Below are 69,172 nucleotides of genomic sequence, written 5' to 3' on the forward strand. Positions count from 1 at the left end.
CATTGGTTCAGACTGCTCAAAAAAAAAAGCTACAAAATTTTGATGTCAGCTAGCAGGATGGGAAATAGTAATGAATCTGATATTCTTATATGCAAAAGGATAGAGAATATACAGATACACATACTTATACCTTCATTTATATGTGTGCAACAAAACTAAACATATAGCCTGCAACTAAGATGTTGTACTGATGGGCAGCAACACCTGACTTTCTCATACTACTGACAGCAGAACAGTATGATGATACCTTATGTACCTTTTCAGAGCTAATGTGTGTGGAAACAAAGGTCTTTCACTTTCCTTCCTCTCCTTTTCCAATCTGCCGTTTCCAGTCTGTCCCCATTAGGGAGGTATTACAAGGGCTACAAACTGTCTCCATTATTGCTTTAGGTTTTGGGACCTCTGACCTGGGCACAGTCCCTTCCACCGCCCAGTCCCTTACTGGGATTTGCAGGCTCCCAGTAGCCCCACATGTGCTGTGGTTCTGCTCCACCCTGCTCCAGGTTTTTCTCAGGAAGGTGTGGGAGTGTGTTGGCCAAAGAGGAGGCAAAGGGGCACACAGCGCGCCACAACTGCCTTCTCGACAGTGCTGCTCCAGCAGCAACCGAGGGTAAGGACGAGGGAGGAAGGGGTGCTGGACAGAAGCAAAAGCACACAGGGTTTTGCAATGCTGTGTGGAGTAGTACTGATAATGTCAACATGAATAATGCTGGCATCTCTTCAGTTTAATCTGCAATGGGAAGAGTGAAACTACATCCTGAGCATCGACAGAATAATGTGGTTGTATATATCCACACATAAGGAAATCCAGAAATTCAAATCACCCTTTTCCCTCATTCCAATACATTTCCAAGTATAAAATTTATGTTCTGTACATTTCTGCACCACTCCTGAGAAGGAATAGGTGACAAGTGCAAAATGAAAAAAGAAAACACACCCTCCACGTGTAATAGGCCTGACCATAACCGTAATTTCTTTTGCTTCATCCCATAAACAATATGGGATTCCAAACAAATCCCTTTAACATAATTCTGTTTGTCAATATGTACAAACGCCTTCTAAGGAAGGATGTATTTCACCATCTTTTTAGGCTGCTTCCCTTAGCCTATCAGTGTTTCTCACATCTCAGTTCAATCTCAGACAGGCAAGTCTCAACTTAGTCAATATTCTGTTTGTTCTTAGATTTTTTTTTAATTTGTAGGAAGAAATAAAAGCATAACTGATATTATTTGTGTAATTCAATCAAAAGCAAAATGAAACAGAACCCTTTTAATCTAGATACATAACAATTTTTTGTACAATCGTATTAAATTAAACAGTAAGTAACATCACTTAGTTTCCAGGATGCATATCTATAGGAATTTTTCTGATTCTTTCTTCTAGGGCTGGATATATTCACAACAGTGATATGGGAGTGACATGGCAATAAGCACAATTTTCCTTACCCTGTGAGAAACATCTAGAGGTCAGGCCTTTCTAAGCAAAAAAATTACATTGACTTCAGCCTGTTTGTTAGAATCTTCCATCTCCAAAGCAGGGCAATGCAATTTTCAGGACAAAGACTTATTAATTTCCTTCTTCTTTGTAAACTAAAATATGGCTGGAAATGAGCTCCTTGATTTCCACTAATATCACAGCTGTGGCCAGATCACTGAAAATAGTTCCAAACCACAGCATCATCCTGATCCAGCCCACCTGAATTATCTATAACTGCCTTAGAGGGACATGTCAGAAAGACATCTTGAGAAAAGCAAGTCAGTAAACCTGAAAGAGAAAAATGCATTAAAAAAAAAAAAAGAAGAAGAAGAAGAAGAAGAAGAAACACCAACCAATCAAATAAATCCAAAAACCCAAAACCAGCCCAAGACAGAGTCCTGTCTGGGGCGTCAGTTCTGAACAATGTGGTATAGGTGGTCACATTTAGGTTCATACACATAGGCTGGTTCCCCAGTCATGCTTGCACACCACAGACTCCTCCAGATTCTGGACCTTAATTCCTTCTTATGAAAACAAGGAGTCAAGATGCCTGCATAGCCCCAGTCTCAGAAGCATTTTTAGATTCTTCTGATTAGGACCAGGTTTTGTAGTTAGTCTTAATGAGTGGGGAGCATAATCCTTGGCTGTCTGCCAGAACAAGAAAATTGAGACATATTGTGAGAAGTTTTCACTTGAAATTATTAACGTGAACCTAGTTAAACAATTAAGGATCATTTTAGGCACAGAATTTTAAAATGAAAGGTGAAAAAGAATTAAAGACGTAAAGGTTACATGTGTGAAACCTAAAGATCCTAACAGAAATGAATGAAAAATGAAACAGTGGGAAAATGTGTACTGGTAATAGCTGCCAGACCTTGCAAACACATGGAATTTCACAACAAAATGACTACATCTTACCTAGAAGGTAGTCTCTTTCACTTGAACTACTGTTCGCATGTGATGCTCTTGTAAGAAGAGCTCTTTGGTTTTTGAATCAAAGAACTCTTACCTTGACTGTCTGATACCTTCAGGATACGAGACCTAAAGTACACCTATTCCAATGCAACTTTCATCCTTCTCCAATTTGGTAAATTTACCCCAGATTCAGGTATCTTATTAAACCATCACATCTGGAGATTTAAGTGAATAAAAACCACTTGCAGTATGTGAATAATTTTATTCATTGTGGCTCTTCGTGCCAGAGGCAGCGAGGTACAGTTATATAAAGAGTGTTCTCAAGTGCAAAATAATGTCCTCAGCCACCAGATCAGGCTGCATCTAAGCAGCAGTCTCCCAGAGTTATAGTACCATGACTAAACAGGTGAAAACAGACTAGATACTCATCCACACAGAACTTTGAAACTGAAAATGAAGAAAAAATGCAACTGAGAATAAAATGGCATAAACTGCTTTCTGATAAAATGCTTTTGAAGTTAATGGAGAATTTTCCCCAGCAGCCAAGTACTGAAAATATCATCCCAAATTTTTTTTTTTTTCTTGGATCTTATTCTTACTAGTTCTTTACAGAGAGTGACAAGAAAATATAGAGGTATTTCCAATAATGAATTTAACTTCCTTTTGTTAATACAGTTTCTGTAAGTAGTTAATATCCTTGAACATATTCATTTCATTAAATGTATTTATTACTTTAATTTACTCAACAGAAGCTGGCAAGAATTATTTCATTTAATCTCTAGGCTGCACACCCACACACACTTCGCAGCAAGAATTTTAGTTTTAATGTTTGAAACCTGAGATTTTTTTAATTGCAGAGGGTCATGAATATTGTTTCTCCCCTTTAACTGGCTCCCATGATCAAAGAAGTGTTGAGGGAAGCAGCTGGGACTGGGAATCTCTCAGGAAAAGAAAAGCAGTACTAGGGAACTGTAGTAAATTTACATCTCTGAGTGGCTTGGGGGTAATAAAGACCTTCCTAGGAAGCTGAACCCACTTCAAGTTTGCATGCATACATAGCTACATCCAGCATTTGATTTTTGAAAATTATTTTTTCATGTCACAGTCATGAAAAATTTTGACTGCTACTGATTAAAGACTCTAGCACAGGGACTGTTTCGCTATTCTGGTAATTTCTTGCACAAATACTGTAAAGTCTGTCATTCAGTGAAACATGAATTTTCTTTGTGCTCCTGAATATCATCTTTAGTCACTTAAAAAGTGAACCAATCAATTCTGTTCCACTTTGCATATACATTTTGAGATTTTTTTCACACCGTTCTTTAGAACTTTCTACAATGCGAGTGTTTATGTCCATTACTTAATTAGTCTCTGCCCATACCATGGCATTTTAACAGCCTGTTTTGCAAAGCTGTGATGTTGCATTATTGCCTGATATTTTGAGCAGTTGTAGAAAACTCACATGAAGCCTCAGATAATTTTTAAATACACTTGCTAAAATCCTTCATTTATTTGTAATGTAGAGGACTGATTTGCAGCTGACAGTAAGACAGGGCAGGTACCTGCAAATGCCTAATAAATATCCTTAAGGCTCCCAGGGAAAGATCCTTTATCAACAAACCTTAAGAAGGAACATTCAAAGGGCATTGACGGTGACCTGGGGTGGACCTCACCAGGCTGCACTCTGGTTAGTTCATGAGCAGAGCTGCTCCTGGGAGGCTGTGGAGTAACCTTGACAAAGATGTAAAAATATAAGCACCAATTTTTCTTCCTCCATGGCAATTCACAACAGCCTATCAGATCAAAGTGCCTAAAGAGAGTCCATAGGGCTGCTACTTATGTGAGGAACGTAGGCAATGAAGGGGTTACCACATAATATTTTTTTCCAATTGCTATAAATGTGGCTGGCTAAGGATTCAGGAAATATTTGGTATAGTTCTATGCCAGCACCTGATTGTGAAAGTCTGATTAGACTCAATTACTGAATGTATTGTCTGGTTTGCATAATAGAACAAAGAAATGACACACCCTTCTCCTAATCCTATACACGGTTCTGGGGCAGTGCCGCATTCCCACACTGAACAGATTTTCAGTTTTTTCTACTTTCATTTTCTACCCTTATTGGGTGTAAATATAGGTTGTACTTAAAAAGTGTGTCACCACATTTTAAGTATGACTCTTGCTTTAGTGCTGTCTTCTTCTAGCCAATCCTAGGGTTGTTTGCCCCTGAGCTAGCGTGTTTTTACGCATCAATGCACAATATTCCACTATGTGGTATTTGTTAACTTGTATTAACAGTGTAAAACATCATTCTCCCAGCCCAGGCAAGCCCACAGCAATAGTCCAAGAACACCTAACTAAACCTCAGCCTGGATTCATTTTACTGTGGCAATATTAAATATAGCTCAATATGGGATTTGAACTTTACCAAGTATGGGGAAGTCAGAAATAAACCGTGAAACAGTCAAAAGACTTTCCCTCTGGTTGCTTTCAGTCACTCATTCTCTCTTGTGTGAGCACAGTTGGAACATGTTTTCACAGATGGGTTTTCTATTTGGATTCAGATACCTGTGAATATACTTGCACCAGTTATTACAGACACATCTCTCATGCTCTGGGAAGCTGGGCTACAGATTAAAAATGGTGCATTTTGGGATGTAAACCTATCAGCTCTTTGATGAATATACCGAGCTTGTTAGTCCATCTTGTTGCAATTTCTGCTGTAAGGTGCAATGCTGCCTCGGTGGAGCTGGCATTTTCGTCCCTCTCATTTGTTTAACATTTCTTGCTTTCTGTCTCATAAAGACAGAGCTATGTCAGCTGTGATAACAGAGGTCAAACATTTTCAAAACAATGAAGAAACTTAAAAGTGTAATAACTTATTTTCAATATATGTGATTCATAATCAGAACATTAGGAAGTGGCAGGTACGAGAGTTAAACTGTAAGATTCTGCTTTATGTGTGTTGAACACAAATGACAAATGAAGGTGGGAAGCTCCAGCATCTTGGAATAAGTACCACAGAAACAGTCATTTATAGAAGACAGAAGCAAAAAGCATGAATGGGTGGAGACAGGAAGAAAATCCACTGATGTGAAGAGATGAATGATGTGCTTTGGGCACTGAAGTAATTTTATTAGTTCAACAGGACAGAATCAAACCGGTGTGAGAAACCTTGCAGGAAAGTTGTGATAACTGTAAAAATAGGAGTTCCTGTAATGAAGACTTATATAGTCCAAATTACATCAGGGAGGGAGGAAAACAAACGGAATTGGTGTCATCTGCCATCAGTCAGCTCTACAGTAGAATCAGTAATTTGTTTTTTCGAATTTTTTTTGTATGGACTGCAGATTAAAAAAAAAAAAAAAAAAACTCTGAGGGGATTACATTCTTGGAGGTAACATAGCTGTACTTTATGGCCATAATTGCTCAGTTACCATATAACACTCATGTTTAAGGTCCAAACCAATAACTTTCAGGATAAGAGCTTCTAACACCCTGTTGCAAATCTTGTAAGGTTACAGTAGTGTTCGTGAGACCAGATTAAACAAACCTGGGAGGAATCACAGAATGATTCATGTTGGAATGGACTTCTGAAAGTCATCCAGTTAAAGCAGGTTGCTCATGTTCTTGTCTAGCTGTGTTTTCAACCTTTCAGAAAACGGAAATTCCACAGACGCTTTGGGCAAGTTCTTCAGTGTTTGACTATCGTTATTAAAAATAAATAACTAAATTTCTTACACCTAGAAGAAATTTCCCACCTACCAACTTGTGCCCCTCATCTTATAACCATGGATCTCCAAGAGGAGTTTCACTCCTCCTTCTCTGCAGTCTCCCACTAGATAGCTCTGGACAGCAGTAAGAGCTCCCTCTCAGCATTTGCTTCTCAAAGCTTTCAGCTCAAAGCTGAATTTGTTCAAGCCCAGTCCTCTCAGCTTTTCTTCATAAATCTTGTGTTCCAGCCCCTTGAGCAACTCACTGGTGAGCCCAAAATGGGATGCAGTACTACAGAATTGATTTCACAAGCGTCCTACAGGGGGAAAGAGCAACATCCTTTGATTTGCTGGCTACAGTCATGCTAATACAGCCCAGGGTGCAGCTGGCCTTCTTCAGTGCAAAGACACACTGCTGAGTGATGGTCAATTTGTTTTTCACCACAGTTCCCAGGGACTTTCCTCCAAAGCTGTATTCCAGCTGGTCATCCCCAAACTGTATTGGTGCAAGGGGTTATTCCATCTCACGCACAGGATTCTGCTCCTGACTGTGTTTGAATTCATGCAGTACCTGCAAGCCCATTTCTCCAGCTTACCAAGAACCTTCTTAACAGCAGCCCTGCCCACTATTGTCTGCTGAGAGCACAGCAAATGTCCCATCTCTGTCCCATCATTCAGTTCATTAAGACCATATTACACAGAATTAGCCTTAGAACTGACCCCCAAAGGGCATGTCTAGTAAGCAGCTGCCAGATGGACTTTGTCCCATTGATTCCTCTGAGACCAGAATGACATGCCTAAATGAAAAAATGGGCAATTATGGCTCTTTAACTGCCTGTGACTTGTGAGAGCATATGATCGCACTGATGGTTTGTAACACTGACAGCAGCAGGCTGTCCCAGAGCAGGAGGTGCTGGGCAGTCCAAGTCCCCAGCTGTGGGAAGGAATGAATCAGCCAAGAATGACGAGAGCCATACTAGCCATTCATATGAAGCCATGCTATTAATTCAACAAACCTAGCCGCAGTTGAAGCAATGAAGCTTTCTGTGAGCCATTATCACCTCCCAGCTGAGACCCACTTCTGAAATATATCGTATAATGCAGCCCTGGTAGCAGAAAGGGTGGTCGCCTCAGACCAAAAGAGCATGCTAGGAGCACTGTCATTTCAGTGGGATTCTGGGTGAGCACTGGTGTGGCAACACTGACTGCAGTAAAAGGGATACATCAGTAACTGGGATGATACAATGCCATGAATACCCACATCCTAGAGGTATATACAGTGAAAGCAACCATGTTTTTTACGAAATGGCCTTGCAAGACCCTGGACAGAGGCCACGTAAGGAGGAGGTAGATGATGCCTAGGCTTAACCATTCCTTATTCATGCTAGAGTCTTGCACTTTACTTCAGAGGTGTGCTTGTGCACTGTAACACACTTACTCTGTCTTAACGAAACACTGGATGGGCTGTAGGACTAAATCATTCATTGTATGAAGGAGGGAGGATTCTTTTGTTACAACAGACCCACAAAACAGGAAATCTGGGTTCTGTTCCCAGTTTTACAGCAGACTTCCTATGTAATATTAATCAAGCTTATTTTGAGCCATATATTCTGTTAAAACCTACCTGAAAATGCTATCGTGACTTCACTGAGAGTTTCAGAAAGTGAATTAATAATAGAAAATAGGACTACTTCTTTCACTGCATATTCCACATTTATTTAAATACTATTTATTCTTGTTACTGAACACCTACAAGCCTAATGGTATTTGCAAGGGTTTTGAGATATTCGGCGGAAAATGCAAAGTGTTACCATTGTTTCTTAGTCAAGTAGTGTGTCACTTCTTTCGTAGTGTATTTAGATCCAGGCATTGACAAATCTCCAAACCAACTTCCTCCACACCGCAGCTCTTCCCCTGATGGTGCAGGGCTTACAGTGCTCCCATCAAGTAGGCGGATCCTCTCACCAATAGTACGCCTGAAGCCACCCACAGTTTCACTTTGAAAAAGGAAATGCATTTTCCTGAATATGTGCCAGATTCCACTCCACCCATAACCCTCTGCACTGCTTAGTTACACATAGTTTAATGGCATGAAAGCTGCAGAATTCATGATCTGTTACTACTCTATCACTGCATTTCCAGTGACAACAACTCGCTTTATTGCATTAAAAAAGAAAGTATGACTGAGAAAGGGTGCAGTAGTGAACTGTGTACATAAATGAGCTCATGAATTCTAGGAGATTCCAAAAACTTCTTTTGCACCTCAAAAGTAGAGAACCAATAGCAGAAACAAGATAGGCTGTGCTCTGAATATCAAGTATTTAAAATCATGTATGGAAGAACCACAGAAAACATATTGTAGATATATATGTATATTAAAAGAGAGATAGTTATCTATGACAACAGCTTTGTAAGCTCTGCAACACTAAACTAGTACATACAGCAAGTAAGATGAAGAGCACTCTACCCAAAGAAGTCCCTGTAAATGGCATACAACAATGAACTACTTACAAAAGATCCATTATAACACATAGTAAATATGAGAGACGTAGCTACATCAGTTATAATTCCCCTAAGTTAGTAGCCTTCAAAACAGACCTAGCAAGAATAAATCCGGAGGAGTCATCCAAAGAAATGGGAAGAATAGGTGGTAAAGGAAACTACCATTTCTGAACTGTGCTCTTGATAACCTAACTTCGAAGTCAGAAGCTTTCTGAAAGTATCAATTACTTGTACAAGAGTAACTGTCGCAAACAAGTATTATTGATGACATTTCATTTCGCATCAATCCAAAGTGCCTGTTAAACCCATTATTTCAGGATGATTGAGAAAAAATATTCCCCTAAACATTTCATTGGATGCATTATTGTATTTTAAAATAGTATCAAACTAAATTCCAAAACAAGTGGTGAAAAATTTCATTTGGAGAAGAGTGACATATAATACTTTTAGATTCTTAATTCCTTCCCCTCCGCCTCAGTGTTTTTCAGGTAGAACTACATTCCAGATTCAGAATTCCTGAAAATACAGCCAGAACGCTTGTACCATCTGTTTTCTGCCCCTCTGCTGAGGTATCATGCTTTATGGATATTCATGTCAGCAAAGATGTTGTTAAGATAAGTGCTGAAAAATATAAGAGCTAATCTTTCAGAGACACTAATCCTTAAAAATTTAGTAATAAGTGTAAAATTGATGTTAAAAGAGGGAGGTTGGATTTCAGCTCTCCATATAAATATAAAAACCCTAGTATGGCAATACCCATCAGGTGCACTATTGTGAAATTCCACTGACTCAGGGTTAGGGATGTCACATTATGAGCTGTATATTTCCTCATATAAGTAAGATTTCTAAAGAATAATTGCAGGGGAAGAAAATAACAGAGTGATAGAATGACATTTATAGTAAAATAACCTTGAACTAAGTTCACACCAAAAGGTTAGCTGTGTTTGTATCTTAGATAAATTTTAAGTTACAAAAATAAATTCCAGGTTTTTCTACTGATAGTTCATCATTTCAGGAAACTTGGAATTGACTGAAAACTGTTCTCTCCAGGGCTTATCACCAGATGCATAAGTATCTCTTGTCTTAAGGCTACATGATTTCAGCAGGAACTGTGTGTAACATGCTTCACAGAAGTAATTAACAAGTGATTAATTTTGTAATTCAAGACTTAAGTTCAGTAATCCTGAACACAATAGTGTCTAAAAGAAGGCACTTGAAAATGCATTCTTTGCTTAGAAGGCACCTGAATTTATTGCATTGTTCAGCATCAGTTTTTGTTGAAGAAAGACTAGGAGGTTTCATTTAAATTTTGCTTAGCACTTAGTTGTTCATTTTCATGCACAGAGTTTTGCTCATAATTTTAAGCCTCTGAAGGTGTCCTAAAGCATGGCACTGGAGTTTTCAAGTGGTTTAACTTTCTTTAAGCTCCTGGACAAGATCCTGTTTTCAATTATGTGGGCATGGATACAATGAACCTTCATTGATTCTCTCTTTCATTCCGAGGATACCAGGCTACTACTACCTATTTGGATTTCCTCAGATGTGTCCTCCTCTTCTGCCCGTATGGAATTTTGTTTGGCATCCGGTAATGCCATCATAGCACGTGTCTGAAAAATCATAGAATGTCTCTTAGATCCACCCTGCTACAGTGAAAATCCATCCGTGTTTATATCTTTGGCAGCAGACATTCTCAGCGATTCAGGTTACAGTTAACACAAATCACCTCAGGACTGAAAGTAGTAAAATTTTATCTACGTGGCAGTGGGCTGCATGGGCTTTGTACAGACCCTATGTTTTCTAAACTTCATTTACATAGGTTTGTATTATCTGTGCTTTTCTCTTGGGCACCAAAATCCTCCATTACCCAGAAAACTGAGTATTAACTACAATTGGTTCTCAAAGGAGATTTGGTTTTCAAGCTCACAGGCACACCAGTAGCAGAGCACTGCCTTTGTCTCCCAGAGTCTTCATATCCTCTGACCCTCACATCCCAGGGATCCTAACTGAGCATCAATTTACCTAAACTTTTTCATCCCAAAGTGACTTTTAAATTTTACCTTAATGCTGCAAATTCTTGCACATTTAGATCATTTCATGTCTTTTATTATTTTTAAGGAAGTTCAGAGCTGTGGTACCACATGTCCCTAGGAGCACAGGCAAGGCCTAAGTTATCCCAAGATCCAGCTACCACAGGTATGGAGGCAACTCTGAATCTAACTGAAAGCAGTAAGTTACTTTGCAGGGTACTGAATACCACAACAGTTACTAATACAAAGGTAAAGCATGCAGTTCACTATAACTGCAGGACTTCTGCTACATAAAAAGATTTGCTGTTCTTCTCATGTCACTGTAGGGGAATAGACAGGGATCGGCGACCGGAAGATCACGGGATGTGACGGAAAGATAGACTCCTCCCCATAGGAGTGGCAGGAACAGGAAGCGCAAGAGCTATATAAGTGTGTGACGCAGCTAAATAAACGGACATTTTGTATCCATCATATTGATGTCTGTGCATCACTGTCCCCAGGGTGGGTAGAGCCCTGTGTCCCGGAGATATGCGGCCCAAGATAAGTTCTCCCATAGAAGCGTACAGCTACATGTCACCAAAAACAGGAGACACGTATATGACAGCACCACTTCTGGTTGAGGGGACAGATAAGAAGAGGGAAAGGGAAGAAAAGGGGGAGATCTCTCCCAAAAAACATAGCTATGGAGGCAATGCTTGAAAGAGCCAGAACCAGAACACTCTTTTTTCTCAGAATGTATCATCTTTGCTTAGAAAAAAATAGTAGCAGCAAACAAAACCAAAATAACTCACAGCCAAGTACCTTCCTTCTAGTTGTGTAGTTTTCCTCTTACCCTCTGTATTCTCTGTGAATAAAAACTATTTAAAAATCCCAAGAAACACTAACTACAGTCTTTGATGGATGCAGTTATGAATTATAATGAATAATTATGAAGCACTTTAGATTTGAGGGTTTTATGCACCCGATCGCAGCAGAATACCAACACGGTAATTATTAAGGTCTTATTTCATTTGATGTTTGCATTAAAGACTTCAGAGCAAGACAGCAATCCATACACATTTAGGGTTAACTAAAGGCCTGCTTATAAAAATTTATGGGAAAAGTGATCCAAACTGTAAAAATGACATTTCTTCTAAAGAAGGAGTGAGAATCAATTCTGCTGAGCAAATACAAGAGTTACCAAAACCTTCTTTGCCCCTTTCCTGATTTGAACCCCATTAAGTCATACCCTCCTTAAAAGGCTGTCCCAACGGCTGCCTGTGCAATCCTTGCAGTTCTTAAAACAGCTGTCATTATTAAGTATGGTAAGTACATAACTTTCTCAAGTATTTTCTTTTCTTTGCATGGGACAGACCCACTCTTGGAAATACTTTCAATCTTCAACAAACTTTAAGTATTTCAGCAGAGCTGGTCTTTTCTGAAAAGTAAAAATTGGCAAATTAATTTCAGCAAAACTAAATTGCTAAACCCAGAGATACATCACTGTAAAATACCTCTACACCTTCTAAATATATTACCTTAATTTCAGTAATAGTTTCAGGTATCAGACATACTAGGGTTTAGCCATTGGATAGTGGCCTAATATATGAGAGACAGGCATCCACATCCCGGTGGTTAAAAATTATCAAAAATGAAAAATCTCTACAAAACAGTGACAGATCAAACAGTATCCTAGATACCATAAGAGAAAAAACACTTACATGTAGTCTTAAAGGTATTCAATAGATTTCAGATGTGTGTGACTGACATGACGGAGAAGACTTGAGAACACCCACAAAGTGTGACAAAACTATATTTTCACTTGTTGGTTCATTAGCTAAGATATAACACAAAACCTGATTATTTTTATGGATGCATCACATGAGATATGACTGGAAAACTAAAATTCAGGCATTCTTCTAGAATAAGGGCAAAACTGCTCTTATTCGCCTGCTCAGATAAATAAGGATCTACAATTCACTTGAGTTTCATCACCGGTCACCAGTAAATGCCCTAGCCACTAGCTAGTAAGTACTGCAATGTTACTTTCATTGTGGATGTAGCTCAGTCTACTATAGACGGTCTTTATTCTTGACTAAATTATAATCCACTTCATAATCTTCTTCCTTTTAGTGTTATGTATTGAAATTTCTTGGGTTTGTATACTTCATTAAGCTATAATAAGATTCTTTTCTTATAAAGAATATGGTCGGTTTAGCTTCTTTCTGTTTGTTTCTCCCAGATTTTTAGTATTTGCATACAGTCACATTCAAAACACACATCACATTTTCCCCTAAAATTTATAGGGACAATTTAAGACTAAACAGAAATTTATGATGCATCTTTGCCAGACCTTTTCCATATGATGCTAATAAATAGGCAGAATATCAGTCCCATAGTTTGTTCTGCCAGCATCCAGAGAAGTTAATAGTTAAGGGAAGAAGGCTAAAGGAGGCAGGCTTAATCTTCCCTTTGATATAAAAGAAGTTTTATTATGATTTTTCATTGTACTTAATTTAGCAAGTGAGGCATTGTCTTGTTCAGCCACTTAATGCCAGGACTGGTCCCAATAAGCCTTCCCAAAACTTTAGGTGCATCCCCTAAGTCTGGTTATTCTACTTCTGTGCACAGTGTATGAAGAACTTAAACATTTCATTATTAATTTAACAAATCACTCTTAGCTGTCCCTTCAGCTGACTTCCTGCCTGGTAATACTCCTCTTCCTTCTACAGGTGGTGTACTACCTCAAATTTTTTTTAAGATACATTTGTGAACTTTCAAAACTTTCCTCCCCAGAGAGCACTGGTTGTGTTATTGATGTGTCAGCAGGTACTGGCTTGCTTCCCATGATTACCTGGGCAGGAGCAGTAGCCACAGGCAGAGTAGCTCCCAAAATCAACAAACAGTCAAGCTGATGGCTAGGATCTGGTTTGGCTCATTTAAACTGAGAGTGAAGAACTGAGTTGAGATTTAAATCAGAATTAGTAATAAAATTGCAGATCAAAGTGGGATGGGAATGGACAAATATCTGGGCATCGCTATAATAGCTTTCATTGCAGTGTGTATTGAAAAGTATCAGGTCAGCTGATAACAAGAAAATATATTTTAATCTTATTATTGTTGCTGAATATTGAAGTGAAAATAAACTATGTAAGTCTGCCTCAACCTTCCCATTTTGTGTCATCTTAATATGTCAAAGACAGAAGAATTAAAGGCTTGTCCTTGAATAAATTACCTCTCCTACACATACAGAAATGCTGTATAGGTGTCTCTCATTTTCTCTTCCAACCGTCCTTCATCACAGTCACAAATCTATGGCTAATTGTCAAATGGCATTCTCCATGAGTAATTAAGTTTAACTATCAGGGAAGCTAACATTCCCAGAAATAAAATGTTTGATGGGGTGTTTCCCTCTGTCTCACATTCAAATAGCCTGTTATAAATTGATGATACCACAGCCGACTTTTCATTGAAATGCCAAAGCCTTTCCTATGTAATAGCATGTGAATTCTAAGTAGAAAGACATTATCCTTTATGAACTGTTTCACTGCAACACCATAAATCACTCTTCTAAATGATTTCTCCATGTTACATGAGCAAAATGCTGAACTTATCAATTCCTCTTGCTTTATGAGTCTCAGGACAGCACAAAGGCGTGAAAGCTGAAAGAATATATATTAATCCGTCTGAAAACTCAAGACTCAGCTAATGTAAAGGAGAAAGTGTGCCTGACATTGCTGATTCGGAAGCCACAAAGTGAATAAGTCAAACGGGAAAGGTATTGCTGTCACATTATCACAAGGAAACATAACAAATGGCAATGTACTGAGCATATATCAGCAAAATCGGGTAATGCTAGCAAATACATCTATCTTCCTTAATATATTTAAATGGATACTCTTGTTTCGCTCTTTCTACTAACTGGTACTCGTACACTGCTGTCAGGTTCTACAGAATTTGCAAAATATTATTAAATCAAGATTTTTTAAGCACTAAAATAATAGTAATATTACTAAAATTGATTATCCCATAAATTACTTACTGTAGCAAAATGATGATGATACAAATCTTAATTCACCTGACAATAACCTTTTATAGTGACTAGCCTCAAGTCTTCGGGCCAAAAGATGGTTTCAGAGGTGAAGGAAGGAGATGGATACCTGACAACAGCACCTTTGCCTCACTGGAGAATCCTGTCTGAACCTCTAGTTGGGGTCTCAGGGATACCCCTGGGATATTAGCTACACCAAAAACAAGTGTCAGTAAACTGACAGGAAACCAGACTTCTCAGCCAACAACTGTTAATGGTTGGCATAATTTTAAAATTTATTTTAGATATGCCCCTACCTTCCTCCACAGAGCACCCAAGGTTGGGTGAAAGGTTTTGCTTTTAAAAGATATTATCTTTAATGTCCTGAGGTGTGGAATCAGCATTTGGCTGACTGCCAACCAGCTTGACAGAGCAGTACCACTGGTGTGCACATCAGTGCTGTGGGAATATGACATTTTCACACTTCCAACTTCTTTTAAGATTGAAAGAATCATGATCCTGGAACCATTTACCTCAGAGAAATAGAAGGCAGAGCTGACATCTAGTTTGACTGTGTTTCATTACATTAATTAAATAAATAGGTAAATAAATAAACTTGTGTCATGCTGTTGAACAGAGATTTCTCTTGGTACACTAGTAAGGCTAAACAGAGCACTCCACAGCCACATAAATGAGTGACACCCTTGGGAGTGAAGCAGTTTTGTATGAATAGTTTAATTCCGAATTGTAAGAGTGGTTCCACATATCTACTGATCAATAGTGATCTGATAATCTCTTAAAGTACCTGCCTATGTGATACTGCCTTGTTTGCCTCTGGAGCGATTCCAGCTGCTAAGTTACATCATAAAAATAGACAGACCATATTGTGAAATTTGCAAAGATACTCAGTGCCACTCTAACACCTCTGAAGGCAACATGCTTTTGATTTCAATGCAAGCAGAGGGTGAACTCTCACCCCATTGCTTTCCAAGAACACAAAAACTTGCGACATGGTGAAATAATCAATTTGACTACAAAATAATCTGCTTATCAGACAATTTCTAAATCATAGTCTCAATTACCGTCTGCACCATGACAAATTTTGAAACCTCTAGTAAGGGACAAGACTGTCTCAGACTGTTTTGGTTTTAGGCTGTTTCTTAATTTTGCTTTTCAACAACCAAGAAAGGCTAAAATGATAGACATAATGTTAGTATCTTAAAATACACAAATAAGTGCGTTCATGCTTTTTTTTTCCACCTCCAGATCACCATTAAAATGATCATCAAACTACTTAGAGAAACAAGAGTTGACAGAAATAGGATACACATAAGCCTAGCAATACGAAGAAAAGGGTAATTTGATATTTAAAGTTCTTAGTAAATCCAGGTTTCCTAAAAGAAGCCAATATCTACCAGCCTGGGAATGTTATTTAAAAGAACCCCTCACAACACAGACACAAACAGTTTCTTATACCCTCTGACAAGTTAACACTTCTGTTTGGTTGGCAAAACCATTTGGCTTGATTCGCTTCCTAAAAATGTTTCCATTACAGTTTGATGTCCACGGCTGAACAAATTTCTCCCTTGAATAGTATACACAGATGTGTTCCTATCAACATTCATAAAGGCATAATACCCCAAAACCTTGCCTAACAACAACCTCTGAGCTCTGCAGAGCCTCAAGAGTGTTTGGCAGCTTATACTGGCTTGCTAAAACAATGTTGTAGTTTTTAGTAAGAACATTTGTCATTATATGAATTGCCTCTGATTTTCTAGACAGAAAAGTCAAGTGGAACTGTTTGTCTATATTTGTGGTTCAAATTAATTTTACCGGTATGTATACAATGCAAGAGAATAAGAGTATGCTTTTGTCACAGATCACGCATTCATGAATACATTAATTTTTTCTTAAAGTTGGAATATGAAACAAGGGCCAGAAGATATTACTGGCTAATTTAATTTACAAGGAAAACCAGAAAAAGTTCCACTCATTTACAGAGTTCTGGGAACCATCTTTTAAGCAATGTGCGTTTCATATCATTTAGCCAAAACTTTAACTTTGGTAGTAAGCTATCCATCTTCCATCTCCAAATGCAGTTGCCAGTGCAAAAGGTATGTCAGACTCCAGTTTCTTGCCCTCAGTCTACTTAACACAAAAGCGATCCCTTGGAGCTTAGAAATAAACCAAAAATGAAACAAGTCCCTTCATTTAATTCCAAGTAACTCTTCATTAACGTTCACAATGCAGAAATCACTTCACGCACCATTTACTGCTCCATATTGCACTTGCAAGCTATTTATTGATATACATAAGTAACTACAGAAATTTCCAAGCAAATCAAAGTAAAAAATTCATCTACATGTTCCCATGTCACCTGTGATGGAATGAGAGGAATTGGCAAATGCATTCACAGGGCCTTAAACACTCCTTTGAACTGTTTGAACTTCTTCAGTGTCCTCTCTCACTCAGCCATGAGTATGTGCACAACCATACGTATACAGAAATGGACAGACACGTTATATGTTCAGATAAATAACTCCTTGTGATTATTCCTTCCAGTGGGTTAACTACCTGAGCAGATTATGTGATCTGTCTGGAATCTGCAAGCAGTCTATTGCTTGCTTCACCACCACCTCCCTCAAATTACTCACTTCATAGTGCTTTGTGTAAAATTTATTTTCCTTTCCCATCTGTTTCATCCAGTGATCTTCTGTTCTTGTCTAGTTCTGACAAGTTTACTGTGGCTCAGAGAAATTAAACAACTGGTGCAAGGTCTCACGAGTCTCAGCTCAGCCAAAATTAGCACAAAGAATTAAAAACAGATATAAAAGTGCATACAAAATAGGGAGATAAAGGTGAAACCTTGTAACTTTGAGAGTTGCTGGGGTTTTCTTCTTACAGTTAAGTTTAGGTAAAGCTTGGCCCGATCAAGAAGAGGTTCTCTTCTGTCCTTCCTCCTAGAAGATCCTTGATTGTGCCGTACAACTATCTTTTCGCATAGAAAGAGCAAGGTTCATCACAGATTTTTTCCTCTTGTACCAACCCTGAGGGACAGAGCGTAGAAATGAGCAATGCTATATCCAATTTTTAAAAAAGGAAAGGCATAAGAAGCCACTGGTAGCTACATTAAACCCTCTGCTAGTCACCAGAGACCCACTGTTTGTCATTTTCTTCCTTGGAAGCTGAGAAAAATAGGATGCTAGTCCTTTAAAGCGAAGAAAATCAGGTCCTTTTTCTGTCCTGATTTTTAAAGTTTCATGCTTTATGCCTGCATATAACTGCATTTAAGATAACTGAGTGACATATGATAACAAGACAAAGGATTTTATGAGGTACTAAGATGTTGTCTGTACTAATATTACTGTTTGCCTAAGAAAAGAAGTAATAGATTTGAAAAAATGCAAGTAGGATCAGTGCATAAGGCATAGAAAAGCTTCACATTGACTCAAAAAGTGTTAAGATACAATTCCAAAATAAAGCATACATTACTATTAAGAATATACAAAGATATAATAATATACTTACTACTAAGGATAGATGAGATTTTAATACTGTATAACCTCTATATATTATATGAAGATTTTTAGTTCTTGTCATCCTCCCAGCTGCGTGCCAACTGCATCATGATTATGTAATGTCTGTATGTTTTTAAGTCTAAGATTCGAAAATTGTAAAAGGTCTGCAGAGGAGAAAAACTTCAAGTTCATCCTTTTTTCTTCTGTATTTCCCCAGCCCCCCAAAATACTCTGTGTTTAAAATGGAACACTGGCTATCACCTCCTATCCAAAGAATAAGCATCTGTTTCCAACAGATCCCTGGAGAAAGCCAGGAATTTCAGCTGATTACCACATTTTCACAATACCCACCCTCTCAAATTAGAATTTGAGATTTTTTTAAAAAAATCTTTCTTTTACTACCTAAAAGATACTTGTTTTTTTTTCATGTAATACTGTCAACAGGCTCAATTCTAAATAAGGACCATTTCCAATTTCAACCTTGATGGGGAAGAGGTAATGCACAAGTATTTATGGCTCTATCTGCATGAGACCGCAATTTTTCTTATACCTCCTTGTGTTGCAGATCCTTCTAATATCCTTCTAGACTTAAGAAATCACTCATTATGCACTTCTTTTAATCACTTCCCACCATTTAAAAGTCTTTGGTCAAAATCCTTGGTGGTTTTCAGTTTGACAAGCCCTTCAGCTTTAGTACTTTTGGACTAAAATACATGTTCCCTTTGTTCATTATCAAAATCTATTTATATATTTCCATTGGGAAATATCTGGGATTCATAAAGCAATAAGAAAAAGCACTAATCCATTCATTAGCTGTGTATTTGATCTTTTCCAAGACTATCCAGGACAGAAAAAATAGACTTCACTGTTTTTTTCCTACAGCAATTTAATCTTTAAGAAAAAAGTAAGAATCCAAAAAAAAGAAAGAAAAAAGGCAAAAAAAAAAGAGCTGTTTTTTGATAGGTCTTTGAAAACATACTCCCTAAGAAAATCTCCTGAAGCAAGACAAAAAATGTCTCAAAGAGAAGAAACAGATATTCAGGCGTCAACTTATGAAGCTTAGACATTATTTACATGGGTGGTATGATCATCAAACAAACTCAGCCATGCACAAGAAGGAAAAAAGAAAAAATCAAAACCCCTGTAATGTAGTGTTGATAGTCATCTTTGTCCAAGATGTCTCCAATGCCTCTAGTGGTATTTCTTCTCTTTTTTCCATGCATACAAAACCAGAAGGATGAATGAGGTTTTCCTCATTTCCCCCATTTTTTTCCTTCGTTCCCCGCTAGCTATTTCATCACCTCTGCAACATAAATGAACAGACCAACCTACAACATAACAGTCACAATTTGACATGAAATAAATACGTCAGTATGCTTCCAATCAATCATAAGGATAAACAGGTCAGATTTTCTTCTGATATAAAGTGATACACAGAGATTTCGGTCATTTTCTGTGCAGCTAAATATGCTCATGGAAGCACTGCTTTGGCAAGCACAGGAGAAAGAACATAATTTCAGATATGCTCTTGTTCTTATGTGCTGAAATATTTATACTACACAGATTTTATGTTGATTCAAACACAAATATCTCTCTCGGTTATGATGTTTTCCAAGGCTTTCAGTGCTAGAATGAATCTGAAGCAGATCTTGAATTAATTTTAACACTGGCTTTGCACTAAAAAAAGTACAGAAGAGCTTCATGAAAAATCTGTTAGATGCTCCAGCTGGGACCAATCCTTTGCCTTGCAAATGCCAAATTATTTACTGTTCTGTTTAATGTTTCCTTAAAAAAAGAAAGTAACACTTTTCACAATGATCAAGAATGTACTCATCCTTAAAATTCCTACTGACCCCAGAATATATAAACAAGAACTGTCAGACGGGATTTCAAGATTTACAATTTCTCACCCAATGTAAAAATGTAAGCACAGATATAGAGTCAGACCAAAGACCCTCCACAGCTCAATATCTTGGTTGTCCAGTTAGAATCCAATTCTGGAAAAGATGACCAGAACAGGAGGAGCATAAACAATCTGCCCTTCAGATGCCCTCCTCCCCATCGTGCACCGTCGTTGCATTTAGCAGAACTACAAGTATTTCTAACACATGAATTTACCATGTTCTTGCCCACACACATTCTTAGCACCTAAAACATCCTATGAAAGGAGCTTCACACCTGAAGATCAGCTGTATGAAGAACCTCTTCTTTCTTTTGAACCTGTCCCTCCTGCTTTGACCATTTTCCCCCTAGATCTTGTTTTGGGAAAGACAATGAATCGTTGATCCCAGCTGACACTCAGTACATCGGCTACCTGAAACCATTTCATTGCCCTTGGCCAGCAGCCTGCATGTTACTTCAACAGCGGGCTCGTTATGGTGACCCTGAGTAGTTGCAGGTCATACTCAGGGCAGGCAGAATGTGATTAGCAGCACTGGCTAGAAATGTAATCTAATTTCTCTGCCATATTATTGTTATTCTCGTTATGACAACCCTTGAGAATGCCTGTCTTAAATCATGAAAAGCCTCAGGCACAAATACATATGTGGAAGATTTCTACAGACACTTCTAGAAACAAATACTTTATCTACTCTAACTTTAGGGTAACTTCCTTCTAGTTGTCAAGCAGCACTCATTACCACATTGCTGAAACCAGACAAAAGATTTAATCCCAAGGCCTTGCATGGAGCCCCTTCACAGGGCTGTATGAATCCTGACGCAGCTGACGGCACGTACAACGCCAGCCAGCTGAATGATGTCCGTGTTGTTATTTCCTCCCTCACTCCAGTATGACGGGATAGAGTATACCCTGAAGTCACACTGCAGGTTTTAATACGAATATCCCGTGCAGTAAGCATGCCAGCGACACTGCAAGGGCACCTGGGGAAAATTGCACCAATATGAGTGATTAAAGCTTTGGGAGATATCGAGTTGTAAATGATCAGGCTGGGTAAAGCATGTGGGGGAAGAAGTGCCAGAACTAAGAGTTACAGTGCTGAAGAGAACTGCCACTGCTTCACGCTCATATATTCTGAGGTAGGTATGCATGTGAACAAGCGTCAACTCCATAAGGCATAATTATTGCTTTATTGAAAGGAAATCACTATTTTTAAAACATTGTACTCCTCAGGTAGGTTTCCTTACATTTAAAAACTGTATTTTACAACAGAAAACAAAAATACGTAACAATATAATCTCTTTTTTTAAAGGCAAATTATAACGCCATTTCTTCAGGTTTTTCTTCTAGAAGCTCAGAGATATTCTTTTTGTAGTATTTTGATCCCTTGCATTGCATTGTACATCACATACCCTATACTATAAAATATTTAGGGTTTTACAGCACAATATTGTCCCAATGACTGAACACACCACCTAAAATTTTAAAAAAGCAAATCTCTACCAAACGAACTTCCATTCCCAAACTGAGCCCGTGCAAAATTTCTGAAGCAGCAGAGCTGACAACATTGGGAAAAAACCGCAACCCCCATGCCCACAAAAAAACCTCTTAGACCCCACCACAAGTTTAATTCTGACATAATTAAATTTATATAAAATAACGAAATAATTTAGGTATTAACTGGGAGACATAACATCTAAAACCCAGTCTTTTTTTAGTAAGATTGTCTTTGGTTCTTAGAGGGACAATTAAATCACTGGAAAGTTACTTGAAACTCAAATTAATGAAAAATTATTTTTATGTTTTCATAATGTGTCATGTTTAGATGACAGCATCATTCGTTTGTGTATTAAGCAATGATGCCCTAGATTCATTTTTTATCTTGAGCACTGACTTATTAGTACATAATATATGCCATTGAACTCTATCTAGATTAGCCATACTTGAATAAATCTTAAGTGCTGATTATTTTGTTGCAGTTCTTTCATAAACATTTTACACTGACAGTTGTGCACGGCCTTTATGTAATAAAAGGAAGGATTTGGGATTTTGGGGTAGCTAGAGACAGGAATTTTCTTATGACAGGCTTTTTTTGTCATTGAACTCTGACATTAGCCATGATATTAGGAAGTTTCCACCTGATGTCTCAGCATTTCAATAGGACAACGCCAATGAAAGTAATACTTAGTTCTTGTATTGCATTACAGTTGGAGAGTCTTTTTATGATTTTAGAATAAAGCAATATACTAAATCCATATGTTATCAGATATTTAGAGACAGAAAGTAGTCTTTAAGGATTATGATGGCAATTACTGTTTCTGAAACAAAAGTCTTAGGCTAACATTCTGCTTCTTGACTATCCCTAGTCTGTTCTAAGATTCCACTTAAAATTAATTATACTTGAAGATTTATTGAGGTCAATGTTCATTTGAGGATGTGACAGTGCCAGTTTTTTTTTACATGTAAGGAAATACTTTCCAAAATTAACAGGTTGAAGAAAAATATAATTTCAATAATTCTTTCCCAAATACCACTGTTAATTGGAGAAAAGGTAACGATCTAATTATGAGAGGCTACGAGTTTCATTCTAAGTATTCAATTATCTTCATACAAAACTTGGATATACGGTAAATTAAGTACCCAAAAAATGATGATGAGGTTATCTTCACTTTCAGCATTATATTAACCCACCAGAGTAGTTAATTAGCTCTCAACTAAGATGATTCTTTGATGAACGCTACCTAACGTCTAACTGGTGTGAAGATGTTAACGGTGTCAATATAGAATTTCATGTAACAGACTGCAATCAGACAAAAAAAATCTCCCACTGAAAATACAGCAGAGTAACAATTTCCATCCTTGTCTCATTTCTTTGGTTTGGGTTCATCTATTGAAAGTGAAAAGATGCATTAAAAGAATGAAAACATACAGGGAAGTTAGATAAGTTGAAATTGGTCATTGATTGTCATAGATGAGTGACAAAAAGGAGCAAGTCTACCAAGGACCTGCACTTTGGTATCTTCCACTTTCAATACAGCCTAGAAAGACAGGAGTTTCTCAGAACTTTGCCAACCAGCAGCATACTATCATTAGCGTCAAGATCTGAAAAGGAAGTCAAAAGCTAAAAAGGAACTCATGTATGCGAGGTTGTATTGCCTGTGGACTCTCTCAACACAGGCAGAAAACACACCAGGAGTGGCGCCTGCCACGCCACCTACCCTGTGCACCAACCCCTCTTTCATTTTCAGGAGCGACAGGAGTTACGTTCTTCTGTCCAGGATTTGGGAATTTCCCTAAGACCTTCTCCATTCAACAGAGCTAAGCAGAAGTTTCATCGTGACGAGGTACACCACCTCAACAAGAATGGATTTAATTTTGCTGGTGTCGCCACTCTTTGGTGTTCCCATGCAGAAAAAATATATATGAAAAGGTAATGGGATGAATTTCACAGACACTTGATTTTTTAAGTCTAAACATTTTCCAAATTTTAGCGTACACTCAGAAGAACTACACAGTATCTTAGAAGTTGTTGCACAGTAAACTCTTCAAGCTGGGACTTTCAGAGGTTTCAGCATCATAAGACCAACTGAAAACATTACTCACACAAAACAGTTCACGTAACTTTCCCATGAGCTTGAATTTGGACTGTTTAAACCAGAAGCAGTTTCACTTCGGAGCAGATCAGGTTTGAGGAGGCTTAGAACATTCACAAGTTCATTGATTTTCTTCTCAGAGTGATACAGGGAAGACAACCAGGGAAGAAAGATGTTCTGAAAGAAAATATAAAGCGTGCTTTTCAGTAGAAACCCAAGTCTGTAGAGGTGGACACAGAAAACCTTTTGACAATCCAAACAAACTACAAGCAGAAACTGAACAAGACAGTTGCTGTCTCCTGATGGAAACAGAAGGCTGGGGCAGAGCTGGTATGTTGAATGCAGGCTGTGGGAAAGCAAGACTGCCAAAAACCTATTCAGCCCAGATATCCCCTTGGCTGATGTGACGCAGTCAAACACAACAGCATCCAGTGACAGCCTGAGAAATTCAAGAGGTGTTTTTCCTTTCTTAGTTGAAAGGTGTGTAACTTTGCTGTCATTAACAAATAGATATTATGTTGATCACATGATAGATGCCCTAGCTATTTAATGAAGAATTCTGGAAAATATATTTGAATTACTACCTCCAACTATTTAAGGAATGTTTCCAGTTTGAATAGCTGGAAGCAAGAGGAGTTGCTTTTAAAAAAACTGCCCTTCTTACTGCAGCAGGCTCAGCCAAGAATGCGATGCCCCATCACAGAAAACTGAAACTGTAGCTGAAGAGTTTTGAAGAAAATGAGACATTCTGAAGAACAGATGAAGACATAACACACTGTTTCTGCAGGCATCTCCAGGAAAACAGGGTTCGATCCCACGTTACTTGGGAAGACAAACCCCCTTACTCTGAACATCTCCTCTTTCTTCTTCCCCCGTGCTTTATATACCGAGCAGGATGTCGTATGGCATGGAATGTCCCCTTGGTCAGTTGGGGTCAGCCGTCCCAGCTGTGTCTCCTTCCAGCTTCTTGTGCAACCCCAGCCTGATCACTGGTGGGGTGGGGTGAGAGGCGGAAATGGCCTTGACTCTGTGTAAGCCCTGCTCAGCAGTGACCAAAACATCCCTGTTATCAACATTGTGTCCATCACAAATCCAAAACATAGTCCCACACCAGCTATGATGATGAAAATTAACTCTATCCTAGCCAAAACCAGCATGCACACATTTAACATCAAATATGGTTGCTCCTAAATTTTACAAACCTTGTGTTACTTTTGCTACAGCTCCTCTTCATTGCACGGTATGTTGACTCTTCCTTCCACAACTCATAATTGCCCGAATGGCACTTGAGCCGTCTGTGTCAGGAGTGGTCCAGACTCCATCATGCAACTTTCCTCCATGTGCATCCAAACTTACTGATTCTCACCCACCAAAAGTGAAACACATATCATTTCTTTCCTTCCTCATTCTATGCAAGGAAACATTCCTTTCTCTTTTAAAACTGTTTTTTAGGCTAGTGCCCTGCCTACCCCAACCCTCCGCAGCGCTATCCTCAAATCTGGCATTTAAACAGATTCAGTAGTCTACTGACAGCATGTGGCAAGCTGGCCTGGGAGAGTCAAGGACTCCCGGTTCAGGTGGCAGAACACCTCCTATTTCTGACTCATTCCTCAAAAACCAACAAATAACCATTGTCTCTACCCCCTACAATATCCTATTCCTACTTTACATGGCTTTGACAGGAAAGAGTAGGTATTACCTTACCAGAAAAGTCAAAGATGTGCATACTAACAACACAAGGGATGCTAAAATGCTCAGCTGAGCCTTAGCCTTTGGAAAGGAAAAAAACCAGAACAGCAAAGACTACAAGGAAATTGCATGTGATGGAAGGAACTGGTCAAACATTGTTTCCTAAACATTACAGACTTCTAGATCTTACAGGTTTGGAATTTTTGAGGTCTTCCCTTAATTGCAGAGGATGACTTCAAGTTCAAGGACAAGTGTAGGGTCTCACACCTGGGAAAACATAATCCAGGAGTGCAGCACAGACTGGGATCCACCTGGCTGGGGACCAGCTCTGTGGAAAGGGGCCTGGGGGTCCTGGTGGACAGAAAGCTCAACATGAGTGAACAGTGTGCTGCTGCGGCCAAGAAGGCCAACAGGATGCTGGGTTGCATCAACAAGGGCATCGCCAGCAGAGATAAAGAAGCCATTATCCCCCTCTACTCAGCACTTGTCAGGCCACACCTGGAATACTGTGTACAGTTCTGGTCCCCTCTACACAAAAAGGATGTGGACAGGCTGGAAGGGGTCCAGAGAAGGGCCACCAAGATGATCAAAGGACTGGGAAGCTGCCATATGAGAATAGGCTGGGAGAACTGGGTTTGTTCAGCCTTGAGCAAAGGCTTAGGGGAGACCTTATCACCATGTTCCAGTATTTAAAGGGAGGCTACAAAGAAGATGGAGACTCCCTTTTTACAAGGAGTCACATGGAAAAGAGGGGTAATGGGTACAAGTTACTCCTGGGGAGACTCCGATTAGACACAGGAAGTAAAAATTTTCACAATGAAAACAATTAGCCGTTGGAATAATCTCCGCAGGGAAGTAGTGGACTCCCCAACATCGGACACCTTTAAGATTCAGTTGGACAGGGTTCTGGGCCATCTTGTCTAGACCATGCTTTTGCCAAGAAAGGTTGGACCAAATGATCCTGGAGGTCCCTTCCAAGCTTGCGTTCTATGATTCTACGACTCGGACTCAGTTCACCTCCCCACCCCCAAAGCCCTGCCTTTGTGTCTTGGTACAAGTGTTACATTATCAGCAAGCTTTCTGTACCTGGCGGTGTCTTAGTGTTTCCCTTCCACTCTCACAGCTATGAAGCTGACTAAATGCGAGGTAGAAATAACTAGGATTACAGGCACCTTGACTACAGACATTTCAGCCCTGCCTGGATCATACTAGGTAGCCGTAAAATCAACTCTTACTCACCTTTCACTGCTTGCCAACAAAACATTTGAGGATAAGTTTCTCACCACATATTCTGGAGTGAATAGAACAAACAGAGAAGAGAATCACGCAGACGTAAGAAAAACCCAGCGAGATCCCCTGCGAACCACGCAGCATGCTGAGCGCGCAATACTAGCCCCAGCAGTAGGAAGTCTTAAAGAACAAAAACTATGGAAGGTTTCTGGTTACTGTTTTAGGAATTAAGTTACAGGGTGCATAGGAAAGTACATACCAGCTGTGGACAATATGAACAGTAACAACTCGCCAGAAGGTTGGGGCTGTGTTAAACAAAGCCAGTTATAACCAAGACCTAAGGAGCAGGTGGTGTTTTCTTGAATTCGAGTAATGGGTCTGCATGGAAACACACGAACAATTGTCCCTATCTCTTGTAAGACAGAAATTGTTTATCCTTGATCTTTTGGTTTATTTGTGTGATTACCCAGGGTTTAAAATGTCACTCCCTTTTTAAAATGGATCTAGGACAGCATCAGGTGAATATATGAAGATCAACACCATATATAATTTTTTACTTTGGAACTAAATAAGAACTATTTTCTCGCTTGGAAGCCAAGAGATGGTATATTACCTTTGAAACAGAGACTTTTGTTATTAATTCTGTAATTTAAGGAAGAAACAAAAAAAAAAACTATTGAGAAGTTAATTTAAGGTATGTATGCAGGCCTTTAAAAAATCATATTCTACTTATGTTCTGGCAATTTTTCTTCTTGCTTTGTAAAGCAGAAATTGATATGAGCGGTATATAGAATTTTTTTAAAAAGTCAACTAGGAGGGGTAAAAAACCCATAGAGAACAGTTTAAAATGTAACCATTAAAATTTAAATGTTTAAGTCAGATGCCCAAGTTTCACAATGTGATTTTGTCTGGTCTGTCTGTTTTGGTTTTGTTTTAGCACATCATTACGGTATAGACCACACCACAAATCTTTTTGTGAATGAAATTTTTATTTACACACTGTATCCAGAATCAGATACATAAATCCTTATACAATTATTTTTCAAAAATGTGCAAGAAGTTACTATAATTTTGTTTACAAACCAAAACACATTAAAATCAATGGACTTTGGATAATTCACTCTGTGGCGTGCTTAGTACAAATAGGGCACACCAGGTCTGAAACAGAGAGAAGTGTAAACTACAGCAATCTGGATTGCAAGTATTAACTTCATGGCACTCCATCATCACTATAAAAATTCTTTAACCCAACATGTATTCATACAAAATTCTTTAAGAATTTTTCATTATTTTTGTAGAATTTAGAACACTCTCCAGATACGACGCCATATTTCCCTTATTATGAACTACCGTCTAGCCCATTTTTTTATTTATAAAGAATGCTTGCAAGTTTTATTCTTTGCAGTCATAAAAAGATTTAAGAAATTAAATTGGCAATCATTAATTTATCCATAGCTTAGCTCAGAATTTGAAAGTTCAGTAACAGAGAAATACTTCTCATCAGAATCATAGCCCATATATTGCTGGTATGATGTTTTAATTTTATAATTCCAGTATTCACATAGATGAAATGCATCAAAACAAAGAACGCACAGATTTCACTTAGCCCAGCAGTCAATATTCACAGAAAGAAACTGGATTTAAAAAAATGTAGTCAGCTCATCTGAAAACAGAGAGTTTAATTAATAATTGCATTTCTGATCCTTCTGACAGAAAAACATTTTGATGAAAAGATGGCATTCACTATGTCAACAGCAGGATAAGTGCTATATCCTTTAAAAAGATCAAAGAATACAAATCACTTTCAGTTTTTTATAACATTGGCTTACAAAAAAAAAAAGGAAATTGTGCAAATTTACTTTTCTATTTCCAAATACAAGGTGTTGTTTTACTCCTCTAATTGGTAAAATGCACATTATCAATAATGTCAGTCATTTGAGATGATCAAAAAGGAGTTTAAATTTCATTTTCAAAAACATTTTTCCACAATTGCATAAAAAGCATATCTTTTGAACCCTTAAACTGTTGTGCTGAATAAATAGCCATATTTCTACTCTATCAAGGATCATAGTCAGTTAGCTTTTATTCCTAGTGTATCTACTTCCAAAGGTCCCCAAAATACCCTTAATCATTTTCCTTTCATTTGCCAAAGACACTTTGTTTCTCTAATTTTCATGAAGCAGAAGTCAACATTTTTTGTTGTTACTCTTAGTACTTCTAAAATGTCTCAGAATTAAATGTTACTGTGTTTCTTTAATATTAACCTTTATTATAACAAACTGTAAGTATCTTTAATGTTTTCAAAGTCTTTTTTCTGGGTTCCTTCTGCTGGCTGGCCAGTTACCTCAGCACAAAAAAAAAATACCGCGAGGCTCTGATTAATGAAACCTGTAAGTATTTGTGTCTACGTACTACTGATTGGCAGTATTTTGAGCTTAGTAGAAATATCACCACCATCTTTTATTTAGAAACAAAGTGCTATATGGTTCTCACATCCTAGGCCTCAAGCACTTTACAACAGTGTTCCTTTTGTGGAAGCTTTGGGGGTGAATGACAAAGTTAACTTGACGTGACTAAGTTCGCAGATGAAGAACACAGCAAGAAAGGTAACTGAAAAACCGGACAGCTGAACCGAAGTTTAAAAATAAAGCATTAACACATACAAGTGAAGGAACTGAAATTTATAAAGGCATGGGCAAGAAATTTAGCATGTGTGCTCTTGCATGTTTTTCAATTCAGCAATTAGACCAGATATTATAGCTTCACCTATTTAAGGTTCAATGCAATGACTGCTAAATTAATGCATGTGGAGTAGTATAAACATATGCTTAATGCATTCAATAGTGGTATTAAATGGCAAAAAAATATTTAATATACTATAATCTTTCAAAGATTCTGTAGAATGCATAGACCCTCTAGTTGGTACGGGGAAAGAATTTTTAAGTGAAGAAAACGCCACAGATTTTCTTCCAAAAGTATGCATCTGAAATCCACAAAAATTATTTTCTTTTTCCTCCCCACAGACAGAATCAGAACACTGTACCATACAATAGGTTATTGTGCCTTTCTGAATAAAGTTAGTGATCCTGATTCAGGGGGCAGGGCGGGAGAAGTCAGCAGAGGAAAAAAAGAAAACAGAATTCACACTTGCATACATATATCTGAATGGCAGAGCCAACAAATTACGCGTATAGACTGCTCTAGATTATTTTTTTTTTTTTTAGTTTAAAACTTTATCAGAATAAGGAAGAAATCCTTATTCTCCCTCCCTTAAAAGCAAAGGCAGCCTTTGTCTACCTTTGAATTTCTTTTTTTTATTTTTTAGTTAAACATTATGGTCAAAAAATAAATTAAAAAAATATAAATTTAGTCTATCAATTCAGGCAACCCAAGATGTAGTGCTATTGCACCACCTTGCAGCAATACTGTATTCATTACTAAAGACTCATTTCAGGGGATAAAAGGCTAGATTAAACAAGGAGAAGTAAATGACCTAAACATGAAAGCTTTATCAAAGATGAACAGCCTTTTTTAAGCTGATGTTTACTGACTAGTAACTCCTACCAGAGATGGGGAAGATGTCATTCTAAAATACAGAACAGGGGGCAGAGGCAGGCAAAGCAAGCCCCCCTCCCAAGCCAGCCATGACCCCCTTAACAAATAACTCACAGAAGTGATAGAATCATGAGGGGTTCCAGGAGAGAGGAGGGGGGACGGGACTGAAACAAAACAGGAAAATGCCATGGATTAACCTTGTATGATGAAAATATCATAGTGTAAAACCTTTACTCCCCACTGAAAGTCTTGTTTTCCCTACAGAATGTTAGAATAACTGTGAGCTTTTCAAATGCCAGAATCTTTGACAGATATCATAATCATTTAGTTAACTGATTCAATATTTCATATGTCAAAACATATTTCATGACAGCAAACTGAAAAATTTTCTGTGGTCAGTGTATATCCAAACCTCTTTTCCCCGCAATTTTAATGGCTATGAGAACAGGGCTCCATTTTAAGCATCTTCCATCCAAAATGTTATCAGTCCTGTTTCTTCCTTCCCAAAGGATATCCAAAAAAAAGGGGAAAATAATCCAAAGGACATTAGTGTATTACTGCATTTCTGAAGTGAGAAAAATGCAGACACTTATAAAATTTCAAGTAGTTTGAATATATATTGTAGAAATCATCCTATCAGAAGTTTTAACCCATCCCTCAAATGGCTTATCAATTTTTGCTCCCATAACAATTCCTAGAGTCTTCCTTTACAAAACCAGGGAATTCCATGCCCCCCCATCCCCACCCCAAGAGGAGGTAGGAGGGAAAAGGGCAGGAGGTGGGGACCTGGTGGGTGTTAATGTAGTTAACTGATGACATGATTTTGAAAGGTAATATTTGACAAGGCCCCAATACCGTAATTTCCTTAGAGGTACTACACATCAACTTTCACAGACTTTTTTTTAAAGGCCATTTTTAGAAGGACAAAATACTGAGACAAGAAGAAAACTGAACCAACCTTCTCAAACACAAAATAGTGTAGAGACAATACAAGGCTTAGGAGAAAGGTGGTTTTTTTCCCAAAGATATGCTGCATAACCATGTTCTTATCACACAGCTCTGTCTAAGTTCTACGTTAGGGCATATCTCTACAGAAATTTATATTTAAGATACTAGGAAATAGTTTTTAACACAGACATAAATTCTGTGATTTAGAATACCGCTGTTTTTTATCCACGATCGTTTTTTCTTTTAAACAGGCTATTTTAAAGGGGAAAAAAAAAATCCATTCAACAAGTTTCATTTGACTTTTACTTATGGTTGAATACACATGAAATGTGCTTTCAATGCATAAAAATCACAGTGGATAGCAGCAAAGGACTTGGGGGAAATTAAGGAAAATTTGATCATTCACATTGTGATTAATCTGCACATTGATGAAAGATAGCTATTTCACACTTCTAAAAATAAACTTGAGATCATTCTTTCAAAAAAAAAAGACAAAAAAGCCCCCCAAAATACACAAAAAAACCCAAAACAAACATAAATCCAAATGCATTACTTTTACACACAAAAATGAAATATTTTTATGGCAGCAAAAGATTTTGATAATAATGAAAGTCTGTAAACGGTAATTCAATCTCTTTTTGTTGTTGTTGTTCCCAAAGTGCAAGATGCAAGATTCCCATAAGCTTTCAGTAGTGCTTTTCCTGTAAATAATCCTTCATTTTGTTTGGCAAAGGCAGTTTCTGAATCAGGTCTATTCTGGTGTATTGACGTATTACAAAACGACACAGGTATTGTAAAGAACGCACCTGCATAAACCGAGATACTGGATTTGTCAGTCTCACCGGGTAAGTTGCAGATCCAGGCAGTCGGGATCTGGAATAGCAGAAAGCTCCGTTTTCAGAGTCCCTGATTGAATGTTCAATTAAGTCAACTATAGATGTATGTCCCTCCACATCTGGTTGTTCGTAAAAGCTAAACCTACCATTTGAGTGTTCAATTCTAGTATGAAGAGTTTTTCCATGGGAACGAAAACTCAAACTTAAAAGGTAACGATCGTCAGAACTATCTCGAACGAGAAACGAGCCGTCAGGCACATTAGCTAATTTTCCCTCTGCCTCCCAACGTGTAATGGGGCCCCAGTACCATCCTTGTTTTGCAAGTTTTTTCAGTTCTTCTGTGAGACTTGTCACAACCATAGGACCACTGTTCTGCACAGAATCATAAACTCTTCCAACTCCAGGGGCAGTGTTAGGATCAAAATTCAAATGGCAGCGCATACTTTCAGCCACGTGGGCATCTGTGCCATTCAATCCACTGAAGTTCCTTTGGATTTGATTATTCTGCATTGGAGGTAGCAAAGGTGAGAGTGGAGGGACATCGCTGTGATTAACTCTTGGGCTTTGCAACATGACTCCTGTGGTACCAATCAACAAGCCATTCACCGTCTGGTCCACAAAGATATCTGGTGCAACAACTACATCCTGATCCCCTTGGCTCTCGTCTTCATGGAAAGCATTTCCCCCGACTTGAGAAGAAACTGTTGAAACTTCCATGGGTGAGGAACTATCCAGACAGTAACTACGTGATCCTTCCAAAGGATACATTCCCTCATCTAAAGGCACAGTATACTGAATGTAGTCCTGAGGCATTAATCCAATAACTACAGGCACATGTTCATCAATATGGAGATGCAAGTCCCCGTTCTGAGATTCTGTATTTTTTAATGCATTGTTTTGTTCCTGGAACACGTTGTCTGGCTGCAAGTCATGGAAGTCCTTTCGAACGCCATTCAGTGCTGGGCTTGGATTAGAGGAATGGACCAAGGCCTTGACTTTCACTTCCATTTTGATGCAAGTTTCTTCTGAATTTGTAGGTCGAAGGGGCCACGGAGTTGGACTGTAATGGTGATTACGGAGGGAAGTGGATCTCAGAGGTCTTTGAGCTCGCACATCTTTGAATGTTATTGGAGCAGATGAGGAAGAAAAGGTGTCATCATCTGCAGAGCTTACAGATGGTGTACTGCCTTTGCCTTTCTGTTTCTGTTTTGCTGAAAGCCTCCTTTTTAACGTACCCATTAAGCTTTCGCTTTTTGATCTATTTTTGCCTCCTTTTTCATCTTCACTATTGACTTCACAGCTAGCCAAATCTTTACCATAGCAGCTGCCAAATAAGGAGTCATCTTTTCCAAATTCACTTAATGATGGCTGCTGAACCACTACGAAGTCACTTTCATCTTTACTTTTATTTAAGTTAAAGGACTTGCGAATTGTTTTGAGACTAATTTTCTTCATTATGACAAGTTACAAAGTCTGGCTGATCAGCAGTGCTTGTGGTGATATAGCCCTAACACATGCAGAGCAGCTTCTGCTTCATTTATGTGTTTTATCCAGCCTCATTTAACTTCAAGAGCCATTTCCTGGAAACAAATAAAAAACAATTAACTTCACGAATGAAATATTTTAAAAATTATCCATAAGAGTTTCCCCCTCTCCAAACAAAACAGAAATTACAGTACTTAAGTAATGGGCATCAAGCAAAAGTAAATATAGAGAATTCATTTGGAAACCAATCAGGCTCAGAAAATGAATCTGCTACTTCTGCCTTAGAGATTTCCCCAATGTTTTTTTCTGCTTTTAGCATGCTATTTTTCAAATAAACAGACTTGTAGGCATATATATTTAATGCACATATAAAGTTTTCAAGCACAGAAACACCCCTCTTTCAGAACGCTCCTGAAAAAATCCCCACAAAATAACTACAGAAGATAAAACTATAGAAGATATTCTATCCAACAGGATTCCTACAAACATGTTAAACTGTGATTAGTCCTAAAAACGTGGTCTTACAAGGTCATACTTTCTTTACACTGAAAAGTTGAGCAATATTCAAATAGTTACATAATTACAGGAAAACTAGCTCCAGTCGTAAAATACAGAGAAATTAACAGTAAAGTAACATCTGTTTAGAGCACACCATAGAAGCCCCCTCCTGACCTTCTATGAAAGAAAAGTGATTTCCAAACCCTGTTTTAGGTATAGAGGGGGTCCCATCACAGGCTCTCCTTGCCTAATACTATTAGTGCTTTTCTTCCTCCAGTACTTCTGCCAAGCCTTATATGGACACATCTGCCTACGTCCCAGTCAACTCCTCCCACCTGGCATCTTCCAAAGTCATAAATTTTACTTTTCAGAATATTTTTCTGTTGTTGTTTGAGGTTTGGGGGTTTTGTTTTGGTTTTGTTTAAATTTTTAATGTCAATTACACCTTCCAAAGGAAGCAGCTCTGCAGGCAGGGGAAGAACAGGAAGGGAAAAAGAGGAAGGAAGTTGCTGCTGCCACGGAAGTAGGTACTACAGTTAGTAGTAGCCATTTTTCCATGTACCTCTAAAAACATGTTATGTTAGCAGTACAAACTGCAGCAGTAAGCCTGGCTCCAGACTAAGCGTGGCAAGCTGGAGGAATCTAGGAGTCTTTCAAGAAATCTTCCAAGTTTGGAGGACTGAGGGGAAAGCAGAACAGCCCTTATGTATGCACTTCCCGCTTTTCTCCCATGGTATCACAGTACAAGCATCTGAGAAAAATAGTACAATGCGCTGAAATAAGTTTATCAACCAAGCAATATAATTTTCTTAAATAACCATTCAAATATTGCATAAAAGCAAGATTACTATAATCAAGCAACAGTCCATTGGCTATTACTCTCGTCCAGCACAACTTTTGTGGTCCTCAACTGCACAAAGGCTAAAGGATCTTATCCAAAGCAAACTAAAAGACAATGCAAGGCATCTAAGGATCCTGAACTTCAAAATACCTTGAAAAATTTTAAATACCGCCCTGCTGTTGGGGGCTTGAACACTGTTCTCATAAGCAGAAGCACTAAATCTTGATTTAGTTAGATTTGTACCCTAGTCCCATCTTCAATTTCCCTACACTATTCTGCACCACCCTACCTTGAAGGCCTGTCCTGTCTTTGCCAAAACCTCTGACATTTCCCAAGTCCATCTTTAGAGTATCTTCAGCTCTTTCCATTTCCTTTTCTTAATTACCAAACTAAACAGCACTTTCCTTCCTCTCAATGGGGAGAAACTAAAAAGTTTCTCTTCTGCCTGTAAACTGATTGTTTGCCATCAGCAAAAACAAATGTCCCCAAAATACCTGTTTCCTAAACAAACAAAAGACTAAGAACCAACTCCTGCTATAAACAAACATTAAAACCTTAAAATACAGGTCCGGTATTTTATTAGAAGTTCACTGCTTATTTTCCACTCTTAACGTGGCTCCTACTGTACCTGGAGTCCTGACACCCTAAAAAACCTATTCCACTTCACAATTTGAAGATGATACTGAGGTGTGCCTATGTACTTTTAAAGGTTAAGACACTACTTTTATTTTCCTTTTCTTATGACAAATACATGCAGAACCATACAATTTCATGGTTTAAAACACTGATGTTTAATATTAGCTCCATATGTTTGGAATAATTGGGAAATATGGAAGTACTGAATACCAAATATGAGTAGAACACATTTAGTGGGTTGTATATGCCTGAAATCCAGCGTATTAGAATAACTGGCAAAGTACAGTAATTAAGAAAAAGCTGGATACAGATAAAGGGAGTGCTACATGTCAATTTAAAGTAGACTCAAAATGTTTTATTGACCTTCTATCCCTAAACCATTTGGATTTTACCATCTTACCAATTTACGGTAGTCTTTTCAATGTATGTGAATGAATGAACCTACAAAACGCGTGAAAAATATAACTTCAGGTTCTACGCTGATCTTGGATTGACAAAGTCAAAGCCTTTGTTCACTTGATAAATTTAACTGTGCCTTTGTGTACGTAGTACCAGAACCCTCACATTAGCTCCACTTATGAAACCCACAGTGGTCTCCAGCTGCTTCTGACTGCCATCCACAAGCTGATACTATTTCCACTTTACCCCATGCTTCCCCATCCTTGTAGGAAGTACATCATATGGTTTGTAGTTCCTAACCTTATAAAAGCAAGCATAAAATAAAACCTGCCTAGTAAGCTAGGGAAAAAAATAAAAGAGCATTATCATATAGGAGAGAGAACATGTATAGAGCCCTAAACTCGATGGTTGACCACATTTTCTTTTTTAAAATTGGTGGGCTTCAAAAGAATTAGTTACCTAAAATTTGACTGAAGGAACTATGTTTCTGCAGCTTCTCCATAATTAAAAGACTAACCAAGTCACTGAAAGAACAGGGTTTTATCACATACTAGTCTTTCTCAATCAAAATGTGGTTTGGGTTTTTTTTGTGTTTTTGTTTTGTGGTTTTTTTTCTTCTGTTTTGTTTTTTTGTTTGGTTGGGGTTTTGGTGGTTTGGTTTTTTTTTTTAATACAAATGAAAAGCCGAACTCTAATGTCAACAGATAAATCTCTACGGCAGCATATAGAGAAGTAAAAATGTTGTACTTTCAGAATGACTACTGGGTCCCCTTGAGCAAAAGTGGTTTACATCTGTCAGCCTACCTTAGTAGCCAGTATCTTTATCAATCAAAATGCATGACTGTCCAAATGCACAACTCACTACTACTATCATTGTAACATTTTGTATAGAGAAATAATAAAGGTTTGAAGTTCAAATATAAGCCACATAAACAACATGCATATATCCAGAAGTCCAGCTCAATCATTCAGGAAAAGGTGATAAAACCTAGTAAATGATAGTCTGAGTCAAAACCCTCTGAAGTAAACCGAACACACCTACAGATGAAAGCAAGCCTCTAAACAAGACTTCTGTATGAGGACCACTCTATGACATCTCTTACACATATTTTATTTGAGACAGGAGAAAGCAAATACATCCTGAAGTCAAATACCCTAATTGATCCAGATACTGTTCTTTCTTTGCACATACTTTAAAAAATACCAGTAATCCTGCACTGCATATTTATGCATTTAAAAGCGCTGGATAAACAGCCCTCAATATAAGATATGCTCGTACACCTTCAAGTGTAGAATTTTCCACTGATTGCATCCAGAAAAGCTGAAACAGAAGAGCCCAGCATGCACCCCTTCCCGGCATACATTAAAATGAGCTATTCAACTTCTTCACAATCCTCAGCACTGCAACAGCTTCACTAGTATTTTGTACTAATTATGGCATCACTGAAGTCTCCCACTGATGTGCTCTTCCAGTGCCATCTGCTATGCAGTGAGTTTAGACAGCCTAACTAGAGAGACCTCTAGAAATTCTGCTGGCAGGTATTTGTGACCATAAACAGACTCTGAACTATGCCAGTCCACTCCCAAAGCCTGGTGGGTATGTACACAGAAACACCTGGAACACACACATTGAAAACAGGAGATTAATCAGACCCAGAAAGAGAATGAGATGTTAACACACGGAATGAAGAGTCAGAATAAATTTCTGACTTATGAACTTTCATCACAAATTCTGCGTCTTGGAATCTTTAAAATTATGCAGGTTGACAAAACACAGACCTCCTGACAGAAGTTACCTAGACTGACAGATTACTACCCAGCAAACACCATGGTTCCTTTGTGTTTATATCTCAATGCAGTGTGCGCAAAGGTACACCAACAAACAGTTAGATTATTTCTGTTTATATGGCCTTTATTAATTTCTTATCTTTTTCACACTTTTAGGCTAGGTACACTCACTTCCAGAGACAAATACTATAAACAATGTTGCCAGAATATACTACTACAGAAATAAAACAGCATTAACTTTTAAGAGTTGGGACAGAAACCATCATAGTGGAAACACACAGCAAAATACAACTCATGGCTGAATGAAGAATTGGCTTTCAAAAATTTTTAATAAAACTACCATCACAAAAATAGCTTGGAACTATTAATCAAAGCTGCTTCAGATAACTCAGACTTTCTTAAAATAAATGTCAGTCTGCTTATTTATTTCCACAAAGTTAAACAATGGAGCATAAAAATGGATTTTTTTGAACCCACAGCTGCATTACTGCTGAGAAGTCTGGCTATCCATTGGAAATATACAATCTTTATTCTTATCCTGAATCATAGTAAAACTTAAATCATTTACAACTTCAAGGTAAGCAGATCTTGCTTCAGAACTTTTGGCACAACTGTGCATGGAGCTAAACTGAAAACTGTAGAAAGTTGAGGAACAGTTGTGAAAAATATGTATTTGGAAATTTAGAAGTTCCAACTTGACAAAAATCAAAAAGCTTTTTCACCATGAGGACAGTTGGGCAGTAGAAGACGCTCCCCAGAGTAGTTGTGTAGTCTCTGTCCTTGCAAGTTTCTAAGATCCAAGCATGTTAGGCCCAAAGAAATCTTGTCTGATCTCAGGGCTGAGAGGAGATTTGACTTGAGACATGCTGAGGTCCTTTTCAAACTCAATTATTCTACAATTCTCTGACTTTAAAAATTGTGAGCTGTCTTAATAAATCTAAAATAATGAATTTAGCTAAATTTTTAATAAAAATTTGTGTTTGAAAATATCTAGGAACTTCATTTCCAACTTCAGTGCAGTACTATGGATTTGTTAACTATTTCTACTGTTGAGCAGAACAACGTTCAGCTTATAAAGAAAATGTAAAAGCTAGAATTAACTGCAAATGTTGTACTACAGAGTGTTTTTCTTCCATAGAATCATAGCACAAACACTTCAAATTTATTGTATTTTTAACATAATTATTTATAATAAGACAATAACGAAAAATACCTTGAAACTGAGAAGTTTCTGCATTCCTGGGGCATGACAAGCACCAGGTTTCCATTAGTCAGATAACGAAGCCCAGTTTAATTATCTGCATAAGTACGAGGTGTTGTTCCCCTGCTTCAAACTCTCACTGAAATATACTCATGCATTACTTGGAAGGGTGTTTCAACAACAGCATCTTAAGATAACACAGATTTCAAGTGCTGTATTTTGGAAATTCCTAAATATCTAAATTTATTCCAGAATTCCTAAATCTATTAATGTAAATTACTAAGAAGTTGTTCTCCATACCTTATTAATTTTACTTTAATAAAGAAATCTGTAAAGAAATAATTAGAAATTATTTCTTCAAAACAGTAACAGAAAATATTGACTCAAGATATATCCTTCTACGTACTTGTAGTTTCAGTCTATATAAGCACAGAAACTACACACAAAATACTCATTAAGAGAGATTAAATACTTATTTCAATCATTATCAGTTTCTGATAGAACATATACACTCCATGGCAGCTTTCAGCTTTCTCACTATACGTGCAATTAGCATACTGAAGATAGTGAGGTTTGTCCCTTCCCTGAACTTCAATTGAATTCCTACATTGTATTACTCTGTAATATGAAGTGTCTTTAAATGAAGTAATCTAAATTGCATTGCATACTCTTGCATCTTGAAAACAACTGACAAGATAGATGTTTTTAGTAGTGGCTTGCTTGTTAATGGATGAACATTGTTTCAATACAAGATTGCTAATTTTATAAAAGCTCATCTTCTTCTGCATACCTGCTTTTTTAGTGAGTGGGGAGAAGCTCAGATGCACACCTTCATATACAACTGGAACAAGGTTTTTTTTAAAAAAAAGAGACAAAGAGAGAAGCTCATCTGACAGTACTTTGTACTCTTAACAATTCAAGAATACTTAAAGCCTCCTGTTTTTAAGCTAACTAATCAAAGACCTGGATGCTGAGTAGTTGTTACTCACCACAAGTTTAAACTTCCACCCTCTAAGATTTGAACAGCTGAGGAAAGTACTGGTGAGAGACCAAGACAATTCAATCGGTATTACACATATTACAGTTTAAAATAAACAAAAAAAAAAAATCCAACAGTAAGTCACATCATTTCTCCTATTTCTTTTTCCTCCTTTTACAAAGCTTAAAGGGAAAATAATCCATGGGTACTAATGTTCTAGCACCATGCACTAATTCTAATCACTATTAGCAACCTTTAGGAGAGAATAAGCAAGGTATGCCTTTGGTAATAAGCAGAAAAGTAGGGAAAAATAATAATGGAAACTTGACACAAAGGGATTCTTCTTCACCACCATTAGTGGAATTAACTGTATGTGAAACCAGGAACAGAACCATTGAAGAAGTCCGAATACCCTGACTGCTCGCCTCTGGCCTACTGTTGAAAAAAGATGTCCCTTACATCTGGATTTCCCTGACTTCTTGTTTTGGGTTTGGTTTTTTTCCTTTCTTTAAACAGTACTTAATCCATGGCTGCTTGCAGTAAGTCCTGTTCTTCTTTCCCATATTTGGTTGCAGGACAAAATATTTCTATCTGATTGGTAGTTTTCCCCTGGGGAGTAACTGAAGAGTGTTAAATGGCATCTTTGCATCACAGTTCATCTGTGTATATACAGTCTTGTAACTACAATAATCTCATCACTGAAACAGCCAAAACCAGTTACTAAAACTAACAGTCCTCACCCAAGGTTACAGCTCCCTTACACAAGGATGGCTGATTGGGATGCATGTCTGCTCTGGAGCTACCACAGACACACTAACCTGGTGTATTAAACTGAAATCAGCACCAGTTGATATCAGCTAGTATCAGCTCAAGAACACACACAGCATCATGAGATTGCTGCTGGAGGAGGAAACTCTGGGGCAGCTGGGTGGATGACAGCCAGAACAGCAACCACTTCATCCACTCCTGCTACATCTCTCACCAACTGGAAATCAACACCCAAACAGGGAGCAAAGCAGACTGTACTTTTTATACCTTTACTAAAAGACTGGCACAAGTACTACCTTTCAACACTTTCTTTTAAGCAGACATCTGATAACAAAGTACACTGCTAACAAAATTTTTCACACATGCTGAAAATCTACAGGGAAAAAGAAAGCCACAACTTGGCTCTAAGACCTTGATGAACTAACAGTGAGGAGAACACGAGAAAACAGAAATAACTCAGCAGACCAGTATATGTTAAGACACTGAAAAATAAAAAAGTGAAACATTTTTGCTGAGTCAAATGGGAGAAGTCAAAGAAACCTGATATATGTAGTCCATGTACATTTGTTTCGTTGCCAGAAATCACGTCCACTGAGTGCAAATAAACCTCTGTTTTTCTCTTTCACACCGCTGTACAGAACCAGATGAAGAATGAGAATAATGCTCAGTCAGGCTCAGTTTTCATTTCTTTCTATTTTATAAGACTGCAGCAGCCAGCCCTGCAGCAGGCTGTCTGTCAGCAAAAATTAAGTTTAGTTTCATAAGCAAAGGTTAGATTTCCTCATAGATGATGTATGACAAATCTTTTCCGAGTAAGGGTCCATCCCACTTCTCCATCCTGACAGAAGATGGATGCACCAAAGCATTTCTCCTCAGTTGTAAGGTATGGCGGTCGCCTCATGCATAAAGCCCTCCTTCTTGTCATGCTATCTAAGATATTTACGCAATCCTCTTAAACCTTAATACAGTTATGTTAGGAGCCTGAGAAAAGTTGCGAGACTGCAGTGCTCTGCAAACCAACTTCTCATTTAGCAATACAGATCAACATCATGTTCTATAAACAGGAATAATTTTTAAAGCAGTTTTGCTCTACAGTTTTTCTAAAGTTACCTGTAGAAACCAGTATACAGTTTACAATAATAAAATGCCTTTAGCAAGGAACAGATTCTGCACCTAGTTATTTGAGAAGAACAGAAGTGTTTGAAAGTAATATAATGAAAACAAAAGGAAGAATGAGAAAGACACTCAGTAAAAACAAGGAATTTGCATGTCTGTGCTTCTTTTAATGAAGAACTACACACAAATGCCTAAATCACGGAACATATGTTGAAAAGACTATAACATATCTAATTGCATGGATACAGGCACCAAAACCCAATTCTAAATGCAGCTTGTTTCTGAATCCCAACGTGTTTCAAAACGTAATTTGAGAAACACTGTCCATCCATTTAAAGCATACACCAGAAAGACAGAAATAATAAACCAGACCATTCTCTCAAAGTGATTTTTGTGGTCAGCAATAATCTGACCATTCTTTTAATATTAGTGACTTAGTAACATAATTGTGAGAATCAGTTTTCCAGCCCTTCCTAAAAAAGGAAAGAAAACACTTCACAGACATGCAACAGCTGAATATTACCACTTCACACTGACTTGTATCGACGTTGGTTTCGCTTTCAAAGTTTACGTTGGGCTACTTCAGGCTAGTATTTCTATGGCAAGCAAGAAACACAGTCACTGTGTGCAACTTCCAAAACACGCCAGCTGAAAACGGCCTGCTGCCAACAGATATTTTGATGAGGAGACATAAAAGAGGTACCATGAATGATCTTTCCTACGGTGCTATCAGAACAGATGTTCAGCTTCTCAGGCCAAACCTCTGCCACCTGCCAACCACGCAGTACACTGGGCATGTACCGAACGGGCAACACAGAAATACACCACTCAGTTAACACGTGTACGTGCTTGTCTGCATTCAGAAAAGTAATGCTAGAAAAGAAAGGAAGACACTGCGAGGGGAAGGAGAAAAATACAGGAAAGGTAACAAAGAGAAGCCTCGTACCATATTTCTGCTGAATACTATGAAGGTTTACACAGGATCACCACATACTTCACTATACTACTTGCTGGCATAAATACTTGGTTTTTTTAATGTTGCCATTCTCCCTAAATTACAAGGTGTTAATTTGTTATAATTATCCTGTTTGCTTCTGCCTGTCCAGTTCACCTGATGTGAAAATGGAAAGAGAGGAACCAGTATTTACACACTGTAGCGCCCAGCAAGCATGACTGATAATTACACTCTCCCTACGGTGCAGCATGAGATACTCTCCTCCTGAGGAACAGAAATGAAAGACCTAAGCAACACATCAGGAAAGCTATTAAGTCATATTCATGGCGGAGGGGGGAACGGAATCAAAATTAAACTTAATAGTTATTTTAAACACCTCACTAGCCACACTACTTAGCCAACAGGCGGCTTTACAGCACATATTTGTAAAACTGGTATCTTGACCAGCAAGTTGTAAACTGCTCACCTTCCCACTTCTATTTATGCTTATCTGACAGACAACCAGAAACATACGTAATTGGCCTTTGCTCCTACAAATAGCATTCACCCAGCATCAAAGATATGTGAAAACAAGAAAAAAAATCTGCACAAATTATTTCAAGGTAGTATAATTACTTTCAAAATATCCAGAGGAAAAAAAAATCTTTGTAATAATATGCCAAAAACTTATGAAGAACATGTTTTTCTTCAAGCAATAATCCAAATTTAGTTATTTAATCTATTCCACTAGTAACAAAGTAAATATTGTTAAACTCTAAAAGAGAACATTATTCCACACATTTGTCTAACACATACATGAGCTGAAACAAAAGCAGCCGAAACAAGTTTTTAAAAGAAATATAGACTGGTTTGAAAATTCACTATACAGAAAAAGAGGATTCTGCTTTTCCACTGTGTCAAGCACAGTCATGTTCTACAATTGGAGGACCTGTGCTTGAAGCGAGGTTTTTTTCCTATTTTTCAGCTTCCCTAGAAGGCCTGAATGAATGGCAACACACTGCAGTCTCACACTGCTCTCATACCTACCATTCTGCCTTGGACCTCACAACTGATGATGGCAGCATTGGTGGCTTCAGATTAACCTCAGCTGGGTTAGTTTCTGACTGGGGCTGAATTTCCCTTTAAATTTGTATGACCAGGTAGGATCTCCGAGTTATTTGCAGCTATCACCCCCACACACTTCTACCATGTCATTTTCAATAACAATAAAAGCTTTCTTTCATTAGAATATAACACTCTATCCTCTTAATTTAAGTGAAGATGCAGCAATCCTTGATAATGCAGTTAACCCTCTACATAAGTGGAAAGATTAAGTGGACCCATTTATGGTCAGAGGGGAAAGAGTGTACAGTGCCTTGATTAAAGGGAAATAAAAGCAGAAGGATCTTTGCCACAGCATCTGTACAGCATTCACGCATAAAGAGAAATTTCCAAGCATGCTGAGGAGAAAGACACAGTTAATAAGGACGTTCCTCAGAATCACAGAGAGGAAGGGACTTGTCTCTGGTTTGGGACTTTCTTCACTAAATTATCTGAAAGAGAAATACAATGTATTTGCTACACGGACACCACAAAGATCCCACCATTCTCCTCCAGACTATACAATAAGTTTTAATGTCAATACTGCATAGTACTTGCCTCATATCGAGGCATTAGGTTGCCATACAACTCAAAGATTTAATACATTTCCAACTCACACACACTCCTACTTCCATGGCTTTGCATTTTTTATGCACATTAAATCAGCTGGTACCTGTAATTTCTAATAGTGGAAAATTCTGAGAGAATACAAACACCGACAACTGATATTATCCTCATTCCCCAGGTGTGCAACGTGAAAGAAATCTCATTTTTGTGACATTCATAGTTTTGGGTTTTTTTTATTACAGACAGTGACCTTTTTCCAAAGCAATAACCAATTGTTTTACTACAAATGTACACCATTTACACAAACATAACATACCTATAGTATGAAAGTATATGCACCCATTCAGTATAACACATTGAAAGAGAAATAGACATTCAGTGAAATACGAAGTACCTGGGATGAAAAGGCGTTGGCTACATTTAAATAATAATTACTTTTAGTCAATCAAGCACTTTCCAATCCTTGAAATAATAACTACTGGATAAAATAGTGTAGTATAGTGCCTCATGTAAAGTACAGGCTACTACTCAAAAAAGTGAGTTCCCATGTCACTTCTAAGAAGTTCAGAGTTAAACTCTCAAAGACTTCCTATAGAAAAAAAGCTTGACCAAGCAAGGCTCCCTCTGTCTCTGTATGCTCTGCAGCCTCTTCAGGGCTGCCCAGTGAAGTTCTATCAAATAAGCAAATGGGTAACGTCTCAGCTGAGGGAGCAGCCATAGCAAAAATTTATATACCCTTACACATTAAAAAAAAAAAATCCAAGACATGGGGATTTCTAAATACAGGAAAAGCTTTCGCTGGAGCTCAAAAGTGTCTCTAAAACCAAGGAGGAAACCAGCATGAAACAACTCCATTCCTCACAGAGACAAACATGTTTCGCAAAAGTGTTTCATTGTAACAGAAAAAACGTTTACCACCAACCATTAAGATACCACCTAGGTTCATTAGAAGCAGAAGTGATCTATTACTTGATTTGTTTTTAATTTCTGATTAGCAAGTAAAAAGAGAAAGGCTTAGGTGATACTTTTAATATCACTTTGGCAACAAATCACAAGCACAAAATATTAAAAACTAAAAAGATTTTCTATGTATCATATTAACTCAAAATTTGAGAGTCCTTATTCCCAAAGTGATCAGTAATTTCCAGTAGCAATTTTGCTTTCTTGAAAATTTGAAATACAATTGCTAAAATAACCACAGGCAACTTCTATCGGTGAGTAAAATCCTTTGTGTTTTCCTTCTGAACAACAGCATGCTGAGAAAAATAATTTTATACCTTTTATCTGAACCATTTATATAGGAAACATTGAACCTTAATGAAATTATCTACCAAGTTCAAGAACTCAGAAGTTGAGAAAAGCCAGACAAGTTGCCTGAGCAATTCTCTTCTCTTTCTTGCCTCACATATGTGACAAAAATGTTTACATTAGTTCTACTCTCCATCATGCTTTAAAATATTTGGTCCCATCATTTACTTATAGTATACTAATTAATTTCCAAATTCCAGAGCTCACAGAATTATCAGCTTCATTAAGGAAATTTTTGCTTTCTCTATATCTGACACTTAAATGTTAATGCACAGGTATTCAATGCTGTATTCAACATTTCATGAGCCAGGACACTGAAAGCTCAACTTCCACTTTTTCAGATGTATTCATAAGCTGAATAATATGCACCATCAGGCCAAATTAGAATAATTTAATTCTGAAATCTGAATTTTGAATTTTCATAATGTGGAGTAATGGGGGAGGAGGGAGTGTTGACTTGGGGTTTTGAGTCAATACCTACTTAAGTCTGAAATCTCCTCCACCTCTCCATGTACATAGAAGATGGCAACAGAACCAAGCAAGTATGACCCCAGTAGTTGACTGCAAGAGCAAACTGCCACCGACTGAAGGAGATCAGTTAAAACTCAGGGATTTGCTGACAATGAAGGAATAAGCCAAACACAAGACCTTGGGTTTCATCATCCTCTGGAGACATACCCAAACTTTCATGATACCTTCTATATATCCCCATTTAGTCATGATCCAGCTTCCTGACTTTCTTTAAAAATTTACAATTCAGCAGGTATTTTACAAAGTATTTCCAGCCCAATTGCTTCATTTATCAAAGCAGTAAGCGAATGAATCACCCATCTTACAGAACAAAGAAGTATCAGGTAGCTGGATGATGGGCAGAGGATCCATCAGTGGTATATAGATCTAAATGAGTTAAAAAGATGCATCGGGGGCGGGGGGGGAACACCACACAGGAAAAACCAACCCAAACAAAACACAAACCCCACAAAACCAAAAAGGATGATACTAGAGATACAGAGGAGGGAAATAAAAAAAAAACAAAATCAATTCCCCCCCCCCAACAAAACCCCAAATACTCTTCAACTTTAGTCCTAAACCAGTAATGAAACTGCAACCTGGAAAGAAAGTAAATTCAGACTAACAACTAGGCCAACAATATTTCTGTCCAGAGTTTAAGCTTTACATGACACAAATTCTAAGTCTGCTAAACTGGTGCCTCCAGCGAAGCTTGCAACACAACAGATCTGAGGCTGATGGCCCACTTTCCAAAAACACAATTCAAAGCAATGTACGTTTTGACAAACTGCAAAGGTCAGAACTACAACCGGTCTTACCTAAAATAGAGATAAAACAACTGATTTTTGTCCGAGTTCAGATTTTTTTTCAGTACCTAAGCATAAGCAGCTCCTCCAGAATCAACTAGAGTTGCAAATACTCAGAGCATACTATGAAAGTCAGGCTCCTTAAGACTCCATAGACATGAGGACCTTATACTCAAAATGTTGTTCATCAAAACCATTCTCCCCTTCACATATACAGAGCTGCTGAATCTAGGAAGTACCACAATTTCAGAGGGGTTTTGTTTTGTTTTGTTTTTTAACTTAAAAACTCCTCGGTAGTGCTTAGCTGTATGTTTGCATAAAAAAAACCCAGAAGTACTTAAATGTTAGCAGAACTGTATCGATGCCTATGTCATGGCTACGCCTTCACCTACCTCCTTAGGCGTGTTCTAGAACTGTCCATCATTACCTCACAGAATCATGCTGAATAAAATACTGTGGCAACCCCTTCTTTTTCTGGACACTGTGAGAACTGGATGAGCATCGCATCCCTCTGCATCACATAAGGAGCCTGCATTGAGGGAAATCAAACTAAAAATTCTAGCAACTTGGGTAGTGGTCTTAGCCACCGTGGAAGGGAAACTTTCGCTTGTTCTTAATTAAGACACCCTACTGTGCAGAAACAGTTTCAGATGCAAGAATAACTGGGCCAGAAATCAGGCCCACGTTTTCCCTCTCCAAGGCAGTTGCTTACTCCACTGGGATGAGAAAACATACCATCTCTAGCACTTTCTTTTTCGGCTCCATTAATCTTCTGCAGAGCAGCTTTAAAAGAAGGAATAGAAAGCTTTTCGCACTACAGAGCAGCTAAAAGGGTGGTGTTCAGGGTAGTCCTCATACATAAAGCATAGAAGTGGAGAACTACCTTGGCTATCTTACATTCTGAATGAGCGCTCTATCTACTGAGCTGTTAAATCCTGTAGTTTACACCACTGGGAAACACAGCCTGTACTGCTTGCAGTCTGTGAAACCTGTCCAAGCAAATGACAAGGGAATTTTTAACCATATACTTTTATATTTAATTTCATCTTTCATTGCAGGTAACTTTTGTCCATCACATGGATGCTAGGTCCAATGTCCACCTATTACACGGTCCACAATAAGTAACAGTGACAACAACGTACTTCACTCACAAACACTTCAGAATCCACTTTAAAGGTAAAACAGCATTTAATACATGAAGTGTAAGGAACCCACTCTTACATAGTTACATTTGTATCTCATTTCTATTCTGGAACACCTATGCTATTTAACAAGATGCAATTCAACTGAGATTAATATTGGTTTGATCTAGGCTCTGATAGCACTTAATAAAGGGGAAAACAATCAAAAGCAAAAAGTTTGCATAAATAATGCTATGAGAAAATGTTATTAATAACTTTTCCAAGTGAATATACTACTTCTTTGTCACTGTTAGTAGAAAGGCTTTATCCGTACATGTTACCAGATAGACTCGCAACTCCATCTTGCCTTTAAGCACCTGTAGTTTAAGTCTCAAATAACCACCTCGCCCAGAAAAATAAATGTGTTCCAAATGGCTTAAGTACCTTACACAGTCTTGTTGGATAAATGCAAATCATAACATTAACCCTAAGTATTCTAAAAGGAGGTTTGAATAAATTTATTTATTTAAAATATTTATTTATTAAAATATTTATTTAAATAAATATTTATACTTACATAAGTGCTTAACAACAAACTACCAGCTTTGATAGTATTTGATAAGTACACAAGCTCCCTATTCCCTGCATCTTCATTTTGTAAGTACTCTAATCATTATTTTAAGCTCCTCTAAATACAATCAAATATGGAGGGGTTGAGGCGGAAGGCATGCGTGGGTAGAAGTCTCACTCACTATTCCAAAACTCTAAGCACCAAAAGACAGATTATTTTAGCAGAGCTACACACATGTTCACCTTGATGAACCGATACCTAAGTAAAACAATAATACAATATTTAAAGTTTCACTACTGTTTCTGACATCAGTTTCAGAATCTTCAGAATCAGAAAATGTGTTTCATAAAAGACAGCTACAGAAGGGTCACATACTATCAGTTTTCTTAGGAGCACAGCACACAAAAACAAGATTGAAGGTGGCTCAAAATTCTGTTATCTCTTCCACTATTATGACTCCAAATTATTTTTATTGCAATCTTTATTTCAATATATTCTACTTCCAGTATCTCCAGCATTTTATTTCCCTCCTTAGGCTCTATGTGATTCATAAGCTAGCCTGTCAACTGCTAAACAAAGTTAGGATAGTTTTAAATCTTTCAAAGCAGATAAATCCTTAAGAATGAGACATTTGAAAACTATACTTCTAAACTGTCATGATTCTTTTAAGTGAATATTCCTCACTTAAAGTTGGCACCTGTATCAAACCACATACAGGAAGATTACATTAGGATCACTGTCAACCTCAAATCCAACCAATTTTATACATCAAACAGTACTGGCTACTGAAGATCAGTCTTTCATGGTCATTAGAACGGAAAGTAGGGTTTATTATACAGACAAGTCAGCACACACAACACGCCAGAAGGGGGCGGGGGGGAGGGAGAAGGAAATTAATTTAAAAAAAAAAAAAGAGGACTTCCTTCTTTCTGTTTAAAGATTGGAAGATCTTCAGTCAGGTGGGTGCCCATGAGGAAAGCTTCTTCCTCACAAAGTACCTCTTATAATTAAGCAGCCACCCCTGGAATGCACTCCAGCAGCAGAACCTGTACCAGCTGAGCAGAATTCGCACAGGGCGAGCGCCCACCGCCCCCCATGTGGACGGCCTGGCTGCTCCTCCAAGGCCTCAGCACCCACTGCAGAGAGTAATCCAAGCTCTGCATGGGGAAAGTGAGAATGTAAAACACCGCTTGTTTAAAATACTTCCCTTCCCATTTTCACTGGCAGGAGGCCCAATAAGAACAAAGAGTAAGCTAATTATCTTCTTTATGGTTTAGAGCTTATCCATATATGGGAAACAGGAGAGACATGGCTGTGCTCAAAGTACTGTCAAATACACAGGGTAAACACACCTGTACAGAGAGTATTATCTCTGTCTAATCTCACAGAATTACTTTAACATTTTGTTTCCCTTAAAACAGAAGGTGAAACATTAAATAGGTTTTCTAAATTGACACTCCTTTTAAGTCCATGGAGTCCTTTTAAGAAGGCATGTACATTAGCACTGGCCAGAACAGGAACAGAGTTTTGACTGCATGGGCAAAGCCGCTTAGCCACGTTTTGTATCAAGTCCTGATTTGTCATAATAAAACCTTTTTACAGGACTATACCAGTTCAGACACCGCTTATTCTACATGCAAATTTTCTCATTTTGGGTCAAAACTAAAGAGAGACTCTTAATTATTCATGATTAAGCTCAGGAAGTTCCTTTTTTTCTCCTACACCTACACTCTAATCACCTGCAGACAGAAATGTCTCACTACCTCAACCAGAGAATCTGGTGGAGAATATTTTAGTCAAAGTTTTAGACAGACACAGTTTTATCCTGATGCACACAGGAAGACTTTTGGGGTTTTTTTGTTTGGATTTTTTTTTTGTTTGTTTGTTTGTTGGTGGTGGTGGTTTGGGTTTTTTTTTTTAATGTAATGTTCCACAGAAGCAAAAAATAATTTTCCACATAGCCCTAAACAATCTGATTTTGCTAATATTCAGTCCCAACCCAGCAAAGATTAATTAACTGCGAGCAGACATTTAAATCAATGGTACTGCTCACTGTACATTATGTTTAGCTTGCACAGGAAGAATTGAGGCCTTACACTGAGCAACTTCACATCCATGTATAAATTCACGCATACAGGATCAAAGATAAAATTTTCTCTGTGTATATGAAGTAACATGCCATATGAGATTTACACAAATTCAAAGCCCTTAAGACAGCTATCTCCTGAGCAAGGTCAAATTTCTGCAGAGCCAGGAGTATAGAAGCCCAGCTGCAAAAGCTAGCTAAGCTTGAAAGTTCAAGCATGAAAAAAAATAGTCATGCACACGCACACAGACTGTTTTTCCTCCTGTTCTCTCTGATATACATTTAAAAACTCATACACTATAAATAAAATGAAAAAATGTATTAGCCCAATTAAAAAAAAAAAAAACACAACAAAGAGAGGATACATACTTTTACATGCTGATACACAGAACTTCTGTTCCTGTTTTCCATGTCAAACAACATTTAAAACATTGCAGATTCCAAAAAGCTCTTCGTTTTGTAATATACAGGACATCTGAGTCAGTACCGATGTAACAAATTCCCTTCACTGTCTTCTTTTGACCACCATTGGATTAGACAGCAAATAAGAGTAGTGCACTGGTCAGTACAGACTCTCTTTTATCCCTTCAGTAAGGGACTGTGGAATGTTTACATTTACATGTAAGCATTTTTCCAAGTAACAAGGTTTTTTGCACAAAACCATGCCAAAGGCCTATGGCCAATCCTTTATTACTTCTCAGCATTACTTACTACTAACCGACAGCTCTTCTCCTCTTACTGGCTTTTGAAAGGAAGAAATTCAGTGCTTCAGAGAGCATTGGATCAGCATTGGTTTTGCCTGTTTTCCACTGAAGAGAGAACAGGGAGGGGAAGGAAAAAAAAAAAAGAAAAAAAAAACCCAAACAATACAAACCCAGGAGGCACCTACCTTACACAGACCCAGACTTAAGATCTTACACATAACCTAGCAACTCACACCTCTGAATGCACAAACCAACTATTCTGGAATCAGTCTCCTCAGGCTGACCAAAATTCCAGCCTGGAAAACTCCCCCAGAGCAAGTTTCACCTAAACCAGTATGCCTGCACAAACAGCTTCTGTTCAGCAAATCCGGCGAGAATTCCTCACTTGCCCAGTTCCCACCAGCTCCTGAACGAAGAGACTTGACCTGAAAAGCTGCCCGCCCTGTTTTTGGAGTACAGCTTCCACAAAACTCATCCTAGAAGGCACACCTTCTGTAATCAGAAACTCTGCCCTGATGCCGCTCATCTTCATTTCTGTATTTCAACTATTAAACCTCATAATCTGATACCTGATTACCAACCAAAAGGATTCCCAAGGGTATTAAAACCCATTACCGATGCCAGAAACACAGTCAACATTATAGCTTGTAACTGCCCAGTCTTGTAGCACTTACTGAGGCAAAGTCAGGGGAGATAGGATCCCCTAAATCAGAAGGAACAAAAAGAAAGCAAACTTAACCACTGTATCAGAGACATTTGGGATCGAACAAGCATGCTTCGGAAGTGTCTGGAGTAGCCTACTAATTTGTTCTCAACCTATTTGAGGAATGCAGACTGCTTTAGAGAAAGAAAAACAATCACCTACTCAAGACTCCTACAAACTGCTGTTTTAGCACATTTACCAGGGAATGTCAAGATTAATTAAGACTAAAACTACTCAAGAAAAACAGAGATCACACGCTATAAAACCAAGCCTGACTGGAACCTCATTTCCAACAATTCTGTCGTCAAGAGTAGCACTCGATGTATTGTTTTAAGCAAGACGGAATATCTTTGAGGAACAATACCAAAGGTATTAAGTCTCCAATCTCAAACCCTAAATTTAATCAATTTATCTGCTAGCTGCATTTACCATATTAACTCGAAACCATCAAAACCTTACACAAGTCCTCTTACAAGTCAGTATCATATACCATCCAAGCTAAATAATACAGTTGCTGATTATACACTGCACTGGAAGACAAAGATAAAAATTGTACATCTGTACAATTTACCTAACAATACCCATAGGTTCATTTTCATTGTTTAAATCTTTTAACCAGAGACCACCTAAATTCTGGAAAAAACACTAACATCTACTAGTTATACCTTCACTGCCAGAGAAAATGGCTCTCATCCAAAACTGTTTTACAGCCATTTACAGCAAAATTATTTGGTGTTTATAACCAAAAGCCCACATACTTTACACACCTGAGATTTTTTAAAACTGCCAACCAACTGCACTTGGCAGATTACAAAAGAAATTATTTCAAAGAATGCAGGAAGACTCTCATGCCCTATGTGCCCTATATATACACAATAGGAAGCAATGTTTGGAGAGCAGCACCTGGACAGAAATACCTATACATGGCATCCTTAGGTTGGGGTTACCTGCAAGCAAGGAGATTTTCTTCATATTCCTTCAATGGAGTTTTAAAGTCAGAGGCAGAAGTCAGCCAAGGTATGTGCATCCCTACTAAACAAACAAAGACTTGTATTTGACTTGCATAGTTTTCTTGGTGAGGTAGCAACCAAGGAACAATTTTTTAGGTACCATGGCTTACATCCTTGTCATAAATGAAGCTAACCGAGTCCCTCAGAGTTCAAAGTGTCTTGTGAATGGTTAAGGACACTGAAAAGGGCCAATCACTTCCAGAGTATTTTGTGTTAATGTTTTCCAAAAGAAAATTTCACGACAGATAAGAGTTCAACTAATTTTTTTTAAATGAAAATATCTAAAGATAGGTCCTTAAATCCACATTACAGACTCTAATGAATAGTAGTCAGATTGCAAAGCCATACGCCTCAAAACTTCCTGAAATTATCTGGAGTTGCAGATGCTTATTGCTTGCATGCCTGCACATGACATGAACAGGAGTCAGAAGACCATGAAAACTGGCAGAAGAAAAGGTTTGAAGCAACTTTTATTTATGTGAGCTTAAGAAATCCGAGCACTAAATTTCTAACACTTTGATCTGAAAGTTTTAATTCTCACACTAGGCAGCCTAAGTCAGATTCTGCATCATGTTGCCTTTTCAGTTTCAGTTTGTGTAGACTCTAGCAAAGCTTGTGTAATCATCTTCATACGTTTGATGTATTAGACAACACTTTACATAGTCAGCTTTCTATTTTCATCCACGGCAATAATTCAAGGCCAGCTTGTTTTGGTTTTGACCACCAGAAGAGGCTGAAGGAGGTGACATGTCTTTGTTTGTGTTAAGATCATTAAGCTACAGTGGGGGGGAAGAAAACTACTGAAACAAAAAACCCAAAGCTACTAGTTCTTATGTTTGTTTCAAAACTGATGTAACTATTTTTAACACAGAAATTTATCCAACTTACATACTACAGAGTTTTAGTTCAGAAATCAATTCTCTTTAGAGGAAAAAGCAAAACCAACAATAAATGAAGGAATCTGTGTCATGATTTTTTGTCCTCTGCTGATTCAGAAGCATATTTGAGTGGCAAGAAACTGCTTTTTAAACATGGACAATAAATATTCCATTACAAGTACAATCTTCTTGTTCTAATAAAAAAAAGACAACCAACCCCCCCCAAAAAAAACCCAAACCAACAAACAATGAAAAACCACCCACCCAAAACCAAAAAACCTCACAAATTTTCAGGATAGGTTTTTTTTTTTTAAAGGACACTTCCTTGTCTACAACTACTACAGATTTATTGTGAGGCACTGGCTGGGACAGAGGCTGTAAGAACTTGGCAGCTTTGCATCGAGTATATCTATTGCCTTCTGAAGAGTGATATGTATGTCCAGAAAAATAAGCGTACACCAAAATAAAATGAAATTAGATCAAACGTAAGGATAAGGAACATTAGCAGATATTGTAATTTACCTTTAAAAAAAAATTAAGATGAGGAAACTCAGAGTTCTGTATTTCTTTTCAGTTTAATACTTCACACTACAAAATATAGTTAAGTTGCATAAGAGAACCTTGTTCTGCTTTTCAATGCCAATCCTAACCAATTTATACTCAATACTTTTCAGCATTTGCATTCCTGAATTAGATTACATTTATTTTTATACTACTTGTGTCTTATTTTCCCCCTTGGAGCACCACAACCATTTGAGCTACCCCCTCTAATTTGTTGCTAACATACATTAAAGCACTACTGACAAAATGCTGAGACAGACACCAGCAGAGAACAGTCTCCTTTCTATCTATGTTATCACTCACATCCCTACAACATGTTGTACTACCCAAACACTACCAAAATAGTGCTGTGTAGGCCCAGGAAGGCAGTAAAGCAATAGCAAATAAGGCACTTGAGTAAGGGACTGCCCTGGACTGGCCTCAGTTTTGCCAGCAATACTGTGGCGAATACGTAATGAACTCAAGGCAATGCTACTAGACGAAGTCTTCACAAACGTTTATGTTCAAGTTACTGTATGACAGAAGATTTCATAAGAAAGAGCAGAAAGAATGAACTTGCATCCTAAGAAGAACTCTTAATTAAGAGTTCACTCTCTCACTCCACCACTTCACTACCCTAAGGAGAATCAGGATGTGCAAACTACTTACAGAACAATGCAGAACAGTTATCATTTCATACCGTCCGTCTCTAGGAGTAACCCAAGGTGTCTGGCTGACCTACCTGACAATCTAGGATCAAAGAAGTTAACAGCATAGTATAAATAAATACACATCTTTTTTAGACTTCAGTATGTCAAGCTCTCAGGAAGTTTAGGATTATCCATCATGTCTCCTGAATCCACACGAACACTTTGATGCTGCACATACGTAGTGTGATGAAGTGATGCTCACAACAGCTCTGGAAACACCACAGTGCTTCTTCCTTATGACTCCATAGCCTTGCAGCTTCCCAGGAAGTCAGCAAATGCAGGCATCTCTATACAACACTACACTCTGACTACTCATACTTCTAACTATAAAGGCTTAATTTCATTGAACTTTAGAAAGAAAAAACTACTTAAAACTCAGGATATAGGGAATACGTGCCTGATTAAGCATACAACAGGTGAGCCTGCTTTAAGTAAAAGCTCAGTTCCAAACGCAGTGCAATGCCGCAAAACTAAGACATATGTAATAGACAGTGAAGACTCTGTTCAAGTACTGCTTAACACTTCTTGAAAATAAGCACTTAGAAAAAGCTGAAATTTGCCTTTCGTAAGTTACACATAAAACTGTGAGCTACATGTACTGCCTTACTGCAGAAGACTCCAAAAATACCTACACATTTTCCAGTGGTATAAAGTCTTCCATCCCAGCTAAGCAATTTATTTAACTATACTGAAGCTTCCATATCTTCTACAATCCAATGATGTGTTTATCAACTTGAAAAAACAGGGCTATTTTTCCCACTCAGAGCAGAGATGCAGATGCATTATTCCTCAAGCACCTGTGCAGAGGGCAGCTCTCTAAGGCAGAAGGCCTGCAGCAGGCATTTTTTATCTGTCTACAGGCGTATTAAGAGGCTGGACACGGCATAAGCATTCCTGGCAGGCAGGAAAGAGGGGTTGGGACCTAATGGTGAAAGGGCACAAGAATTTAGTAACTGGAAGAGAAGCTTTCCCTGACTGAAGTGTATTCTGCAACCGACTCTCTTTAACAGAGTAACCTACTTTGCAGAAAAAAACGCATTCCAAAATAACACAATTTTGAAACCATGGGGAAAAAAGACAGAGAATGGAAAAAAAAGACACAGTCAAAGCACCTCACATCACAGACGCATGTTCTGCACCTCCTAAAACCTCAGTGTTTTGGAAGGGCTCTTTTCTTAAGCAAACAGCTAGGCATGGGCCAGGGCCAGCTGTTTTCTGAGAGAAGTGCCACCACTAGGGAAAGAGAATGTAAGAAGCAGATTGAAAAACAATAAAAAACAGTAAAGTTTGGGGGTTTGGTGTTGGGTTTTTTTATTAAAGTTTTTAAGTGCCACCTGTCAGAGAAAGCAGCCCCTCTCTCGATCGCCCCTTCGAGAGCCCGCGGCGCACCCTCACCTCAACAACGAGGCGACTCCCGCCGGCGCCGAGGCCGGGGCTCCTCCGCCGCACCAGCCCCCGCAGCGGCTGCCCAAACCGCCGCCTCCGGCCCCTGCCCTGATGGGGACGGGGGGTGGGGAACCCCCACCGCCCAAAACTGAAGGCGGCCGGGGGGGATCAGCCGCCTTCAGCCGCCCCGGTAGGGCCGGGGTGCGCCTGGGCAAGGGAGGAGGGGAACAGGCCCCAGCCGCCGCAGCTGGCGGGTGCGAGAGGCCGGCCCGGGCCCTCCTGTCACGGCGGGGGCCGGGCAGCGGCGCGGCGGCCCGGGCCAGCGCAGCTCCCGCCCGCCCGGCCTCCCGCCTTGCAGGCCGCGCCGCGGCCCCGCTGCCTCCGCAGGGCCTGGCGCCGCCGCAGGCTCGGGGAGCCGAGCGAACAAAGGGAGAGGAGGCCGGGGCCGTGGCTCGGGAGGAGGGCGGCGGGCGCGCCGCGAACCGCGCCGTACCCCGGCTTTTCCTCCGCCCCACCAGCCCTCCGCGGCCAACGGGGGAAGGGAGTGGGGATACGGGCCGCGGCGCGCCCGCTGCCCCGCGGAGGCTCACCCAGCGGAGGCCGCGGTGTCCCGCTCCTGGCGCGGGCCTCTCCTCGGGCACCTCGGCGGCGCGGCGCGGCCTGCGCCGGCATCCGGGCTCGGCGGCCAGCAGCCTCCCGGGGCGGCGGAGCGCGACTCACCGAGGAGGAGGAGCTGGCGCTGCTGCTGCTGCTCTTGCGGGGTCCGGCCCGGCTCCGGCTCCCTCCCTCGCCGTGCCGCCACCTCCCTGTTCCTGGCGCCGCCGCTGCTTCCTCCGCCTCCTCTGCCCCCACCCCTCCGTCCTCGGAGGGGCGCACGGGGGTGGCGAGCCGCGATGGCCGCTGCTTGTCGAGGACACGGCTCCGGCTGCGGCGTCCGCGCACAGCCCGGCGGGGGCTGCGGGGCCCGGGGCGCCCCCGGCCGCTCCCTCTCTCCGCCTCCCCGGCCGCTCCTGCCGCCCGCCGCTGCCACCAGCCCTCGGCGGCCCGCCGGCTCCGCAGCGCCCGGCCGGGGCGGCCGGACCCCTCTCCCTTCCCTTCCCCGGGTCAGGGCGCCTTTCCCCGGGCTCAGCAGCCGCGGGAAGCCCGCAGGGGCCGGACGGGAATGGCGCTGGCAGGGAGGAATGGGCCAGGGGCTAACAAAGCCTCACCGCTTCCCAGCCACCCGCTCCGGTGTCCGGCCGCTCCTCTTGGCTACAGAAGCTCATAAAGTTCAGAGGGAGCTGCTCCCCCCGGTTTGTTTCGGCGAAGGGCACGGCCCCGCCAGAGCCACCCCCGGCCGCTCCCCGCCCCGGGCAGGGCAGGCGGGCCCGGCCTGCTGCCGCCCCGCCGGGAGGCGACGGCGATGGGCGCCCCCCTGCAGGCCCCCGCCGCGCCGCGCCGGGAGGGGGGGAGGTGGGCTCGTCTCCCTGCCGCTCGCCTCCTGTGCGCGCACACCCCCTCGGCGTGACCCCGGTGCGCCAGGGAAGGCATCGGTTCTGTGTTCAACTTCGCTTCCCGGGTCGCCACGAGAAAAGTGCCACTGAAGTTCGGCCACACCAGCTGTGCGACGGCCGTTGCCTTGCTGGCTTGCTTGCCGGCCGCTCTTTTAAAAATAAAATGCTGAATCAAGGGCAACAAAGCAGTTGTTAACTTTAGACGTGTGAGACCGACGGCAGCGACTAGCACGGGGCAAAGAATTAAGATCTGCGGACAATATGGGTCATAAAAGTTGTCGCGAGTCATATTTGCTGACTGATGCGGAGCTAGTAAAATTCTACCTTCATTTCCTGCTTGTGGTGCATAACTGACGCAAATCAAGAGCCTGATTTGCAAGGATAGGCGTAATTTGCTTACCTGTGTAATCGCATGAAAGTCAGTGAGATTGTTTGTACGACTCATTATGTAACCGCTTAACTGATTTTAAGGTTAAAAAGTAATTGATAGCACTCACAAGGCTGTGAGAATATTCATGTACATGCTGCCTGAGTTCTGCTGAGATCACAGGTGTTTGTGGGTTGAGGTTAGTGAAGTCTTCAATTGCCAAAGTTATCTGAGGTCAGAATGTGTCCTGATTGCTTTTACATTTTTATATCTGATGCATTTATTGAGAGTTAAAGGCTTTTCTTGAGTCTCATCCAAGAGTTGTATGCTTCTTTATGTGTCTGATCAACCTCGGTTGCTGGCAGGCCAGCACCATTGCATGAGACGATGACTATAGTAAGAGCTGCAAAAGGAAATAAATTTTTTAAAATACAAAGTTTGGCTTTTTCAGATATAACATACCTAGAATGATTTATATTTTTGTTAAGTGTTTTGTATTAAAACTGTTTGCTTTACAATTATGATTACATGTTATCAGTGGTATAACAAACAAAGCTAAGAATAGCTCCGAGTAGATCATTTTGGAAACCTAATGGAGTGCAGTTCTTGCTTGTAAAACCAATAGTGTTGGTATGAAAAATACAAGTGACTTTCTGGGTTGGCAGTGGTGTTCAAAGAAAGAAAAAGATGCAGTAAACCACAAAAGGCTACCTTTTCTATCAACATAGTAGGTTCCTCCTTTCCTAGGTAAACTGTTGGGAGTTTAGCAACCTAATCCAAAAGGGTACCAAGAAAGCCGTATAAGGAAGGAAGGCCCTGAATGGGAAAGTTTCAGTTTAGTTTTCATACAGTTCTGTCAGCTCCTCAAATTGGGGGGGCACCTGAGGGGGGATGTTTTTGTCTTCTCAGGCCTCCTTTTCCTTTGGATACAAACATTTGAACAAGTAATTATCTTCAGGATCCAGCTGGTATTCTTGCAGGACGCACATATGTAGTACCAACTTCAGCAGTGCCTTCAGCAGCAGCTGTGGGGCAATAGCAGCCATATGCGAAGAAGCCAACTGGGCTAAAAATGTTTTAACACCTTCAGCCAGCTTTTGCCATAGGCACCTTTTGCAGTAGACTATACTGCATGTAAGACAAAACAAAAAAATCGGTCTTGGGAATCGTATTGTACAGCCTCCTACACTACTGAAAAAACAGTTTCCAGATTATGACGTTTTCCAGCCTGTGTGTCGATCAAAGGTTTTCATGTGTCTGAAACTGTCCCCTTGTCACTCTGATAGGAATAAAAAGGCTTTGTTTTTTGCAGAAATGGCACGGATAGACAACCCTACAGAGCCGAAGGAAATAATCCAGAAACCGTGGTAGGCTTTTCCCACACAGTTTGCCTTCCATACCTGAACTTTCTCCTCACTAGTGATGATGCTAACTAAACACGGCTTAAATTAGTACCACTAAGAAAAGTGGTGACCTTCCTCATCTTGTCTCCGTTGTTTCCTTCCCTCCTCCTGCCCACACCTCTCATTTTCTTTACAGTGGCTCCAGTGCTCATTGGACGTCTCTAAGCCAGCTCAGGTAGCTAAATCTCCTGAAGTTCATTTGCCGAACAATAAAACGTGACATAAATTAGAATAAGTGCCTTATTTTTCACTCCTGTCATTTAGAAACTCTCATCTGTTCCTGTAACAGTTCACAAGAACAGCATTTTCAGCTTGTTAAGCGGTTTATAAGAAGTCAGGGTCTTTCAAGTCAGGCATGCAAACTTAATAAGCAAAACCAAACAATACTTTCCAGCTGGATTAGTAGCTGATGTAGTTCAACCTGTTATCAAGCGAGTAGCTCGGCCTACACAAATAGAAGAGGTAGTTTGCACGTTTGAACTGGTGGTGGTAAGAAAGGGGAGGAGGATCAGGGACTGGGATCTTCTCAATAGGTTACCAGTGTGCTGTTGGCTTGTCTCAGCCTTAGCATATAGCTTCATGTTCTGGATAGATTTTTGTCTGTCCAAACATGTCAGCAAACAGCCGTGTCCCAGTAAAAGCAACAGTTTATCGCCTAAGTGTGCTACTGGCATTGCAACTTGAATGGCAGACGAGGAGGATGGTAGCAGGATTGCTCAGATAAATTTGTTCTTGGCTTAAAAATACATGAACTAAACTGGGCGTTTCATACATTCACACATCTTGTTTTAATGCCTTCTGCACATATCACCTATTAGACTTGCCTCGCAGTTGCTAGCTTTGGTTCAAAATCATGAGGACTAGAAATTTGGTTTTAGTAATACAAAATTCAGGTCTTTCATATCCGATGTCCTGATATGCATGAACTTCTAAAATCAGGAGCTCCAGATCCAGTTCTAATTGCTTTGACTGAGGTCTGCATGTTGATGAGTTCCATATTTTGATATGCTTATGTATTTCTTCTCCTTTTTTATACTCAAAAGTGTGATTACAAATTATTTAGTAACTTTTGAGTCTTATCTGTGTATATACAAATCTGTAGTTCAGAGAGACGGGTCAGAAACCTAAATTATGAGTGTTCCTTGACAACAAACCCAATATTATACCCACCATACCCACTTTTTATCTTATTGCCGCCTACCTGCCTGGCATAGGTTATTTATCGAACATACATAAAATTACACGTTTCTTTTTCTGGCTAAGTATAGGTGGCCCGTCCACCTTGGTAAAGACTGGTGATTACTGTCTTTGGCAGGATAGGTGACATGTCGTGATACAGAGCCCCAGTTTGTCCCTACATACTCTTGCCCTTTTATCTAAGCTTTTGTCGCCCTCAGCTTTTCCAGAAGAGTCCGGCTCCCAGCTTAGATAGATAGAAAAGTCAGTTTATTTACAAATCATTAGATAAAACATTTACAATACATTAAATCATTAAGATCTTGCAGTAGTTCTTACTTGACTAACAAACATAAACGTAATGTCCACTGAGGAGACCAACGCTCAATTCAATAAAGTACGAGCTAAGTTTTCCTGTCTGTGATCTTGTAAACAACTATTCTCCTCCTGGCTCTTTGGCCTGAATTGCCATGGGAAGTTAATGCCTTTGTCTTCTTACTGCTCTTTGCAGGCATGTAACTTTATGCAATTGTATTTTAAGGACACAAATGTCTTCTTTTCTGCTTCTGTTAAGTATAATTCAGAAAGGGCATGTGTTGTCATTTTATTAAAATTTTCAAATTATTTTAACACTTTACAGGAACTTGATCTTTTAGACGGTAAATGCTCAAACGGCCTTAGAAAATCTTAGACTTTTAAGGAAATCAATATTCACAAAGTCACTGTGGATTGCTGGTCATTTTTGGTAACTGTAGTCTAATTTTCTGATTTTTTAATGCCTGTAGTTATTTTTTATTACATGTATTTTATTTATTCCTGTATTTTTATTTTTAGATAATATTGTATGTTAATATTACTACATTATTATACATATTAGAAATGTTTATCACCTCATCACATACAGTTTTGGGGCACTGTAAGTTGATTGTTCACTTTGTTTTCGCATAGATTCTTGCACATCTTCTGTTAGTAAATTCCATTTCCTTTATAGCAGTTAATTTATGCAAATATTTTCAAAGTTGGGGCGTTTTTTCCTTCTTTTTCAAGGGACTTCTCTCCACCCAGTTTAATAGTATTGTTAAAAAAAAAAAAAACCAACCACCAAAACAATGTGAAGTATGCAGGAAGTTCTTTCACAGCCCCCTTTGTCTCAGATTGGAGTTAAATTTGCATTGTTTACTGGCACTGCTGAAATCTGTTTAAAGTATAATTGGCGTTAAGACCTTACCAAAGATAAACTATCCATAACACGTATGAATCATGTGTCATGTTCTAATCAGAGTAGTGCTATTGCTTCTGCTTCATCCTGTGGTTATGTTGTGATACTCTGTATCTGTATCTGTTATGCTTATGCCTAAAGAACCAAGTGCTTATTTACTTCAAATTTTTCTAATTTACACTTATTTTTGAGTGCTACTCTCACCTGTTTCATTTCATTTCAAGAGGAAACATACTTAAAAATGATTGATGAGCACTTTTTGAAATTAAGATTTTTAAATCTATAACAAAGCTTCCTGTTGATGATAGGGGTGTTCACTTTTTAGCAAGAGCACAGCTCAATCATTTCTTAGATCAAAGTTCTCTAACATTAATATTATGGTAGAAAACAGTATAGCAAAATAACATTCTAATAACAGCACACGAAGACTAACTTCTAATCTGCTGAGCAATGGAGAAAGGGAGGGGTCATTCTAATTGTCTATGGATGAAAAGCTGAATAAAATCTGGGTGAACTGGGCCTCACAAATGGATTTCTATTAAAGTCAGGGAAATAATATATTGCTTTTCTTGTCGTCGAAGACACACAATAAATCATGGCGATAGCTGTTGTGAGTAGCTCTATACTGTTCGGTTAGCCTATGCATCTTATTCATTGATTGTCCATATTGCCTGTACAGTCGCTTGTAAACTAGCTCAGGTCTGCAGTGAGTCATGTAGATTTGGAGATGCAGAAAGATGGGGAAGGTGGAGAACTCGTTCCAGCTCAGATCTCATCTGTACAGGCACTGTTGACACAACCAGTCTGAATTTATTGGCGTAGTGGATTTTAACCTCGAGTAGAACATAGCTAACAAAGACAATATATATAAATATATATAAAGTCTGTACTCTCATAGCCAATGCATCTGTTTTCCCATACTTGTTCATCAAAATAATATATATAGAAGGCTATGGTCACACATTTTGCTGTAACAGAAGAGCAGAAACCTCACAGAGACCTCCTTCTTCAACTTGTAAAGTTTATGCCCTTAAAAATCAAAAGTATATGTCCAGTAAGAATTTGTATGGATACTGGTGTCTCATGCCTTTTTTAAAAAAATATACATATATTTTTATTTGGAACATTATATTCTCCTCTGTAGCCAAATTAATTCTATTGAAATTCTTTATTGTTCTTTACAGTGCAGCTCATGGGCTTACTTTTGTAGCCTTTAAGTATTCAAAACCGGCCCAAGGAGTATAGACCTCACCACAAAGCAATAATTTTGGACAGCAAGCGCCAAAGACAAACCAAAACAACTCCAGAGGTCACTTTAGAGTACTTAAACATTCTGAACTTTTGGTTATGGGTTTGCCATAGGTCTGGAGGATCGAATGAGATTTGTGTGATTTGACTGAGATTGTGGCAAGGGCATGTGTTGCTCAGTGTCTGTTTCCTGGTTTCCCTGTCTGGAGGGTGAAATTGAGCAAGGAAATGTTGCACTTGAACTGTTTTTTCAGGGAAGAGTTCATGACAAAAGTGTGCCCCAAACTTTTCAAATATAAACCCAGTCATTTAAAAATAAACAATTCTATTTGTCAGAAGTTTATCGTTCTTAAGCAGGACTGCTTAAAAGGAAGAGAAGCAGTAGTTTGTTTTGTCATCTTTAAGGGGGAATAGAGCATGGAATAAAAAAAATGAAAAGCAGTTAGAAGATGACTCACTCTTTACTTTTTCACAGGGAAAAATGTTTTTGAAAACTCAAGAGGTAATATTTTTTTTGCATTTTTTCTTCAGCCAGCTGCTGTCGGAGTTATGTGAGGGCTAAGCACACAGCTGTAACTAGAATTTTATTAAACGAACTATAAATAAAAGTTGGTTAGACACCAAGAATCATACCTAGCTCATTAGACCACATAAAAGAGAACAAAGTAAAGTGTAGATACCAAGTCAGAATGTTCACCACAAAGGATTATATTAAATTTAAAAAATGTCTAAAACAGTAGTAGCAGGTGTGTCTAGAGATTAATGTTGTTCTACTTTCTGTGTAACGACTAACTGTTCCTCGTGGCTTTAAGTGTTACAGCCATTTCCTTAGATATGAAAGTCAAACGGGTTCTTTTCAGTCTCCTTAAGAATGCTTTTAAAAACATGCATAAAAGCATAAAAAATACTCAATTCATGGGCAGAAGCATATTAAAAATAATAAAACCCTGCCCGCTAAAATGGTTGTATGGTTACAGGAAGTCAGCAGATGTCACAATGCCAGCCGAACAGTTCTTGTCCAGCCTTGATCGTCCTTTCCTTCCAGTTCACGGAAAAGATCCACATTTACTTCAGCACTGTAAGGCTGTGCCTGTAACGCCACAAACAATCTCTCTTCATTTCTGAACTCCCACTGACTTCAGCTAGATCCAGGGCTGCTCCAGTACTCTCATTTCTCAGTGGCTTATCGTTACGCAGTGTACTTTCAGCTGGATCAAGAGATGCCCCCATACTCTTGTTTCTCAAGAGCTTATCATTAGAGGGTGTACTTGAAGCTGCTAGTTTTAATTGAACACAGTTTGTAAATAATTTTAACCCATATTGATTTTACTTAAAAAGCTCAAAAAACCCAACCAACCCCAAACAAAGCAAAACTTTGGGCTGTATTAGTCAAACAATACAGTTCACAGTCTTCTGGAATAAAATTTACTGCTGTTGAAGAAACAGTGTTTAAGTCTAGATGGCTCGCAGGGGTACATATGGAACTTTTCACATTTAGGTCACAAGTTCAAACATGGTCTTCGTTACCTGCAAATTAAATCTATCAGTAACTGACATCTGTTACATAACCAATATACAAGGAGCTGCTTTCTAAAGTGGATAGCACAGGAGACATGATCGGTGAACTTGTTCCTAACTGTACTCTAAACGTGCACATTTAAATATCTTTCTTCTCAAAAATGAAAAGTCTTATTTCTCAAAAACAAGTCAACAGTACTGACTCCTACATTTTCCAAAACACTGTTTTATTACTGTTGTCCCAACAAGTAATAAAATATTGACATTAAAAGCTCTGTTGTACCTGAAACTTGCTTTCTCATTGAAGTCTGAGCTTCCAACTACAGTTCCTCACATGTGTGCTGATCTCTCAGGAGGGGTGAAGCTGACTGGCAATGCAGGGTGGAAAAGCCCCTGGTGCTCACAGTACACTTTTTCAATAGGTCTCAGACTCAGGTCGGATCACTGCAAGATCCTGAAATGGCATTGCGTTCATTATGAAATAATCTATTGCACCTCTGCATATTATTTTCAAAAACATCCTGATAGTATTTATGAAGACATCTATGCAAGTAGAGAGCCACAGTGGAATATAGTCTACATTTAAGTGTAAGGCGGCTTTATGATCAGTTAATGAAATTTGGGTTGTTCTTCAGAAGTATTTGTCAAATTAATCCCAAAAATTATATTAAGCATTTAAAAAAAAATGTAGAAGGACAAGATGAAGTTTCACAGCTTCAGAAAAAAAAAGTGAAAAATCTTCAGATTATGACTGGTTTTGTAGGTTGTTTTTAGTGTGCAAAACAACCAGGAAATATTCTGTCAGCTTCTCTGGCTGCTACTCGATGGCCAAAGACAGAGTTGTAATAGTAAGTGAATGATCTTTTGTATAAGCCGCCTTCTTCCACAACATCTTTGCAGATCCGTTAAACATTTCTCTGCTTTATTTTTGAAACAGTAAATTTTGTCGCTGTGTAGCAAAACTCTATTTAATCATTCTGCTCTGCTCTGGATAGAAGTGACTGAAGGCATCTTTCAGAAGAAAAATAAAAGAAAGACTCAATAACTACAACCTGGACATGCTAAAGTTCACATCACAGCTCTTACTCATTTCATCCAGGAACTTTATCAGAGAAAAGAGCAGTGCTGAATACGTAATGTGTTGTTCCCAAGCTGGAAATTATTACTGATGTAAAATAACACTGGCAGCAACTTCTTCCCACTGCAAATGCAGTGACTTTGAATGTGTTCCTCAATATACCACTAAAATCTACATCAGTAAAGACAATGCTAAGAATGATATAATCTTAAACCCCAGAAATTTCAGCTGAAACTGATAAATAAGGCTATTCTTTTTGAAAAAAGGAGGTTGATATGTTTCAAAATGTGATCACATAGTGAGCACACAACCACAGTCTCTTCTGTGGGTAAAAATCAGTCTTAGGCTGCATTTAATAATTTCCTCCAGAAAAGAAAATGCTTCCTTTGATGGAAAGAATGTCATTCTACTAAGTAGCATGCATTCAAAGCAGATTTTCAAAGACATGAAGGGCACTTAGATACATCAGTTGGGTGCCTCGTGGATCTTTGTGCCTTTGAAAAAATATCCTCCCTTGCTCTGGTAGGTTTTCTTAACACAGAATTTCTTTTCCTTTATGACTCATCTCTGTCACGTCTTTGCTGTAAATAAAACATTCTCTTAGTTTTATAAATATGTTGATAGGCAGCATGGAAAACATTAATCACTGTAAAGCTGAAGGATACTTAGCAAAAGTGAAGATCATGAATTGAGGAATGTTGATTTAAATAGTATTCAACAGCTAAAAAATGCTATGCAATTTCACTATGATCACATCGGAGAGGCTATTTTATCATGCATGAAAAATAATAAAATCTCTATTTGTCTAATCTGAAACAAAAAGATAGTGAAACAAAGTCATTCAAAACATGTTATGTAACACTAACATTAAGTAGTTTTAGAACACATTGACAAATATAGAATATTACTTTTTTCATGATAGACATGCTTGATAAAAAGAAGAAAATTATTAAAAATCTTGTAATACCTAAGTAGGTACCCAGTGGGAGCAGTTTTTATACGTGGACAACTAAGGGTAGATGCTTAATTATCAATGAACATTTGATTTTGCATAGTGGGTGGCTTGAAACAAAATCTTTATGCCATTTAAATACTTAGCAAAATTGCTGGTCAATTCAGAAGGACTGTGGTTTCCTCACTCTTGCTGAAATACTAACTAGAATGGCTGGTATTATGTATGTTACTGAATAGTAAACCCTTCCTGTAATAATCTAAAGATAAAAATAATAGAATACAATTTTAAAACCTTCCTGCTTCAGATTCAGAGGAAGTCAAACTACTTCTTTTTATTAAGAACATCAAAATCAAAATGGAACATCAAAAGCAAATTAATGTAAACAGAAGTGGCTATTCTTTGTTGTGTTATAAGAAGCAATTGCTCTTGTAAAACTGCTCTACTTAATTAATGCACCAAATTTTTTAAAGAAATATCTTACTACTATTGATCATTATATCAAATTATTGCTGGCTGTTGCCTATTCCTGGTTGAATTGGTATCAGTAAATACTGATTTTTGTACAATTCAGCTCCTTGGTCCAAAGCGTCCCGGTTCTAAAGAAATCTTGCATTTCCCTGTGTTCTTGAAAAAAACATGAAAGTGCTGAACTACATTATAAGTGGAAAACTGTCCTTAAATATATCATTTCAATGGGAATTAATCTACTCATCACATTTCTTTTATCTGTATTAAATCTTAATCAAAGACTTATTCAGTAGTAAGGTAAGTGCCATCCTGTTTCTTTAATACTATTTCACTTAGCTTTAGACTCACAAAAAGCTTGGTCGGTTTGACCAGACCAATTTCTCGTAAGCTTATGATGTTTGGCAATTAATTATATTTCTGTCTTTTAAGCCTTCATTATCAAAACCCGTATCAGGCTAGTAATTTTCTAGACTTTTTCCCAGTCTTACTGAACACCAAGAGAAACTTTGTGGCTGATTACGCTTAACATCTATGTGGGAGGGATGTGTGTGTGTGTGTGTGGTGGGAGGAAACATTTCGGACTTATATTAGTAATGAAGGCAGCATTTTGGGATTATCTGTTTAAGTAAAACCAAACATAATTTTATATATTGGGCAAAGATACTGCTGTAATTGTGCCTGCATGGTCTCTGTGACGTGGGGTCTGCAGCTCCTCCCTGACCCTGTGCCTGTGAGGCTGGGAGGAGGGCACCCTTCAGGAGATGTGGTTAATGTAACTTCCTGCCCAGTCTGCACTCTGTGTAATGCAAAACCAACACCCATAAGCAAGACTGTGATTTTGAAACCAGTTACAGTTCTGCGTGTGATGTGACGTGTTCTTATTACATTTAAACCAGTCTAATCTGAAAACATGTCTTCATTCCCCACTCCCAGCAAAGTGTCCCTGATGCTTCCGTGAACTGAGCCTGGAGATTGTGCTGCTGCAGGGGAGAATCGACTCAGTCCCTCAGCCATTCACAGGGTGTGCCAGGGAAGGTGGGTTAGTTTTCTGACAGATGGACGTGCTGATCCAGCTCACATTGACATGTGATTGCTAGAGCTGATACGAGATTGGGTGGGAAAGGGGAAAAGCAGGATCACCCTTTTATCAGCAGCCCACAGTCATGTCAGATGAGGTGTGAGCTGAAACCGCATCCTTAGGCTGAGGTTTCTTGGTTGGCAACTCTGTTGCTGCTCTGCTGAGCACCTTCTCCTGGGGCTTCTCCCTCCCAGCCCTGCACAACTTTGTGGCTCTTCTAGGGCAATGGCTTATGCAGCTGCACAGGGAATGGGTTGAGGAAATAATCTAGGTGAAAAAATAAAATTAAGAAGAGCTTTATTTTTTTGCAGAAAAATGAGTGATCTGCAGATCACTTCATCAGCCTGGTTCCAAGTGCAGCTGTACTGCTTGCAGTGTAGGAGGTTACACAGGGCATACGTGAGAGAAGAGGCAGCTGTGCCTTAAAACAGAGTCTTACATGTATTATAGGTAGTCCCACTTCTGCAACAGTAAGAATTGAGGGTTTAGGATTTCCCAGCCTTCCAGCCACTGCCTCTACCACCCTCACTGTCACTTTGCAGCTGTGGAAACACCAGTTTCGCATTACTTTGCCCTTCTTCATCTTTGACATGGGCTGTAACTTATCCCAATTCT

General features: G+C 38.9%; 1 protein-coding gene across 4 annotated transcripts; it reads right to left on the bottom strand.

The window, feature by feature from the left end:
* Positions 1-29,774: 29,774 nt before the first annotated feature.
* On the bottom strand, positions 29,775-57,825 carry SOCS6 (suppressor of cytokine signaling 6). Of its 4 annotated transcripts, none has more exons than XM_075084591.1 (3): positions 57,275-57,825; positions 34,454-34,642; positions 29,775-33,488 (listed from the first exon to the last, which is right to left on the bottom strand). In XM_075084591.1, exon 3 carries the CDS (start codon positions 33,361-33,363, stop codon positions 31,759-31,761), a length of 1,605 nt encoding a protein of 534 aa, XP_074940692.1. In that variant the 5' UTR covers positions 33,364-33,488; positions 34,454-34,642; positions 57,275-57,825; the 3' UTR covers positions 29,775-31,758. The 4 variants fall into 4 exon arrangements, with proteins under 4 accessions (XP_074940692.1, XP_074940691.1, XP_074940690.1 ...); XM_075084590.1 differs by having other exon boundaries at positions 57,145-57,825; XM_075084589.1 differs by lacking the exon at positions 34,454-34,642 and having other exon boundaries at positions 57,275-57,824.
* Between the last annotated feature and the right edge of the window lie 11,347 nt (positions 57,826-69,172).

Source organism: Phalacrocorax aristotelis, chromosome 2 (genome assembly GCF_949628215.1).
Source record: "Phalacrocorax aristotelis chromosome 2, bGulAri2.1, whole genome shotgun sequence".
Taxonomy (NCBI): Eukaryota; Metazoa; Chordata; class Aves; order Suliformes; family Phalacrocoracidae; genus Phalacrocorax; species Phalacrocorax aristotelis.

Excerpts from the sequence above, each read along its gene's own strand:
- SOCS6 (XM_075084591.1), bottom strand. The coding sequence starts at position 33,363 with ATGAAGAAAATTAGTCTCAAAACAATTCGCAAGTCCTTTAACTTAAAT.